This window comes from Mytilus trossulus, chromosome 5 (genome assembly GCF_036588685.1).
Source record: "Mytilus trossulus isolate FHL-02 chromosome 5, PNRI_Mtr1.1.1.hap1, whole genome shotgun sequence".
Classification (NCBI taxonomy): Eukaryota; Metazoa; Mollusca; class Bivalvia; order Mytilida; family Mytilidae; genus Mytilus; species Mytilus trossulus.
The window spans coordinates 17,695,071-17,754,420 of NC_086377.1; the positions used below are offsets into that span (position 1 = coordinate 17,695,071).

Here is a 59,350-nt window from a genome sequence, read left to right on the forward strand (position 1 = left end):
CTCGGTCTTGATTGCAAGTAGACTTGAGTAAAAATCTAAAACCCTCGATCTCGAGAACAAGTAATATTAAAATGTCTAGATCAGAATTAGAAAGACAATATGTCATATCAGGTTAACATTCAGAGTATCAATGTTTTTTTGTCCAGATATTAAAAACTGAACCGAGAGGTCGTATTTCAAATATTAATGTTATCAATTATTTAAATGATTACGGTTATTTTGCTTACTGTCGTTTTTTCACAAAACTTGGAAGGCATGAAAGAGCTGGTATAATAACACTTCTTTAAAGGGAGTTGGTTTTTAAGGAATACTTTTGATGTTTTTTTTATGATTTAATTTCAAAGCAAGATTGTCTAGGCCGTTACTATAAGTCTTCATTCTCCTCGTAGCATTGATAACCGCTTTTGTTGTCTGCAGAAACTCGCCTCTTTGTGTGAAAAGATATGACACAGATACATAAAATTGAATAAGTCATAACCAGTACGTTTCTGATTTTTTACTTATTTTTCTAGTTAGAATTGCTGTAGAACAATGTATCTAGTAAATCCACTAGTCCTTCTAGTCGTTTTTCATTATACCCAAGGTAAATAAAAAAAGTAAGCCCTTTTAACTAACAAATCCACCATTGTCAATCCACTGAACGAATGAATAACAATTGTCATATTCCTGACTATGGTACGGACATTTTCCTACAAAATGGTGAGTTTAAAAGGTGTGTTCTCATTTCGCCTTAGCTGTGAATTCAAGGTATAAAAGGTACAAAATGTAATAAGGACAGTTGGGAATGAACTAAGGCGAAATCTGAATTTAGATAAAAAAATATTAGATAAACAAATTAAACCTCTGTGTTTTTCTAACAATGTTAACAACATTTAATTAGGGAATTGTTTCTCTTGAAATATCATTGTTAATAAAAGTGAAAATCGACATTTGTTGCTTTAAAAACATGCCTCTTTGGATATAAGCTTGTTTACTTTCATGGGTCATCCATGGGTTAAGGCATTAGTGGTACCTATGGAAAAACCATTGATATATTTTAAGGTTGTATGATGTTATGGTATATATTGCCTTTACCTGAATAAATAGTATAATTATTATTACTTGTGAATGGCTAGTTATCAAATGGACATTAAGTTTATTACTAAGTCTATTTTTGTTAACACCAGAAGCATAACTTGGATGATTCCGATTACTTCTGGTGTACAGTATTTGTAGGATGATTTCCAATATTGAGTTAGTAAACATTTTAAATATTAATCGTCAATTAATAGAGATATCGACTCAAACTTGTTAAACGTAACCAGCTATTCTATCTCAATTGTACGAAATATAAATTAAACATACTTATTTCTTACCTGATAAAATCATGTCAGGTAGCATCTTCACCTGTAATCGTCTTCATCTAACATCTACCTGTGAAGTCTTTACACCTGGATATTGGAATCCGTATATATCTTTACTTATGATATTTTAGTATTACGTTTGAACGTATTGATTTTCTATACCTGTGTTTTTACCTGTCATAATTAAGGATGTTGATATAAAATATGATTCTGTCAAATATAGATTTTATCTGCCACAATGATTTGTTCAGTTGAAATTGATATAGGATTCTTGGCAGTGTGAACAATACAATGCATATTAAGGTTATCTTTGGAGGACTTACATGTAAGTCACAAATCCACAACTATAATATGTTACAAATACCTGAAAGCGGTATATTTAACAACATACATGTTCCTGCAAATACCAAGAGCAGGCAATATGTCACAATTTCAAAAGAGATTGAAGAAACAGTTTCACATGGACAAAGTCTGTTGTATAACGTCTTGTAAGGCTATTTTAATGTTTTGTTGTGACGCTTTTGTAGAAAATAGTCCAATACTTATGACGTCTTGTCAGCTAGGCTGTACTGATTTTACCTGTGACAACCTCGCACGATAGAAACTAGTTCAAATAATTAGGACGTTTCATTTTATTAATTTGCTGTGACGCATTCGTAGAAATTAGTCCAAATAACCATGACGTCTTCTGAGGCTGATTTAATTTTTTGCTACGAACTAGTCCAAATAATTAGGATATTTGACCTTTTCCCTGTGACGCCTTTGTAGCCGAACACTAGAAAAGTCTTTAAAATTTGGACGGCGTCACAGCAACATATTAATGTAGCCTTTGAAGACGTCATAATTATTTGGAATACATGGACACAACCTTGAACAAAACATCCTCATACTTTAAGATGTTAACCTATCACAGAAACAAACATACCAACCTAAAGTTTGAAACCCTATTAGAAACACCTACTTTAAAAAAAATGTTTTTTAAAAATCCAGTATGCCAAGGTTATTTGTCACTATAACAAGAAATTATGTTCTTTAATATAGCCGATATTTATTTGAGCCATAACTTATTTGCACCATTGCTGCTTCTGCGCTGCTTCATCGTTTGGAAACATAGGTTTAATGTGTGCCAAAAACAAAACCTAATTAACAGTATAACAATTAAGCCAACTTTATAAATTTATTCTATTATCATCTGACGTTTAAAAACATGTCTCTCCCTGTTCTATGCATTCGTTTTTCGAATTGTAAATGCATATTATGTTCATGCTCAAGGTCAGGCTAAATTCTTTTAACTTTGAGCAAGTAAGGACACATTTTTTGAATCAAGCCTCTGCTATGATTTTGACCGTACAGACGTAGACAATATGATGACTGTTTTTAAAGTCATGTATAGTATAGAGTTGTTTAAAATGCTAGTATCTAGGAAAAGCCGTGATTTATAAGTACGATTGGGAGATTGATTCTTACTTTCCTATAAATGATGCCACTAACAGGTCTGTCACACAACGAGAAAATCTCGATGTAGTATGTCGCGTTTTAACATTATCAAACACAGTAACTATTATTAGAAAATAACAAACGTACACAAGTATTATGTAAACAAAAGATTTGTATAAAAACTAATAAATAATTCACGCTGTGTAAAGAAATTTCAAATTAATATAGTCACTGTGCTAATTGAATAACGTAACCTGATTGACAATATCATTCGAAATGTACGGGATGGTGTCTTCTGTCTATTCCTACATTCTATATTTTACTATTCTGGCTATTCCTACATGTCCTACATGGGAGATTATTGGAAGACAATACATGTTGTTAGTTGTTATTGCAAGATATGTTGTTTTAGTCATAAGTGTCTAATTGTGTCAAAGGTAAATTTAACTGTGTAAATTAAATAAAAATTATTGGATATAATATGTAAAAAATGGTATTTTTTGTTTTCTCTTGTATGTCCAAATAAGTGCAATGTATTACTTAGTGAGTCAGCTATTATTAATTTTAGTGTATGGGATGATTAAATATGAATAATAATATCATTGTTGGTTTACATGTGATCTTGGAAGGAAGGAGAAGGATACCCCAGCTAACCTTTCTGAACCTAAATTCGATGGGAAACAATACTGGGAAATCAATGTGAACATACATTGGCGAACACTGGCTCCATAATATCACAGATAAAATCAAAGACATGGGTAGCTCTAGAGAAATAAATTAACAGTGTTTCAGTTTATATCAGTATTTTTTTACTTTTTTCAATGCAACTCCGAAGCACTTCAGTAAGCAGGAACACATAATTAATGACACTAAAGCCAATTTATTTATGTTTGCTCGAAATACGTGTCTGTTTAAATGGCATAGTATTCTGTATTTCCTAATGAAAAGTAGTAGCTGTGAATAATTCAAGTATGATCCCCTTACAACATGCACATTACAAGGATACTACAGATACAGTTCAGTCTGTCTCATATCTTGACTTATACCTAGAAATTGACAATAACGGTCGGTTGATAACAAAACTTTACGACAAAAGAAATGGTATCAGCTTCCCAAATGTGAATTTCTAATTTCCATGTAGTAATAGTTATCAAAGGTACCAGGATTATAGTTAAGTACGCCGGACGCGCGTTTCGTCTACATAAGAATAATCGGTGCACACATATCAAAATATTTATAAAGCCAAACAATTACAAAGTTGAAGAGCATGGAGGATCCAAAATTCCAAAAAGTTGTGCCAAATACGGCTGCGGAAATCTATGCCTGGAACATTCCTGCAGCGCCTGCATACGGAGTATATATCTCCCATATGAAAAGTTTTTTGTGTGCTTGTATTTTCTATTATGATTTCGTTGATAGAGAATTGCTGCGCACAAGGAATCTATTAAAACAAGAGTTCCAAATGATGAAGTTGAAATCATCCGTTCGTAAATTTTACAGACGCCATCACGAGTTGATTGACCGTTATGGAATAACCGTTTCACAGATGATAACGGATAAATTCCTTATGTCGTAACTACAATCCCCTTCCCTTTTCACAAGTATAACCTACCAAAAAAGACTATTTACCGAATATGTAATAACATAAGCAACACGACGGGTGCCACATGTGGAGCAGGATTTGCTTACCCTTCCGGATTACCTAAGATCACCCCAAGTTTTTGGTAAGTTTCGTGTTGCTTATTCTTTAACTTTCTATGTTGTGTTTTTTGTATTATTATTTGTCTGTTGTCTTTTTATTTTTAGCCATGGGGTTGTCAGTTTATTTTCAATCTTTCCCTGTGGTATCTTTCGTCCTTTTTTTTACAACCTGCAAATAGGTATTGGATTATTCGAGTTACATTGTGAAATTAATTCTGATGACAGCTTATATATCAAAATTCGTAAACATTTTGTTGTGTTAAAGACGTCCAATTTGCATGATAGTTTCTCTTATTTACAAATGATATTAGAGGACTTCAAAGACATTTAATGATTATCAATATAAAAATAATTAAGTTCACGTGGTATGATTATCAAGATACCACTATTCAACAAAGACCAGAGGACAAGGATGCACACAACTACTATGTGAATCCACTCATCGTGCAAGGAAATTCAAAATAATTGGTTAGAGGTATAGGGGGAGGGTTGAGATCTCACAAACATGTTTAACCCCGCCGCATTTTTGCGCCTGCCTAAAGTCAGGAGCCTCTGGCCTGTGTTAGTCCTATTTTATTTTAATTTTAGTTTCTTGTGTACAATTTGGAAAATGGTATGACGTTCATTATCACTGAACTAGTATATATTTGTTTAGGGGCCAGCTGAAGGATGCCTCCGGTTGCGGGAATTTCTCGCTACATTGAAGACCTGTTGGTGACCTTAGGCTGTTGTGTTTTTTTATTTGGTCGGGTTGTTGTCTCTTTGACACATTCCCCATTTCCATTCTCAATTTTATTTACTCATTAGAATAGTTACTTGATAACCCGAAACACACAAGGTATCTGAAACTTTACACAAAAAGAGGGGCGAAAGATACCATAGGGACAGCCAAACTCACAGATCGAAAATTAACTGACAACACCATAGCTAAAAAAGAAAAAGACAAAAAAAAACAAATAATAGTACACAAAACACAACATAGAAAAATAAACACAAACCCCACCAAAAGCTGGGGTGATCACATGGGTCCTCGAAGGGTAAGCAGATCCTGCACCACATATGGTACTCGTCGTTATGCTCATGTTATTACAAACCTGGTAAATTCTATAGGTCACACAAGTTTATGCTGTTACAGTCACCGCCGGACTGTAATTTCTATACCACGCATTAAAGTCTCAGATGTGACAAAAAAAAAACACCTTCCATAAATCACACAAAAAGTTATATGAACCAGCTATTCCAAGTAGTATAAGGGGAGTCAGTAAATCACACAAAAAGTTATATGCACCAGCTATTCCAAGTAGTATAAGGGGAGCCAGTAAATCACACAAAAAGTTATATGAACCAACTATTCCAAGTAGTGGAAGGGGAGTCAGTAAATCACACAAAAAGTTATATGCACCAGCTATTCCAAGTAGTGGAAGGGGAGTCATATTTTGTGTTTAGTAATTTTTAGTACCAAGATTTCTGCATCCTTCAACTGCATATGTCTGTATATTTTACATAACATATAATTCAATTTTCAATTCCTATTCTTTGTTGTAACATTGATTTCAGTTAATACTCAACGGTCAATAGCATATTAACCCATCATGCTTTTAAGTTTCATAATGATTGTTTTTTCTTTTCTCTATACTTGTTTGGTTTTCTAACTATTTTGATCTGAGCGTCACTGATAAGTCTTATGTAGACAAAACGCGCGTCTGGTATATCAAATCATAACCCTGGTACCTTAGATAACTATAATATGACACAGAAAACATCACGATTTTATTGTCTGTCAATCCACAATTAGGGTGAAGTATTATAAAACAAGTATGAAATGCAGTTATATTGATTCATGTATACTAATCTGTTTCCACAAGTCTATTTTATTAGTTAACAGCTGTTAAACCAGGAAGCCATATCCTTTTCACAGACGTCTAGAGAAATTATATGCCTTATTTATATAATTGGATGAGGAAAACAATTACCTAAATTCACAAGTATCAGATTAATTGGTAATAATGTATCAACAGGAACCATTATTTATATAAAAAGCTTAGGAAATGTCATTGACAGTTCATTATCAGATCAACATGTAGGTCAATGGTGTTGTCATTACCTAATCAACATGTAGGTCAATGGTGTTGTCATTACCCAATCAACATGTAGGTCAATGGTGTTGTCATTACCTAATCACTATGTGGGTCAATGGTGTTGTCATTACCTAATCACTATGTGGGTCAATGGTGTTGTCATTATCTAATCAACATGTAGGTCAATGGTGTTGTCATTACCTAACATCTAAAGATTCAATAAAGGCAACAGTAGTATACAGCTGTTCATAACTCATAAATCCATGGACAAAAAACAAAAACGGGGTAACAAACTAAAACCGAGGGAAACGCATTAGTCACTGATGAGTCTTTAGTAGACGAAACGCGCGTCTGGTGTATATACTAAATTTAGTCCTGGTATCTATGATGAGTTTATTTAAATATGAGAGGAGAACAACGACACAACACTAAAATGTAACACACACAGAAACGGACCAAGCTTCAGACAAAATCCCACGAGAATAACAAATATAACATCAAACTCATAGATAAAAAATAATCTGACAACGCCAAAGCTTAAAAAGAAATCGACAAACAGATAAATAATAGTACGCAAGACACAACATTGAAAACTTAAGGCTAAGCAACACGAGCTCCACTAAAAACCGGGGATGATCTCAGGTTATCTAAACATGAATATGAAGAGGTCTTCATCGCCTCTAATTGATGTACAGGTATGTTCATACTGATCCCTATCCTTATCTTCAAGGTAAAAAAAGTCAATTAATATAGAAAGAAACCAAAACTAAATACAAGAGGCGGAATTAAGAACAAAACAAGAATGTGTCCACAATACACGGATGACCCTTTCGCACTATCATTTTCTATGTTCAGTGGACCGTTAATATCAAAAAAATCATAAGAACCTGAATCAAGAACAAACAAAAAAATACAATTTGATAAATTATATTTTTCTTTGGTTAATTTCTAAATTGATTTTTGGATATATATATATAGCGTTACAGTTATGCCGAGTGGAATTAATTATATTTTCTTCAGTTCAAGTATCATATTATTTATTTATGAAAAATACAATCAGGATTATTTCTTTTCTTGTCTGTAACTTCAAAACCCTGTCTTCTACTCCCTATATTTAAATTGCTCCCTTCTATAATTCAAGATCAATAAATTAATGTATAGATCTCAATTTGCTTGTTTATTAATTTTACAGATAACAGTTTCTCTTTCAAGATAGACGAAAAATACTAGAGTGACATTCAAAATAGATCAAAAATAAACTAAACACCATGACTAAAACAGAAAAGAAAAACAGACAAATCATATAACACAAGACAAAACATAGAAAACAAATGACTAAATAACATGAACCACAACAAAAACAAGAGGTGGTCTCAGGGATCCCAGAAAGGTAAGCAGGTCGTGCTCCATATGTGGCACTCGTTGTTATGCTCATGTTATTACAAACCCGGTAAATTCGGTAGGTCACACAAGTTTATGCTGTTACAGTCGCCGCTTGATTGTAATTGCTATACCACGCACTAAAGTCTCAGATGAGACAAACAAAAAAGAAAAATCACAAAAATACTGAATTAGAGGAAAATCAATTCGGAAAGTCCATAATAACATGGCAAAATCAAAAAACAAAACGCATAAAAAACGAATGGAAAAGAACTGTCATATTCCTGACTTGGTACAGGCATTTTCAAATGTAGAAACTGGTGGATCAAACCTGGTTCTATAACGTTTAAAAACACCTTCCATATATCAAACAAAAAGTTATATGAACCAACTATTCCAAGTAGTGTAAAGGGAGTCAGATGTTGTGTTTAGTAATTTTTGTAGTACCAAGATTCCTGCATCCAACAACTGGCTATGTATGTATATTTTACATAACATATGATTCAATTTTCAATTCCTATTCTTTGTTGTAACATTGATTTCACTTAATACTTAACGGTCAAAAGCATATTAAACTATTATGCTTTTAAGTTTCATAATGATTGGGCTTTTTTTTTTATACTTGTTTGGCTTTCTAACTATTTTGATCTGAGCGTCACTGATAAGTCTTATGTAGACAAAACGCGCGTCTGGTATATCAATTCATAACCCTGGTACCTTAGATAACTATATTATGAAACATAAAACATCACGAATTTAATGTCTGTCAATCCACAATTAGGGTGAGGTATTATAAAACAAGTATGTAATGAATTTATATTGATACATGTATACTAATCTGTTTCCACAAGTCTATATTAGTTAACAGCTGTAAAAACAGGTTTTCATGTGCTTTCCATAGGAAACAAAATTGAGGTAAAGAGAAATTAATCTACGTTACTTATATAATTGGATGAGTTAAAATAAATACTTAAATTCACAAGTATCAGAGTAATTGGTAATAATGTATCAACAGAAACCAATATATGTCAAGTAATGCTTATATAAAAAAGCACGGGAAATGTCATTGACACTTCATTACCAGATCATTATTATATGCAAGTTAATGGTGTTCTCATTACCTAACATATAAACATCAATTACTCTCCATTGACTGACAGTTATGTTTACTGACCTCTTATCATCATCAAGGTAGAATAACAAATAAGTATTGAAAGAATCCACCTTAAACAAGTGTCTCTGTAGTATTTGAATCAAGAAAATGTATTTTGTGTTTTTTTTCTCATTTTAATCTACTAGTATTTCAAATACATTATTATGAGAGCATTCAAGTCAATACTGTGCAAGTACTTTTATTTGTGGGGAACCAATTTTTGGGGTTTTCGTGGATGGAATTATTCACCACCTTTAGTGTTCAACAAAATTAAACAACTGTTGTCCAAATCAAGACATGGAAAGATAGGTTTTACGTCTGATATGATCTAGAGAATACACTGAATACCACCAAATCTAAGAATACTATAATAGTAGTCACAGGGCAAACGCACTATGAACTACAACTGCAGGCAGGAATATACCAAACAATTTGTAACCTTTCCTTCTAATGGCTTCAATTCAAGTATTACTTTATAGTTAAAGCAGTCCATCTATACTAATAGTGATTGGAAGTAAATATGACGTTTGTGTCTTGCTGGGGAGTTGTTATTGTCACGCCAGGTCTTCCTATATGCCGTTTTTACGTATTTTTTGCATCAAGGGGACCTAGATTTTACAGACCAGAATAATTTTTACCAAACTCCCTGTGTTTCAGTATCACCTATGCATGTATTTTTGGTAATACTTTGTACCTGCAGCCCATTCCAGTAATGAAGTGTCAATCAAAAGATGCCAACCCCACTTGATTTTTGCTACTTTAAAAAAAGTATGGATGGTCACAAGGGCAATCACAGAAAGACAGTTGTCATGAAGACTACAGGCCAAGATTGGGGGCGAAGGGGTTAAATTAAATTGACTCTTGTAAATAGTCAAATGATGGTTTGAGTTATACTCAGCATTTTTTAAGAATTTGTATTGTTTTCATTGTTTGTCAGGTTTCTGTTAAATGTGGACGTCATACTGCTGATAATTTATGGTCTCTTCAGTTTTTGGTTGGCTGAAAATTTGAAAATGTGGACAGATCTCTTTAAATTGTCCAGCCAGACTTTTCTATATCTATTCTATTTCTGATAATGCATTTTACAGTAGGTATATGTTTTATCTTTAGCAAAGGTGGACATATAAGATGCCATAAGGACCATCAAAGGTCTAATTCTGAATCTAATGCATTTTGGGTAATATTTTCAAAAACGAGCACCAAAATGTTGTGCTTGGTTTAAAACAGTCTTAACAATGAAAATTTAACCAATGATGTAACGTTATTATCATTTTGGTGAACAAACAATCAGATTACCCATAGTCCTTCAGATTTTGAAAAGGCGACTTGGTAATAATTTTATTCTTTTTTTATTTGAACTATGTTACTTTTTTTAAGGGAAGTACATGTTAACATTCTTATCTCTGCAATAAGGAAGTTATGTGATACAATACTCTACAGTTACTACTAACACAATTTTGATAATAAAATTGAGTTTCAATACAGAATAATTATAATTTTATTAACAAATGATGATGAATCAAATAGCACTGTAACAATAGTTCTTGTATCAAGTTCACTTTCAATGTTTACTAATGTTGACTCTCTGTGATCTTGCCTTCAAATGATGAGGAGAAAATGTTTATCATTCATAACCCCTGAAAATATAACGATAAAATAGTTAAGAATTATATATTATAAATGCAATATATGTGTAAGGTAGATTTGTCGGCAGTGGCGGATCCAGGGGGAGAGTACCAGGGGTTGGAACCCCCCTTGTTTTGGACGATCAATGCATTTGAATGGGGACATACAGTTGGACCCCCTCCCCCTTTGTCCTGGGTTGGGAACCCCCCTTTTTAAAATGGCTGGATCCACCACTGTGTCGGATTGTTGTCTCTTTGACATCTTCCCCATTCCATTCTCAATTTAAGATAATAGAATACTGTAAATTTTAAGCTTGTGTATGCATATATTATTATTGCAAAAGATAACAAAGGACAAAACATGAGACAAATTATTGTAGTTTCCTAAAAAGCTGCATACAAATAATGTCAATAAATAAGGAATTTATTTTTACAAAACCTATCCCATTGCAATGTATTTAATGCAAATATTTCCAACTTTAAAAGTGCTATTGAGAAAATGTGATAAAAAAATTTGAAAATTGTTATTATTTTGTTTATGAATATATATAAAAACTGTAAAATCTCAATTTATTTCACCCATTTATTATCTTATGAAGAATGGACAAAAATGTAAGATTAGTTATTGTGTTTATCAGAAAAATTTGCATTCAGTCATTTGTTTTGAATTCAGAATGTGGGTTCTTATTTGAACTATTCTCACCACCCAGGCCAACTGGCATTACTTTTGAATTTATAAAAACCTAACAATAATTTTTGAATTTAATATTAAAGTATGTTGTTCTCAATAATGTTAAGCATTGAATGAAAAAATGCATTGCATTGTATAGCATGTCCATGTGAAACTTCATTATGTTTTTCTTCAGATTTGTAGTAAAAATTTAACGTCTGAGCTGAAGTGTATCTAAGGAACAGTACTATTATTGAGGTTCTCCTCATTGGGAGTGGTACACAGATCATCTATACATAAAAGCTATATATAATGCTGACACATGTACTAACTTAATTATATAAGCTATTTATTTCTCAATCAGTTTTGAGTTGAACTGGAGGTTTAACTATAACATGTACTTACTTAATTAAATGAGCTATTTCCCAATTAGTTTCTGGTTGAACTGGAGGTTTTACTATACAACCATCTTTTGTTACTATTGCAACTTCATACTGAAATTAGATAAGCAAATAATAAGTAAAATTTTAGAAAATATAATCAATATTCATGATGATCTTTGAAATAAAAAACATTGGTCTCTCCTTTGTTTTCAAAAAGCCCCCTCCCCCTTTTTCAAAATGTGGCTATTGCTTCAAAGCAAATAAGATTAAACAACATATATCATTTAAAAAAAAAAATTTATTAATTGATTGATTGTTTGGTCTTTGACATCCAGTGGCAATTATTTCATGCATTTTCAGCATGATTACTGTAAATTCAGAAATTATTGCTTGCATTTATTATTGCGATTTTGTCATTTTACACTTGAATGCGATTTTAATTTTTACAATTTTGAGAAAAGTCATGCTTAATTCAGTTAAAATATTACAAAATGCGAGTTTTAATTGTTGCGTTATCAACTCAGTCGCATTATTTGCAATAATAAAGACCTCGCAACAATTTCTGAATTTACAGTATTACTGTATATTTAGAAATAATTGCAATGTTTTTATTATTGCGAAAAATGTGACAAGGTTATAATGATTATAATCGCAATAATCTAAACTTGCATTCTTAATTTTTTTTATAGGAATTATACAGGATTTTCTCAAAATTGCAAAAATTAAAATAGAATTTTAGTCTAAAATAAACTAAAATGACTAAATCGCAATAATAAATACATGCAATAATTTCGAAGTTTACAGTATTTTGTTCTGATAATTTTTATAGATTTTAGACAAGGAAAGCAAATTATTTTCAGTAATGAGCATGTAATTTTTTCCATTCTTTTTCCATTTTTTCAAAGTTTTTTAAGCATTTGAATCTGCAATATACAAATACGAAATATAATAAATATCGAAACCAGTTTATCACACAATATTTTGAATGGGTTTGAGTCTTGTAAAAAAGTTTTTCTTATACTCCAGTGCCCAAACACTTAATATAAGAATAACCTTTACCTAATAACAAAACGGTGCATGTGCCAAGTCTGGAGCATGTTATTCCTTGGTAATTATTTTTTGCTGTATTTCATATTATAGTTTGTTATTTTGTTATGTCTGTGCTATGCTGTATGGGTTTTTCTAATAGTTAAAGGTCATACAAGCTCTTCATCATTTGAAATCTGATGGATAGTTGTCTCATTGGAAATCATACCGCATCTTCTTATTTTTATATTACACAGCAATATTACCTTGTTAATAGATCTAGCATCTCTGTAATACAAAATCTTCATACATCTCTCTATCTGTTTTTGTGCTTCCTCTAAAGTCATGTTAGGGTTATTCTCATAAGCTTCTCTTAATAAAGGCTGAAATGTATATAATTTGGAGTTTAGTATGGTGTTCATTATCACTGAACTAGTATATATATTTGTTTAGGGGCCACCTCTGAGTGCGGGAATTTCTCGTTGCATTGAAGACCTGTTGGTGACCTTCTGATGTTGTCTGTTCTATGATTGGGTTGTTGTCTCTTTGACACATTCCCCATTTTCATTCTCAATTTTATTAGTATTTTAATGTTTTATAATTTTTACCAAGTTTACAAAATAAATATATTTAATCATTATATATTTCATGTATTTGTTGTTGATATTGAAAACGGGATAACATATGTGATTATTTGTCACTTAGATTAGAGTTTTAAAGTGCTAGTTAACAAGACAAGTCTGCAGTTCTGAGACCAGTCACCCTACCAGGACAAACCAATTTTTCAAGTCTTTAGCTTTGATCGAGCCGGGACCATGATATATCTTATCAGGCCAACCTTAAAAATATGTTTGTTTGCAGTTTTCCGACTGTACCTTCAGACTGAAGGGTCGGTAGGTAGGAAAAATATTTTATTTTATCAGTCAAAATACAGTTTAAACAAGCAGTTACACTAAACTAAGTTTCTTGTGAAGAAAAAAAAACATTTTAAAACAACAAACACTGGACATGCTGAAAACCAACATCAAATGAACAGGAATTTTCAGATAAAAAACTTTTTAACCAAAACTGGAACTTTATTTAAATTAACATAGTGTCATTATCCAATTTATGACATAAAATATGGTATAATTATTAAATACTGGTACACTTATAAACAAGGAATGTCATTATGACTAGAACTGTTTTAAAGAAATATATTCAGACATGTATGCTTCTTGACTAGAATGTTTTCATGAGTAGAGTATTTTCATCAGAAAAATGTAGATATTAAAGATTTATAAGACAATGTATTAAAGAGTATATTTTTAATGAAAAAAAATAACCATTGAATCTTCCTCAATTGAAAAAAAGGCAACTTGAAAAAAAAAGTATTAAGACATCCGACTGTTTTCATATTTCTAACAATATTTAATTATATGTGATAAGGTTATATTTTTGCCAGGCTTTAATGAAAACCAAAGAAATCTAAAGTTTGGGGTGAAATCCATAGCACCCCATTAAAAGTAAATGGTCTGTACTGAAATGCTTTTAATGCATAAAAGAAAATGGCAGCATAGCTCCTAAGGACATGTTTTAATTGAATTCACATAGGCCACACAGTTTGGGTATATTTAATATTGTAAGAAAGAGAATAATTGCAATGAGTGGGGCAGCCCCCCTTATCCTAAAGGAGCATACTCATTACAATCGAAGATAGATTTAACATAGAGAGAGTGTATTTATTTTTCAAGCTAACTATTCATTTTCTCTTAAACTTTGTGTAGTTAGGGTTGCTTCTTATTGATTTGGCATGATCTGTATCCATTAACATTTCAAATGAGCCCTTCCTCCGTACAGGCGTGTTTACAGATATCCATGAAGATTTAAGTCACGGAGGAGTGGTTTTATCTTTGTCGTCTTCACAACGATTAGTAGAAAATATGCCATACTTCAAGCTGCTGTCGAATTATTTAGCCACCGAAATTGGTTCCATAAAGTCAGGCTCCACAGATTCTGAACCCGATTTGTTTGAGACAGGGTTAGGTTATCGTGTCAGTTATGAATATCTGCTGCATCATCCTCAATGATATCATCACACATCATTACATGTGCCTGAATCTGTATAAACAGTTTACTAATAAACCTTTTTGTTTGTTATTTGTCTTAAAATTGACACGAGACGACAGCGTACAGTACTCCTCTGTGACTTCATGGATACCTGTAAACAATTTCCATGTGCTTTATCATTAAATGGTCACATGAACGCTTGACGGGAAGCTAAGAAAAACCGAACTTGAAATGCAAAATTAACCCAGACTTTAAATCATTTCCGGAAAGGACCCAAAGTTCCAGATTGCGTCAATCATTTGTCAATAGAAGTATTAAAAAAAATTTCTTCAAATTTAAAGCAATAAAATATTCACAGTCGGGAGGATTTTCAAGGGTCGGTCGGTAAACTGCAAACAAACAATATTTTAATTTAAGCCTCAGCAAGTGACTACAGGAATTATGATTGCAATCCCAGTTTTTTGTAAGATTCGTACTGCTTAGTCTTTAGTTTTCTATGTTGTGTCATGGGACTTATTTGTTTGTTTTTCATTTTCAGCCATGGCCTTGTCATTTTATTTCTGATTTATGAGTTTGACTGCCCTCTGGTATCTTTTAGCCCTTCCTTTATACATATATAGTTAACCACAAAAAGCAGAAAATATCATTTTTTTCAAAAAAAGCTGGATTACTGATTCAGGAATATGACATTTGTTATCCTTTTGGTTGATGTACTGTAACTGACAAAATCGCAATAATAAATGCACGCAATAATTTCTGAATTTACAGTATTTGATCTTTTGATTTTGTTATTTGATCAGGGACTTTCTGTTTTGAATTTTCTTCAGAGTTTGTTATTTTTGTGATTTCAACATGTGCTATGTGACTTACATTTGCTATATATGCTCCATAACCAGTACATATTGTTGGTGATTCATAAGCTACTCCTATCTTGTCAACAAAACCTAAAAATCTGTAATATATAATGGTGATTCATAAGCTACACCTATCTTGTCAACAAAACCTAAAAATCTGTAATATATAATGGTGATTCATAAGCTACACCTATTTTGTCAACAAAACCTAAAAATCTGTAATATATAATGGTGATTCATAAGCTACACCAATCTTGTCAACAAAACCTAAAAATCTGTAATATATAAATGTAATGGTGATTCATAAGCTACACCTATCTTTGTCAACAAAACCTAAAAATCTGTAATATATAATGGTGATTCATAAGCTACACCTATCTTGTCAACAAAACCTAAAAATCTGTAATATATAATGGTGATTTATAAGCTACACCTATCTTGTCAACAAGACCTAGAAATCTGTAATATATAATGGTGATTCATAAGCTACACCTATCTCGTCAACAAAACCTAACAAAACCTAAAAATCTGTAATATATAATGGTGATTCATAAGCTACACCTATCTTGTCAACAAAACCTAACCAGATGCTCCGCAGGGCGCAGCTTTATACGACCGCAGAGGTTGAACCCTGAACGGTTGGGGCAAGTATGGACACAAAATTCAAGCTGGATTCAGCTCTAAATTTGGATTGTGATTAAATAGTTGACACAGCATAGGTTTCTGTCACAGAATGAATGTGGTCTAATGAACTTAAAAAAAAAAATTTGCCTTTGAGCAATTCACTATGCTGTTGAATAATAATCCTCTCAAAAAAATATTTGAAGAAATTTTATTTTTATTTATGAAATCTGAAATGAGAAAAACTTTCCCTTATTCCAAAACTGATCTCAATTCAAATTTCTAATTGAGTTTGCAACAATAACTGCTCATTTAAATACATCATAAAATATTAAAATATAAAAAAAGTGCTTGTTATCACTGAATGGTAGAGATTGTTTTAATTTATCAGTTGGTAGTAATGGTGAAAATACATTGATTATTGTATAAAACAATGATTTTAAGTTGATTCAACTTCTATTCTGGACAAAGAAAGATAACTCAAATTTACAAACAATATTGAAAATATCTTGCTATTGCACAAATATCTATTCTGGACAAAGAAAGATAACTCCACTTGAAAAAATTGATTGCTATTGCACAATATTGTGAAATTAGATATTTCTTGCTATTGTGCAATACTGTCAATTGAAAATATCTTGCTATTGCACAATATTGTGAAATTAGATATTTCTTGCTATTGCGCAATACTGTCAATTGAAGATTTCTTGCTATTGAACAATACTGTGCAATTGAAAATTTCTTGCTATTGCACAATACTGTACAATTGAAGATTTCTTGCTACTGCTGAATACTGTGCAATTGAAAATTTCTTCCTATTGCACAATACTTAATAATTTTGAATCCTGATTTGGACCAACTTGAAAACTTTGCCCATAATCAAAAATCAAGTACATGTTTAGATTCAGCATATCAAAGAAGCCCAAGAATTTAATTTTTGTTAATTTTGTACCCTTTGGACCTTAATGAAAACCAATTTGAAAACGGGACCAAAAATTAAGAATCTACTAACACAGTAAGATTCGGCATATCAAAGAACCCCAATTATTCAGTTTTTGTTGAAATCAAAGAAAGTTTAGTTTTTGACCCTTTGGGCCCCTTATTCCCAAACTGTTGGGACCAAAACTCCCGAAATCAATCCCAACCTTCCTTTTGTGTTCATAAACCTTATGTTTAAATTTCATTGATTTCTATTCACTTATACTAAAGTTATTGTGCAAAAACAAAGAATAATGCTTATTTGGGCCTTTTTTTGGCCCCTTTTTCCTAAACAGTTAAAACAAAAACTCCCAAAATCAAGCCCAACCTTCCGTTTGTGGTCATAAACCTTGTGTCAAAATTTCATAGATTTCTATTTACCTAAACTAAAGTTATAGTGCGAAAACCAAGAAAATGCTTATTTGGGCCCTTTTTGGCCCCTTATTCCTAAAATATTGGGACCAAAACTCCCAAAATCAATCCCAGCCTTCCTTTTGTGGTCATAAACCTTGTGTTATAATTTCATAGATTTCTATTCACTTTTACTAAAGTTAGAGTGCGAAAACTAAAAGTATTCGGACGACGACGACGCAGACGACAACGTGATAGCAATATACGACAAAAAAAATTTCAAATTTTGCGGTCGTATAAAAATCTGTAATATATAATGGTGATTCATAAGCTACACCAATCTTGTCAACAACACCTAAAAATCTGTAATATATAATACAAATAGTTGGTGATTCATTATAAGCTACACCTATCTTGTCAACAAAACCTAAAAATCTGTAATATATAATGGTGATTCATAAGCTACACCTATCTTGTCAACAAAACCTAAAAATATGTAATATATAATACAAATAGTTGGTGATTCATAAGCTACACCTATCTTGTCAACAAAACCTAAAAATCTGTAATATATAATATGAAAATTATTGGCAATCTGTACAGTATGTTCCTATATATATATTGATTAATATTTTTTTAGATCACAGGCTGGCAGTCTTCACGGTGAACTGTTAAATCTATAGGTCCAGAGCTCAATTTTTTTTTTTTAATTGGCCTGTAGATATGATTTTTACAGGCCTGAGAGCAATTTTACAAGCCTGGGCTGCCAGGGCTGCCACTCAGCGTGAAGACTGGGCTGGATGTTATATTTTTGAAATTTTGGCAAACCATCAAGAAAAAACAATTTTTTTAATGAAATACATGCAATATCATTGCTATAATGAAAGAAGCTATCAAAATATTTTGAATGTTTGATTTTTTTTTTACTACATTTACTACTTGAAAGTACTGAATAATGACATCAATACTATGACATTAGATCTAGTGGGCAAGTAGAACTGGTTTAACCTAAGCTAACCAGTCATAGAAATTGGGGTTGGGCATAATTTACAGGAACTAATTGATGATTTTTCAAATTGTTACTACAAATGTACCAAAATCAACAGGACTGACTATATTTTTACAGGACTACCCTGCCGGTCCTGTGCTAATTTTGAGGACTAAACCCAACTATTTTTCATGCCTATACAAAATCAGGCTATCTGAACCATGTATTGCTTTAAGTTGTTTGTGTTTTAATGCTCTTTCTTTCTGAGAAGAAAGTGGTTGGTGATGAAATGAGCCATTATCTCAGGTTCAAAATTGAATAATTATGGTTCTCTGTCCTGTAATCTTTCAACAATTGAATACTTGCGGTTCTCCGTCCTGTATTGTAATCTTTCAACAATTGAATACTTACGGTTCTCTGTCCTGTATTGTAATCTTTCAACAATTGAATACTCACGGTTCTCTGTCCTGTATTGTAATCTTTCAACAATTGAATACTTACGGTTCTCTGTCCTGTATTGTAACCTTTCAACAATTGAATACTTACGGTTCTCTGTCCTGTATTGTAATCTTTCAACAATTGAATACTTACGGTTCTCCGTCCTGTAATCCTCCAACAAGGAACACATTCCACAGTGGATTAAACTGTGATCTTCTGTTATAAAGTATTCTGGTCATCCAGGAGTACAGTCCCCTTGGTGTGTAACCAAAACCATCATTTAAACATTCTTCATCTATTCTGTAAATATGAATACAAAACAATTAAACATAAAGTTACATTTTTTTATTTCAATAAATTCATTTTTATACAAATAATACAAGATATCCATAATCATTAAAACATCTAGGCAAATGCATTTTAAAAACAAAACATGTTTAAAAATAAAGACACATCATCATGTAAATATGTAAAAAGGAATGGAAATGTGTAAAATTACAACTTATTTTAGTACATGAAAATCTCTTAAACAGTTAGTAAATTAAATCAGCAAAGCTATCATACATTTATATGTATGTCTGCAGAATAGAAACAATACCTATAAATATTTCTATGAATTTATTACCTTAAACATTGTCATGATAAAGGTTCAAGTTCTTCATAAAATATGAATATTGTTTTTACTAATTCATTTTGAATAAGTCATATCAGATATATATATATATATGTTAGACAGTATATTGTTAGATGTTTTCAGGTGTTTGGTATTAAATGGTTTAAAAGGTATGTGACTATATCTATAGATTTATCATGATCTTGGTACACAAAAATTTTCCTTGTGATGTTGTGTTATGTACATGATGGATAACAAGAGTTGCACAAAAGCCTTTCCTTAGGTTTAAACTTTTTTTTAACAATTTTCAGCTCAAGGATTTTATATTCTAAGCTGTATCAACAACAGAAAAAGTTTTCATATTGCTGCAATTAGCCATACATGTACATGACTTACACTCTTTGTTCAATAACACTCTGTAAATACTGGAAATCTGCATAATCTCCCCCACAGCCTATGATTGTACTGTCATTAACCTTCATCACACGAGAGAGATTCCTGTACCGGGCAAGAGAGCCGTATGATCCTAACATGTCAGCAGCTATCACTACCCCACCATTAAACTTTATACCTAGGACAGACGTTCCAGTTACAGTTGGTGCTCTGAAATACAAATGAAATAAAGACATGAGAGTTAAGATAATATTTAGACTTTTTCAGTTTATATGGGGACGTAGTCCCCAATAACAGTAGAAATTCAATAAAAAAAAAAAATTGGGAAAATTTCCCATATTTTTCATTGTACTAAGGAACTCAAAATCGTTCAATATTTATTATGTCATGTTTTGAAATCTCGGACCTGCGCAGAAATGTACATTGAATGTACTTCCTTTTTTCTGTCTCGTTTGTATGAATCTTTGAGTAAAATATATATTTATCAGTCTAGTATAAATAGGAAGGAATGCAATACCAATTTCATTTTTAATAATTCCTTGATATGAAAAAAAGTTACCTGATGATAGCGTTTCTTTGTTTACATTGCATATGACATCATAACTTGAATAACGTCACAACTAAAATCCCTAACAACAGAACCAAAATCGGAAACGTTACGGTATTTCCCGTGTTTTTTTTTTCAACAAATATTTAACAGTCAGAGATATAACTGTATAGGGTTATTACAGAAAATAACTTACGTGTGTTATTACAGATACTTTTCTTTAAATTTTCTAAATCTGTAATAACATATGTTTGTTATTTGTAAAATTATTTAATCTATAGTGGACTCTAGGGAACTCTTGAGACTTTGAGCAGAAACTAAATGCATAGCCTTGATAACTAATTTTAATGGTTAATCTAATATGTGCTCCTTTAGCATTTACCAGATATATACATGTAAGGGGATCAATTGTATTAATGTTCATCAAGCGTCAAAGTGATCATCATTGTAAAGGATACATGTAGTCTAGAAATAAGGCTTGTTCTGTAGATGCCAGTCGTGGATCCAGAACTTTTCATAATGGGAGGGGGGCCCTCTGGTTGACCTAAGGGGGGCCTGCTCCAGTCATGCTTCAGTAATTCCTATATAATCAACCAAATTTTCCCCATTAAAGGGCCCCATCCCCCCAGTATCAGGTCCGTTCGCGCTCAATATACTTTCGCACCCTACACCTTCGCACCTCGCACGTTCACACTCTACACGTTCGCGCTCAATTTAAATTCAAAATCCAGTTGAATAATTGGAAAATCATGATTGTTGTTTTTAATTGCTTTGGTGTAAATACTGAATGTATTGATAGCTTGGTATGAGTAAAAGATTGAAGATTTTAAATGAAAAACACAAAAGATAATTGTTTTTAACAGCTTGGTCCCTTTGATCTGAAACAATGAAACAATAAAATATAGCAATACACTATTATAACCAAAACATGATCAAACATGAAAAAAAAAACGTAGTCGGAATCTGACTCCATTTTGAAACAAGTCAATGAAACAAAGTTATAGCAATACACTAACCGAAACATGATTATTTTCAAGAGTTATTCAACACAAAATAAAACGTTGATAGAATTCCACTTTTTAAGGAATAAAAAATATTTAACAATACACTACATCCAAAACATAATTAAGATTTATTCAACTCAATAAAAAATGCTGTCTGACTTTACTTTGAGACAACGAAAACAATTATACGTATAAGAATACTACTTGCCAAAACTTGATTACAAAGTTATTAAACCAAAAACCAATTAAAATTGGGCGCAAACATGTAGGGTGCAAACAGACTTTGGGTGCGAACATGTAGGGTGCGAAAGTGAAAGGGGGCGAACATGAGTGGGTGCGAACGGACCCGGATTCATCCCCCCCACCCTTGGATCCGCCTATGGATGCTTGTACTTAATCATAATTTCCTGATGACAACAGTGCTGATTGTCAATTATAAGAATTTAATTTGTCAAAAGGCTTAAGAAATAATTCGTAGAATATATTTTAACAAGTAAAATTGTCACAGAATTGACGGTGTGACTTTTTACCCCAATATACCCCAATGCTGCTAAATGAATAAATGATGATTATTAAAAACAAATGTTTCAAAATAAAGAGAAAAAAGGGGGGATTTGGAACACGGCTTCGTCTTTCCATGTGTACTTGTTTATTGTGAGATGCCTTACAGTGTACGTTTAGCCGCACCAATCTGTGATTGATTCTGCATTGCAGTTTGTCCCGGGCCTGGGAAATTGTAAACGGAACCAGGAGATGGACCATTTCTCCAAAATTGTGTCGACATCATACTCTCCGAAGTCATCTTTTACCGGAAGTGGATACCGACTGCATTACTCTCTAAATTTATCAAATCAAAATATAGTACATGAAGTGAATTTTGCAATGCTAAATACGATATAATATTAATTTTAAGTTAAAAAAAATCCATACACCTAAAGTATCATTCAGAATGATAAGGAATATGCTTAAAGACTAAGTCATTCTAAGGGAGGTAACTAAAAGTGACAAAGTGAAAGTAGGAGGAGCGAACAAAACGAAAAATGTTGCGAAAAACGAATAGCTACTGATTTTATTTTATATAACACAAATACAGTGAGGACATCTTGTAACATAAGCTTGAATGAAAATAATTTTAAGCATCTGTATATATCGTTAAAAGGGAAAAAACAATGGCATTGAGGGGAAGGCGGACAAATCGCCCCACAACAAATCGCCCCACTTTTTCACAAACTCGCCCCTGCACTATTAAAAAATTCAAAAAGATCGCCCAAACTGGTTAACCAACTCGCCCCACTTTTAAAAAAATCTCCTCACTTGTGAAAAGGGTTAAACCGAGTTAGTTTTTCCCCTGTTAAGGTTCATCATAACCTTTTGGCAAATATGACCGTATTTACACCCCAAATTTTACTCTGAGTACAGACTAACCTATGCACCTGCAACAGTTTTAAGGGATGGCAGGAACTAGATATATAAATTTTAAATGCATTTTATATTTCAGAAAATTATAAACTTTTCTAGATTTTGCTATCCATTTTTTTTCGTTCCTGCAGAAGGTGCAAAAATTAACTAAGTAGTGAAAACGATTGAGAAGCTCCCCTCATATAATTAATGTTGTGAGTAGTATTGATTTAAATGGACAATAGACATCTTTAAACAATAGGTGATTTAACAGGTTTAAACTGTAACTGAGTGGACTGTATCAAATGAAACTCGGGTGTTTGTTTATTTTGCTATCTTCTGCAGACTGAAAAAAAATGGACATAAAAATCCAGGTAAGTTTTTAATTTTCTGAAACGTAGACCTCGTATAACTTTTATATATCTAGTTCCTGCCATGCCTTAAAACTTTCCTGGATGTACCAGTTTGTCTGTACTCATAGTAATTTGATAGGTGTAAACACGGCCATATTTTTCAATTCCTTATGATGAACCTTAACTCGCCCCACTTGGCACTTATTGAAAAAAAGGAAAAATCTACTCCTATATACTTTTTTCAGGTCTACTGTACCAACTAGCTGCACTTAAATGAAAACTTATTTTGATTATTGTTTATCTACACAGGATACCAAAAAAACACGAAATTTATTAAACTTTTTTTAACATTCTTAAAATCAAGGATTTGTATCTTTAGAACTACACAAATCCTTGTTAAAATATAATTGCAAATACATTTTCAGAGTTGGCAAAATCTTTTTTCCCCTGGTGGTCCTTGAAGAAAATCTACTGATCCTCACTATTATTTTATTGAAATATACTAAAATTGTGTCAGTCCTATGCAAAGGTATTGACGTGGGCAGGAACAAGGATATACATCGGGATTGCATCTTTTTTATAAGTGGTTAAGGTTTTTTTATTTGTCGTGAGTGGGGCCAGTTGACAGACCGTATTTCAGTGGGATTTTAACCTTTTTCATAAGGGGGGCATGTTATCAGACCTATTTGCAATAGGAGTTTACCCTTTTCACAATTGGGTCGAGCTGGTAAACAAGAGTGGAGCTAGTTGGTGAAAAAGTGGGGCTATTAGGTGTGGGGTTATTTGCACGTGGGCGGATTGTCATGGATTCGCATTGAGCTTCCAAATTAATTTTTATGGGGACTAGGATGGAAAATTTTGAACTGCATTTTTTAGTTGTAAATCTATGTCCTGCCTTTTTATGGGGGTACTAATTCCCTTCAACGCCTTACTTTATATGGTAATTTAGCTTACCATTAACGTCAAATTGGTTTAAATTTTGGGATTTGAAGGCGTCCCAGAAAAAAAGCTTTGCCAGACGTATTTATACTAGTGATTTGTCAACATATCGTTATTGTGATTCCTCAGACAATGTCAGAGGTCTCAAATAGTTATCGTAATGGTTATTTTTCGAAATTTTTTAATTACAATGGTTACGTCATAGCTACCAATTCTGGCTTTAAGATGATTTGACAAAACCTTTCAATTTTATTTATCATCATGCATCAAAAATTACTGTTAACATCATGCATCTGGCAAAATTTTTAACTTTAATTATCATGAAAGTACTTCTTTCTTTGATCCTGCATTTTTTTTTAATTAGTTTATTTTTACTTTTCTTACTTAAATTGTCATCTTGCTTATTTTTTTAGGCCAAGTTGCTCATCCTGCCTTTTTTTTTTTAAAACTCAAAACTCCTGTCTTATTTTTATTTATTTTCATCCTAGCACCATTCCCCCTAAAAATCAAATGGAAGCTCCCTAACCATGCTAACTTGGCCAGTTGGTATAAAACATTTTCCTTTTTTTCTTAAACAAAGGAATTGTATCATTTGTGTATATATAGTGAGCCAAATCCTTGCTGAAACAATTATTAATGTACATGTTAATGTATAATTTAGAATATTGTATACATGCTCATCTTAATCTAAAACCTTCCAGAACAAAGTGGCTTGTGGTAGAGAAAATGCTTCTGCAGCTTCAAATATATACCTGTTGACTGTGGTGTCAAACATACCTGCTTGGAACAAATTGTCTCACATTTGCTGGGTTACTCCTTAATGCTTTAAATTCTCAACTTACTGTATCTGTGTGAGTGTGTTTGGTATGCACTGGTTAAGATTAGGAATGAGGAAATGTAGTATTCAAACTGTTAGTTCTGTCCTATTATTTGCCACTGTTTGAAGTTTTGCTTTAGTCTCTTCCATGTTCGTGCCTTCTGATTAATTTGGTTGATAAATACAGTACTTTTAAAACTGACCTCATTTGATATTTGATTGAACATGTTGTCTTGTTTGTTCTTATAGCATTTGAAATCCAAGAGAAAGTAATGAGGTATTTCAGATGCTCCATAGTTGCATGTCGTTGGTTTGCCCTACTTATTTCTTGTAGTCATTAATTTCGGTGTAGCCAGTCAGTTTGGTCACAACTTTGGTGATTTTACTGAAATTTTATGTTCTATAGATTAGAAATCGAACAGAATTGGTATCTGTTCAAATTAGTCCTTGCCTCTCTCAGATATTTCATATCTTTTATACCATTTTGAAGCTGTTGAAAATCTCCATTGGGTGTTTTTTGAGGAGACAAAATTTTAAGGGTTGCAATTTCTGTCTTCATAGCATTGTCTTTAAATGCCTCTTAATACATAGCAACTTTTCTTACTTTAGAATGAATGCAATATTTACCCTACAGTGCTCGCAAACCTTATTTTGTAATAGTCTTAGACCAATAAAGAAATTTTGTGGCGGGTTATGAATGGTATTTTTAAGTCAGATTGTATCCCAATGTTATATTATTTAGGTATTTTGTGGTTCATTTTTGTTAAGATTGTTGTTGGTTATTAGTCATTATGGACATCTAGCATTCTAGCATGTCTCGTTATAATATTCTTAGTCCAAGTAAAAAATGTAAAACAAAAAGATTTAAGCTGAGTTTTAAGTGCTTCAAGTGCTGATTCAAAAACACACATTAAATCACCATGTTTTTATCTGTCATTTAACTGGTATTTTACAGGTAACACATGGGAATTTAGAAGCTCACTGAAGATTTTTCAATACCCTTTTCTGTTTAAGAGTTTGGCAGATTTCATTGTTAAATACCTACATTTTGTAGTTTCTACTTTGCAGTCTCAAATTTGACAGAAGAGATATGCTTTTTTTCTGAAATTATTATCCCAATTATTGCAACTATTTTCAGATATTTTATGAAATGTCAGACCAAAAAGATGATGTGAAGGTTGAGCATCAACAGGATACTTTAAATGAAGATTCTAGTGAACATACAGATGATACTAATAATGCAACCGAAGAAGATGTGAAAACAGATAGCAAGGGAGATAATTCTACAGATGACCAAGGTATGATAATGAATAAAAACAAAAGGAAGGGAGATAACTGAAGATGATCAGGGTATGGCTGTAGATAAAAACATTTTAAGTTCTAGGCTTATCCTTAAGAATCAGGCAATTAAGAAAAAATTCAAAACAGGACAGAAAAATGCCTACTGAACCTTTTTGTAGTTTCTCTCACCCGAGTTAGAAATGGCAGGTCTTTTATTTCTGTATGTCTGGTAATTTGAGAAATCTCGAGATTTTTTTGGGGTTAGAATGATAGCAAATTATGGAGTTAGCTCCCCTTGATTGTTAATTTCTAGTGCATTTCAACAAAATTTGGATTGAATTACTTCCAAAACCGGAAAATTAATCGAATGTTGACTTATATTTGTGCATTCGCTACATTGAAGACCTGTTGGTGACCTTCTGCTGTTGTTTTTTCTGTGGTCGGGTTGTTGTCTCTTTGACACATTCCCCATTTCCATTCTCAATTTAATCATTATACAACTTAAACATAAATTAATGTCGACTTGAGTGTGTCTTTGTTTGTCATGATTTCACCACTGCCTCAGATTCTTTGGCAGATTGGTGTTTATGTAAGGTAGACAAATCTACAAAGAATCAGTACACAAAACTGTACATCCATTAATAAAATGCTATAAGGGAGATAACTCTTCAGAAAATCAGGGTTTGACAATAAATCAGTATAAAGATTGTAGTGTAGTTTAGTTTAAACATATTTATTTATAGTGGATTGGGAAACAAGTTTTGCAACTTATATTAATCCCTTTCCACTTTGCGGGTGCGAGTGTAGCAGCATTAGCCTGCTCTTTTCCGAAATCTACAAGGGTGTCTTCAACGTGCAAGAGATATGGCTCTCTCTTAACACAGGTTAGCCATTTATTGTCCCCTTCCGACGGACTATCATCGTTTCCTCAAGACCATACTCGCAAATGGTGTCAAGGGAGAACCGAAAATTCAGTTCCTGAAATTTTCATCCCAGACAGGAATCGAACCAGGAACCTTTGTGTTAGTAGTCCGATGCACTAACCACTACACCACAGCTCTCTTAGTAATATAGGTGATCAATGTAGAATGTTTAAGTGTATTTATATGCATTTAAAGGTACATGTATGTTAGATTTTCAATTGAAAGTCGGGAAAATTGATAAAAAACTAACTAAGGGAGAATACTCCTCAGATGATCAGGGTATGAAAATGATAAAAAGGTGTGAATCATTTCAAAAACTATAATGATCTGCAATCCTTAATTTCATTTATCAAACCTATGTTTTGTTGTGTAAACATTATTTTAAAACGCTACAAAATCAAGTGAGATAGCTTAGCATTTCCAGTTTTGCTATATGTGCATGATGTACAGAAGTTTTATGATAACTTATGTTACATTTGTATTTTAAAACTCTTATTTTAGCAATTTCCTTAGAAAAACATTTATATTCTACACTGCTCTTAAAATGAGAGAAAGAATAAATATATATACAATTTTAGGATGCTTAACTCATTCATAAAACAAATTGGATCTTCTAAGTGATATATTTTATGCTAAATATTTTCTATTTTCAGGAAGTTCTGAGTTGGCTATAAATCCAGAAACATTAGAAAAGTTAACTTTAGGATTCCTGTCTCATTGTTTACCAGATTTACAAAGAGCTAAAGGATCATTAACTGAAATATTGTGAGTAATTTGTATTCTTTAGTTATAGATTGATTGCATGTATTTATTATTTTGAATTTCAAAACTGGTAGACCAAAATGTGAGAATAATTTTTGCGATGCATACACATATGTTTATATATCAGATTTCAGATTGCAAGTTGGTTGTATGCCTTTTACAATTCTTTTAACACACTTTACTTTACCATAGTAGCCAGTTCTTATCAGTTCTAGTTGGTCATCGATCATAGATCACAACCTCTTTATGACAGAGAAGCGATTACTTTAAAAGGACTACAAAACCGCTTTGCCACCAAGGCTTCTTTAGAGACAGACACTGCACTGGTCTAGCTTTCATGTCATCATATCTTAGTGCTAATATATATGTTTAATGGGATGTGGCATGACAAAAATCCCTACATGGTCTTGACATCACATTACCTAAAGCAAAGGAACAGTGGTAATTTTTTTAAAACTATTTATTAGAAAAAAAAAACCAATAATTTTTTACTTTTCATTTTCAGAACCAGTCAGAACATTTTACATGAAACAGCACAAAATGAAAACAGTAAATTTAAGATGAATGAAGACGTAGAACAAACTGTAAGTCAACAATTGATGCAAACTTTAAGAAATGTAAAAAATGGTCATATCATCATCTACCACTTGGTTGAAATAATCATTTACCCGGTACTTCTTTCTGGTCCGAATACAGAGTTATTTTGTTGTGCATTTCTTCTAGATAATAAATGGAAATAAATTTATCCCACCTGTGCATTCTCAATAATATCTTTACAGTGTATTATGCTACTTTTGGAACAAATTATACAGAATTATAGAAAACTTCATCGGCTCTAACTCAAAATATGGACAATTTTATGTTAAGGGGGTCTTGAAATCTTTTGACAGCTACCAAAATGCTTATTTTTAACCTTTTTAAGCTGGACCAAATTACTACTTTACTTTTCACAGTTTAATTTTATCCCCCTTCTTCATGTTCTTGCTATTTGAGGCATAAAACATGAAGAAATAAATTTGGAAGGGGTATAAAAAAATTAGCAATTAACAAACTGTCCACACTAGAAACTATATTTGTGGACAACAAAAATCAAGGGATGATAACTGTGTACTTGGACCTTCTGTCTTTTGGAAAGGTCAAAACTTAATAGCCAAAACTGTCTTTACAACTTTTGTTTTTAGTGAAATAGCATATTTTTTTGGCAAAATGGAAAATTTTCGAATATGTTTTATTTTTCGTAAATTTTATGAATAAGATACATTGGTGGAAATATCCATTCAGGTAAATTAGTCCTTAAGGAAAATCAGAGACTACTTCAAGAAAAAATTCCTGGGGTTGGAATCCCCCTTTTTAGCTCACCTGGCACATCCATGTGAGCTTATGCCATTACTTGGCGTCCGTCATCGTCTGTCGTCGTCGTCCTCTGTCGTCGTAAACTATTTCAAGAATCTTCTCCTCTAAAACTACTAGGCCAAATACTTCCAAATTTTAACTGAATGTTCCTTAGGATATCTAGATTATAAATTTTATCCGAAGTTTTGATCTATCAACAAACATGGTCGCCATTGCTAAAAATAGAAGATAGGGGTTAAATGCAGTTTTTGGCTTATATCTCAAAAACGAAAGCATTTAGAGCAAATCTGACATGGGGAAATAATGTTCATTAGTCAAGATCTATCAGCCCTCAGGGATGATTCTACTATATAGTTTAGGGCCGTTTAACGGCCCTAAAATCGGCCAGCGGCCCCAAAAAAAATAATGTGAATTGAACTTCCCAATTCAGAAGAAAAAATTAAAAAATCGTATTTTCGGAAATGTTTCCGTCGCCGATTTAGGCAACTATAATTTTTCATAGTTTGTCGTCAAAGCGTTTTAAAATTCCGGATGATAATGCTGTCAACGATCGCGTTAAATTAACAACGATTTAATTATGTCAACATGTGGTAAACAATTTAGCAGCCGGATTTAATTGATGGAAATGTAATGGGATTATTTGATCTCGTAAAAGCAGATCGCCCAGCAGGTCGATAAAAAGATGATTTTTGTCAAAATTGGTCTTATTGAAGCAGACCTCGGCAGAGAGCAAAATTCCAATTTAGATATAACATTGATGAATAAATCTTAATGGGCGCTGATCTCGTAAAAGCAGATCGCCCAGCAGAGCTGGTTATACCTACCTACCTCTACGTTTGAGCGTTTTTGAAAATACACGAGAATGATGGATCATTCATGAAATGAATATCAACATCATGGAACTTTTTCAAAAGTTGCGAAGTCTGAAGATGATCCAAAATATGATAAAATTTAAACACAATGGTTCAATGCTTTAATTTCATGTTTCTTAGGGTTAAACCTATAGTAAAACTGTGGGAACCTTCTACCACTAAACAGAAAGCAAAAATCACCAAAAAAATCATATCCAATAAGTACTTGAACTTTTGTAATTGCTTTTCTGAATTCGGCAATTGACCAGTTCAATTTGAAATCCAGTTGAATCAATGTAAATTTATAAGGATGACCTGCTGTTGAAAAAAATACCCAATGGATGATTTTTTTCAGTGGTTTATGATACATGTAGCTGTTATATATGTAAAAGGCCTAGGTTAATAACATAGATGAGAGAAGATAATGCATCATGTGCAATGATTTTCATGTAACAACTTCCCTGGTTACAATCCAATAACTGTCAAGCGATCTGGTAATCATATACCAGTATATCATAATCAGTAGCCCGTCCAGGATTATTCAAAATGTTACAACTTATTACAGCAGTCTACAGATGAAACCTAATATACATTTTCCGTTTTTTCAGGAAATAATGTTCTTTCGTCTTAGATTTTAGGCTTAAAAAAATCCCAATTAGGATGAAAATTCCCAATTTAATGGTCAAGGGACCCATCCGAAAACACCTGGAATCATCCCTGGCCCTGAAATTTTCAGATGAATCAAACAACCCATTGTTGGGTTGCTGCCACTTAATTGGTAATTTTAAGGAAATTTTGCAGTTTTTGGTCATTATCTTGAATATTATTATAGATAAAGATAAAATGTAAACAGCAAAAACGATCAGTAAAGTAAGATCTACAAATAAGTTAATATGACCAAAATTGTCAATTGGACCCTTAAGGTGGTATGGGAGTCTAAAATAAAAATGATAGAATTTGTTCATACTTTGTCAAAATGTAGTATCTATTGATACATGTTCAAAAATATTATAAAAATGATAGGTCACCGCGCATTTTCTCAAGCTACAGGTTGTGACAAAATGACAAATTTTGTATGGATTATACAGTAAAAAACAACATTTTGGGAATAGAAACTAAACAAAATGATAGAATTGTAAAATAAATTAGGAAAAGACTGCTTTCAGACAATGCTTTGAGATTATCAAAAGAAAAGATAGGGTCACCATACGTTTTTTCCGGCTAAAAGACAAAATAGGAAAATTTCATGTAGAGTCCTTCAGAAAATACACTGTTTTAGAGTTACCTCCCCTTAAATTGCCAATTTGAAAATATTAAAAAAAAACAACCAAAAATAATTTATACTTGTAAAAATATTAATATTTATAAGTTATATTCTTATAAATTGGTTCTTTGAAATGAAAATTCACATTAAAAATCTGCATTCCTGCATCAAATTTTGCTAACTTGATAGAAAATTTGGACCTTAGATTCTCTGTTTTTTACAATCCAAGATGGCGAAAGACACCCATACCACCTTAAGACAATTTGTTCATCATATTTGCTAACTTTAAAAAATCTTCTCCTCTGAAACTACTAGGCCAAATACTTCCAAACTTAAATTGAATGTTCCTTAGGGTATCTAGTTTATAAATTGTATCCAAAGTTTTGATCTATCAACAAACATGGTCGCCATTGCTAAAAATAGAACATAGAGGTCAAATGCAGTTTTTGGCTTATATTTCAAAAACGAAAGCATTTAGTGCAAATCTGACAGGGGTAAAAATGTTCATTAAATCAGCCCTGAAATTTTCAGATGAATCAAACAACCCATTGTTGGGTTGCTGCCACTTAATTGGTAATTTTAAGGAAATTTTGCAGTTTTTGGTCATTATCTTGAATATTATTATAGATAAAGATAAACTGTAAACAGCAAAAATGATCAGCAAAGTAAGATCTACAAATAAGTTAATATGACCAAAATTGTCAATTGACCCCTTAAGGGGTTCTAGTCCTTTAAGGTCAAGTTACAGTAAATGGGCTATATATATGTCACAGATTTCTGTAAAATTTGGCATACATCTCTGGCTCGATGAACTTCAACTGAAAATGGAAAAAAATAATGTATTTATCTCAATTATCATTTGAAATATTACTGTTTGAATTCTTACAAAAGGGGTGAACATTTGTATAGAAAGCACATAAAATCGGCGAAAACCCTTCTTAAATTTGTCTTAAAATCGCCAAATTTCTAATTCTACTCCATAGATTTTTCTTAAAAAACTATATGTTGTTGATACATATATTTCCGTTTTAATGATGCAAAATAAAGATAGGGTCACCGACTTCGTTTTTACGGTATACATCATTCAAAGTTGCGTTCTTTGGCAAAAAAATCCAACAAAACGTCGAAATAATCGCAACATTATCGCGTTGCAGGCCATAAAACGTTGGTTTTAGACCTTTTTCACCACCAACTAGGTATCAAATTGATTATTAGACAAAAAACGAAGTCGGTGACCCTATGATTATTTTATATCATTAAAACAGAAACTTATGTGCCAACAATATATAGTTTTTTAAGAAAAATCTATGGAGTAGAATTAGAGATTTGGCGATTTCAAGACAAATTTTAGAAGGTTTTTCGCCAAATTTATGTGCTTTCTGTACAAATTTTCACCCATATTAAAAGAAATCAATCTGCAATTTTTCAGATAATAAAAGAGATAAATGTATTATTTTTTCGATTTTCAGTTGTAGTTCAACGAGCCAAAGATGTATGCAAATTTTTAGCAAAATCTGCGACATAGCCCATTTACTGTTCCTTGACCTTAATGACAATTTTTCACAATTTGTTCATCATATTTCCTAACTTTAAAAAATCTTCTCCTCTAAAACTACTCAACCAAATTCAACCAAACTTCAACTGAATGATCAGTAGGGTGTATAAAATAAAGTTTGTGTTTTATTTTCTATTTCATCAAAAACATGGCCGTCATGGCTAAAAATAGAACACAGGGTAAAATGCAGTTTTTGGCTTATATCTCAAAAACTTCAGCATTTAGAGCAAATAAGACAAGAGGTTAAAGTATTTATTAGGTCAAGGTCTACCTGTCCTGAAATTTTCAGCTGAATTGGGTAACTGGTTTTTCAGGTATAATGCCCCTTAATTGATGATTTTAAAGAAATTTTGCAGTTTTTGGTTATTATCTTGAATATTATTATAGATACAGATAAACTGTTAACAGCAAAAATGTTAAGCAAAGAAAGATCTACAAATAAGTCAATTTGACCAAAATTGTCAATTGACCCCTTAAGGAGTAATTGCCCTTTAAAGACTTTTTCACAACTTGTTCATCATATATTTTTTTTTACTTTAAAAAATCTTCTCCTTTGAAAATGCTGTATCAATTTCAGCCAAACTTAGGCTAAATGAGTTTCAGAGTATCTAGTATAAATTTTATATTTTATTTCCTTGTATGTCAAGAAACATAGCTCCTATGGCTAAAATAGAACACAGGAGAAAATGATTTTTTTTTGCTTTTGAAGAAAATAGGACGATTCATAGAACATTTAAATAAGATGAAAAGCCCAAATAATTATTGATGAGAGATTTAACCAAAAAAATTAAGGTGAGCGATTCAGGCTCTTGAGAGCCTCTTGTTTGACAATCAATTCATTTGAATGGGGACATGTGGTTGGAACCCCCCTTTATCCTGGGTTGGGATCCCCCCTTTTTAGCTCACCTGGCCCGAAGGGCCAAGTGAGCTTTTCCCATCACTTTGCGTCCGTCGTCCGTCGTCGTCCGTCGTCTGTCGTCGTTGTTAACTTTTACAAAAATCTTCTCCTCTGAAACTACTTGGCCAAATCAAACCAAACTTGGCCACAATCATCATTGGGGTATCTAGTTCAAAAAATGTGTGGCGTGACCCGGTCAACCAACCAAGATGGCCGCCAGGGCTAAAAATAGAACATAGGGGTAAAATGCAGTTTTTGGCTTATAACTCAAAAACCAAAGCATTTAGAGCAAATCTGACATGGGGTAAATATGTTAATCAGGTTAAGATCTATCTGCCCTGAAATTTTCAGATGAATCGGTCAATCGGTTGTTGGGTTGCTGCCCCTGAATTGGTAATTTTAAGGAAATTTTGCTGTTTTTGGTTATTATCTTGAATATTATTATAGATAGAGATAAACTGTAAACAGCAATAATGTTCAGCAAAGTAAGATCTACAAATAAGTCAACATGACCAAAATGGTCAGTTGACCCGTTTAGGAGTTATTGCCCTTTATAGTCAATTTTTAACCATTTTTCGTAAATTAAAGTAATCTTTTACAAAAATCTTCTCCTCTGAAACTACTGGGCCAAGTTAATCCAAACTTGGCCACAATCATCTTTGGGGTATCTAGTTTTAAAAATGTGTGGCGTGACCTGGTCAACCAACCAAGATGGCCGCCACGGCTAAAAATAGAACATAGGGGTAAAATACAGTTTTTGGCTTATAACAAAAAAAACAAAACCTTTTGAGGAAATTTGACATGAGATAAAAATGTTTATCAGGTTAAGATCTATCTGCCCTGAAATTTTCAGATGAATCAGTCAATTGGTTGTTGGGTTGCTGCTCCTGAATTGGTAATTTTAAGGATATTTTGCTGTTTTTGGTTTTTATCTTGAATATTATTATAGATAGAGATAAACTGTAAACAGCAATAATGTTCAACAAAGTATTATCTACAAATAAGTCAACATGACCGAAATGGTCAGTTGACCCGTTTAGGAGAAATTGCCCTTTATAGTCAATTTTTAACCATTTTTTTCATAAATCTTAGTTATCTTTACAAAAATCTTCTCCTCTGAAACTACTGGGCCAAATTAATCCAAACTTGGCAACAATCATCTTTGGGGTATCTAGTTTAAAAAATGTGTGGCCTGACCAGGTCAACCAACCAAGATGGCCACAAAGGCTAAAAATAGAACATATGGGTAAAATGCAGTTTTTGGCTTATAACTCAAAACCAAAGCATTTAGAGCAATCTGACTTGGGGTGAATTTGTTTATCAGATCAATATCTATCTGCCCTGTAATTGGAAGATGAATCTGACAACCTGTTGTTGGGTTGCTGCCCGTGAATCGGTAATTTTAAGGAAATTTTGCTGTTTTTGGTTATTATCTTGAATATTATTATAGATAAAGATAAACTGTAAACAGCAATAATGTTCAGCAAAGTAGGATCTATAAATAAGTCAACATGACCGAAATGGTCAATTGACCCCCTAAGGAGTTATTGTCCTTTATAGTCAATTTTTAACAATTTTCATAAAATTTGTAAATTTTTAATTAACATTTCCACTGATACTACTGGGCCAATTTCATTATAGATAGAGATAATTGTAAGCAGCAAGACTGTTTAGTAAAGTAAGATTTAAAAACACATCACCATCAACAAAACACAATTTTGTCATGAATTCATCTGCTTCCTTTGTTTAATATTCACATATACCAAGGTGAGCGACACAGGCTCTTTAGAGCCTCTAGTTAAAATAGCTGGATCAGCCCCTGAAACTGTATGCAAAAAAATATCAACACCTCTGTTTACTTATTTCAGGTTGAAAAAAATCTCTATACAAAGTCTGTGACTGTTTGAAAATTGTTTCCATATACAGTGATATAAGAACACAAAGAAGCCTAAAAATGCTTCTTTTATTTCGTTTGATTGTTACAAAGTAAATCAAAGACCTATACATGTACATGTACAAGCCCACTTGCATACGATTTAACTTCTATCCAACGTCGCTCATTTTAAGGCTTCTGGATCAATATACTTTCGAAATTCACTATAAAAACTTGATGTCATTGACATTGTTTCATAAGAGTACATTGAAATAAATTGAATATTTGACATTTTAATTGGGTACGTTATATAGGGGAAATATCAAACTGAAATTAGTCAAAGGTTAATGAAAGAATTATTTTTTCATATTTTGTAAACTAATTATTACTTTTTATAGATAGCCAAAGTTTAATGAGATAATTATTTTTGCATAAATTGTAAACTTAATTCTATTTTTTATAGATGGCCAAAATGAAGCTTTACCATGCCAAGTTGTTATATTTAAAGAGGGAAATGAATCACCTTGGAGAGAAGTCATTTAAGCTCAAGGTAGGTCATAGGTCATACAATACAAACTTTGTTTATTAAAAGTATATTTTCCCTTTTGAAAGTTTTTTTCATAAGATTGTATGTGAGACAATATAGCAGGATTAAAATGCAGATTCAGGATAAGAACATGTTCAAGTATATATCATATAAATCCTACATTTGATAGACTGACACTCTGAGTTGTATTTTTAACATGATAGTTTTTTATTTATTAGTAGAGGGGTAAAGAGGGGTCCTGATCTGGAAATCCTAAGCTTAAAAAAAACAAAATACCAAAATCCCGAATTTAAAGAAATTTACTCCCAGACATCCTGAAATTCGAAAAAAGAATTCCAGGATCCTGCTAAAAACCACCATATCCTGGAGTCCCTATAAAGGTCTTAGTACACAAGAAGACATGTATCACTTTATTGGCACATATTATTCTCACTCCTAGCTGTCCAATCTTTGCTTCTTCTCATTTATTTGCATGCTATGAAGAGGAGCAGAAAATTCTGATATGGAAAATGATATAATATTCTTTAAAGAAGTCTGAGATTTATAGATTATTGTTGATCATCTCAACGAGATTAGTTTTCTCGCTTGAGTTGGGACGGCGAAAGCGAGAAAGGCAATTGAGTTGCGATGACCAGTGATAATCTGTTTATTGCTATTTTACATAATTATGACAATGTTGGACATGCCTGCTTAGTTTCTAGGGATAATTTTCCATCTTAAGCAAGAAGCATGATATGAAAAATTATCACAAAAAAAGATCAAAGGAAAAATGCACAAAATCGTGATAATCTATTTTATTTCATTTTTTGTGTGAAATAAAATTGAGAATGAAAATGGGGAATGTGTCAAATAGACAATGGGTCTTCAATGCGGAGAGAAACTCCCTCAGCCAGAGGAGTCCTTCAGCTGGCCCTATTTTGATCTAATCAGATGATTTCATTATGTTTTGTAGAAGAGAGGAATAAAACTTCAGCAACAGAAAATTAAAGAGGAATTACAGAAACAAGAACAAGAAGAGAAAGAAAAGATGAGGGAGGAAATGTTAACAGCCAAAATTGCTAAGAAACGATCATCTAGCCAATCAGAAAAGAGCTAGTATCATGTCTAGCCAATCAGAAAAGAGCTAGTATCATTTAAAAATACTTTGAATTACTGTTTTACTTGCAACTTCCATAAAATTTTATTTTTAAAAATGCTGACCAATGTGATAATGTTTATTAATGGCACAATAGTTATTTGTTGGTGTTTGAACTATTAACATGAGGCCGGATGATGCCTATTATAACCTGTTATTTTGCTTATTCTTTATTTCATTTTGAAAAAGAGGCCATGATTCTAGATTGTTTTGATAATGACAGGTGTTGACTGTTCATAGTCTTAAAAATATTAAAGCTCTCACTAAGCATTTAACCCCCCCCCCCAAAAAAAAAAAAAAAAAAAAACACCAAAAAACAACATTAAATGAATGATAATTATTTGACATTCCTAATTGTTTCATGATACCATATTTTGTTATTATATCATATGTTTATGTGCAATATTGATAATAAATTATTATAATACTGTTTTGTAATAAATTTTATGTAACTGTCATACAAGTGAGATTTGGCTGGCTGTAAAACCAGTGTAGAAAATGTCTGTACTGGGTTGGTTATAACAGTTGGTCTTAATTTGTTTGGTGTGTTTTAGCTTTTGGTTTTTATACGACTGCAAAAATTGAAAGATTTTTGGTTGTATATTGGTAACATGTTGTCGTTTTTATTGTCCGAAGACATTTGGTTTTCGTACTATAACTTAAGTATAAGTAAATGGGATTGACTTGGGAGTTTTGGTCCCAACAGCTTAGGAATTAGGGGCCAAAACAGGGCCCAAATAAGCGTTTTTCTTGTTTTTTGCACAATAACTTAAGTATAAGCAAATAGAAATCTATGAAATGTTAGCACAAGGTTTATGACCACAAAAAAAAGGTTGGGAATGATTTTGGTCCCACCAGTTTAGGAATTAGGGGCCAAAAGGGTCAAAAATTAAACTTTGTTTGATTTCATCCAAAAAATTATTATTTTGGTTCTTTGATATGCCAAATCTAACCGTGTATTTAGATTCTTAATTTTTGGTCCTGTTTCAAATTGCTCTACATTAAGGGCATACGATACAGTTTTGATCCTGTATTTACAAGTTCGTGAAAATTTGCATATAGGCTATTTTTTACCTGATTAAATCAAATATGTAATAAAAAATATACCTTCATGTGCTACTTTTTGAGTAAAATGAGGTCGAAATTTTGTTTATTTGCTCAAAATTCATATTTGTGGCCGTATTTTCTTTTTCGGAAGAAAGGCATAACTTTTTTGTTATAAAAGATAAACACAAATTGTTTTTTGTTAAATAATCGGTAATGTCTTTTTTTTATAAGTATCTTAAAACATTATACATTTTTTATTCAGAAATAACTCCAATTTATCAAAATGTACATAAATTGAGGAAAATACGTAATTTTTTGCTGTATGTTTATCAAAATTTTAGAAAATCCTCTATTTACAGTTTTATAAAATTTTGGTCACAAAATCTCCCTGCAAAATGAAACAAATTGCTGTTTTGAAAAATAGGGGTCCATGAACTCGTTTTCAAATTAAATCAGTTTGAATGATAAAAACCAGTCGAAAAATGCATCTTTTCCCGATATGTCACAGTTTGACGTCGCGAAAATAACATTTTACGTTAGCAACGTCATTACCTCCCCTGTAACTGTATCGTATGCCCTTAAGGTCCAAAATTAAACTTAGTTTGATTTCAACAAAAATTGAGTTCTTGGGGTTCTCTGATATCCTGAATCTAAACATGTACTTCGATTTTTGATTATGGGCCCAGTTTTCAAGTTGGTCGAAATTGGGGTCCATGAAACTTTGTTGATTTCAACAAAATTGAATATATGGGGTTCTTCAATATGCTGAATCTAACCATGTATTTAGATTTTTAATATTTGGTCCCAGTTATCAAATTAATCCACATTGAGGTCTTAAGGGTCTAAACATTATTTGATTTCTTCAAAAATCGAAATCTTGATTTCTATGATATGCTGAATCTAACCATGTATTTAGATTTTAGATATTGGGCCGTAATTTTGAATTTTTTAAGTTTAAGTTCTTAGACCACATTCATTCTGTGTCAGAAACCTATGTTGTGTCAACTATTTAATCACAATCCAAATTCAGAGATGTATCAAGATTAAATGTTGTGTCCATACATGCCCCAACTGTTCAGGGTTTGACCTCTGTGGTCGTATAAAGCTACACCCTGCGGAGCATCTGGTTCCATTTGCTTAAGGACTTTCTGTTTAGAATTTCCCTTGGAATTCAGTTTATTTCTTACTTTTACTGTTTAAAGAAATCTTCCTGGTTTCTGTTGTCAACATTTGTGAATGTGTAACCCTTCCATAGTCTGTATGTGTCTGTCCTAAGTTAGGAGCCTGCAGTTCAAAGCTGTCTTTTATTGCTCTAAATCATATTTATTTTTCATTTATTGTTTTGTTCTTAAATCAGGCTGTTATGTTGGTTTTCTCTTTTGCATTTTACATTGATTTTGTCAGCAATTTATTGCTTGCGTTGACTTTGGGTTTTGCTCATTGTTAAAGGCTATACAGTAACCTAATCTTTCTGACATCTATATTATTTGGTCTCTACTGGGGAATTGTCTCATGGACAATCATACAAACTCTTCTTACTTTCATTGATATGGCATACCTCAGCTTTTAAATAACTAAGGATTAGGAAACTTGGTATAAATATAATAAGGCACCCATTCTGCAAAAAGGACCCAATCTATTTCTACATTACAATAAAAGAACACAAATTTTAAGAGTTTCTTTATATTTTGATCAATTGATTGATAGATAATTTGTTGAATGTCCAGTGGTTAATATTTCATGCATATTTAGAACAACATAAACACATTATGGATTAGACCAGGGGTGATGAACAGGAAATTTAGAATGCCATTAGGAAAGGACAGGCTTTATCATTCTTCAATCCTTTCACTGATTTTAGTTTTTTGTTGAGTCTGTGATTTCGGTTGCAGAAAGTTCGACATAGGGATACAGATCTGGCAGTGGCGGCGTTGGCATTAGCAATTATCTTAAAAGCTTTATATTGCAGAAGGTAAAAGACCTGGATTCTTCGTACTTTGTAAATAGATGACTCATGTTATGAAGTTTTCTTCTGTCATATGTGACCATATGTGCATTGTTCTCAGCTTCATTTTCGTGGTTCAGTGACTTCTTGAATGTTTTTTATAAGTATTCTTAATTTCTCTCTTGTTATGAGTAATGAAATAACTGTTTTTTATGTTCATACCTTTCAATGTCGTCATGGCTGTCAGACAGTTTCCACTTTAAGGTTAAGTTTTCATGGTTACTACCAATAGTACATTGATATTCTAAATTCCGTTTGGATGTGCTCTTGATACATGTCATAAGCAGGAAGGCGATACAGAGAAGAAAAGGAGATTAAGTCCATATCTTAGATACTATAAGCAATAGGTCTTCTGTATTTAGTGTTTGGAATATCTGTAAAGGTTTATTCTCATTTCGCCTTAGCTGTCAAAATATATATATAAAATTAATCCCAGTTTGCCTTAGTACAAATTTTCAGGTACACAAGAATTAACTAAGGCGAAATGGGAGCTTCTGTAAACAATGTAATTAAGTTAAGTTTTGTTAGTATTGCAATTTCTACCATGAAATACTTTTTAAAGGAAAGATATTTTTTTAATTTTTGGGGTCCCACTTTTTATAGTTACTCTTTTTTTTCTGAAAGTGTTGTTTATTTACTCATGTGTTATATTTTGTTAATAAAGTATTATTAGAGATGACAAATTGGATATGAACCTTTCATACTTTAATGAATAAATAAAGACAAATATCATACAAGTACAAGGCACGGATATACACATATGAATGTTCATTTAGTTTCCAAGTTAGAGAATGTAAATAAACTCATCAGAGATACCAGGACTAAATTTTGTATATACGCTAGACGCGCTTTTCGTCTACAAAAGACTCATCAGTGACACTCGAGTCTAAAAAATGTAAGATGCTGCATCACCATACTGAATATAGTCAGTTGTACCATTGTGTACGTTTTTTTTCAAAGTGGTGAATCTTTCTTCATTTTATCTATATTTATGCCAGCCTTCTAAATGCTTATTTGTCCTTCTGTCTGGTGGCAGTTCCAAGTTGGTTGTGGGTATCTGCCATCTCTTCATATCACAATTATATGTTACCTTGGTGCAGGCATTAGTTTGTGGTGCGTTGGTTAAGTATTCAAATATTGAAGAAGTCAAGCCATTGAATACCAAGGAATTTGCTTTATATATAGTTAGCGCAGTTTTGACGATTTTTTTCTTTTTCTTTTATTAAAGTTTCTGTTATGTTTTTGTTATATCTATTAAACTTCTTGTGTTGCATAATGTAAAGGATAATTAAATTATTTTGATTTTTCTAACTGCATGAATTAAAAAAAGTTGCAACTTTTATTAAATATGAAACAAACAATATTCCAAGAGAAGCAACTTCCCAACTACATTTTTTTTATTGTAGATTATTCCCGAATTCACAACTTTTGAAATCATAAAAATGGTCACTTTTATCAAAAATTGTAATTCAAGAGAAACAATGTTGTTCAAATTGATATAAAACCCACAGACTTAATTTGTTTATTAAATACTTTTATTTAATTCACATTTTGCCTTAGTTCAATTCCTGTCTGGCCTTAGTAATTTTTTAACCTTTTTTACCTGGAATTCACAGCTAAGGCGAAATGAGAACACACCTCTGTAAATTGTACATGTCCAATTGGAAGGTGTCATATGACCTTGACCTCATTTTCATGGTTCAGTGGTTATAATAGTTGAGTTTCTGTGTTTTTTCCCCCATTGAAGTATTACCGTGGGGTCCAATGCTGTATGATATTGGTCTTCTATATTTGGTGTATAGAATGGCTGTTAGGTGAACATGTCCATCAGGCTGGTGTAATCTGACCTTGACCTCATTTTCGGCATGGTGTTTGCGTTGTTAATGTTTATAAGAGCTCTTACTAAACCCTGAACCTATATCTACCAATATTTAGCCAGTGGCGGATCCAGAAATTTCGTAGATGGGGTTCTTACATGAGTCATTGTCCTGAATTACATTTTTAATACTAATTTTATATTTGTTTACCAAGTATTTCAATCACTTTAACAATACACAAAAATACTAGAGTAAGATATACAAAAAATCTTAATCTTGTTAATGTCTGTGTCATTTTGTTCTCTTGTTGACAGTTGTCTCATTGGCAATCATACCACATCTTCTTCTTTTTTATTATATGACCGAAATCTTTGTAAAGGTGTTATTGCCCTTATTAATGAAATAACTATAATTGTTTTTGTTTTCTAATTTTCTAGTTTAAGCCTTATATTATCTCGAGAAATATAAAATATAGACAAAAACTGCACACAATAAACATTATCAGCAATACAAGATCTATATAAAAGTATAGATGAACTGAAACCAGTGGACAAATCTTTAAAGAAGTTATAACGATTTACGACTAGATTTCCAGTATTTACATTTTATCTTGAATACTGTTATGCATTATTGACGTTGTGTGCTGACTATTATGGAATTGTTAGGAACTGACAAAAAATATGTTTTTTTTTATCAGTTGTTGTTTTAAGATTTTATCTCATTTCATATTTTATGTTTTAATGTAGAAGTATATTAACTGTTCGTGCATCAAATATAAAAATAAGGAGACTGAATACAGCAAATTATCAGAGATATACTCTCTTTAAAAAATGCCAACACACTTTTGGTTATGTTTTAGTTATGAAAATATTCTTGGTCATGTGAACACATTACTGATGGACATGCCGAGGTCAGGACAAGCACTGCCCAATTTGAAAAAGTGAAGTTTAAAAGAGATTTCCTATATATAGTATCACTGGAAACGGTATGATTTTTGGGTTTAGAAACCAGCTCTGGAACATCAAGTCTGCTATATTTGTCACCTTATTAGATGTAAAATCCAGTGTCCTTTTTGTTATATATCTGTATTGTATGGTTTAATGTGTTTTGTAGTTTAGTCGTGAGAGTTGTGTCCCTTTGTATGATGCTGATGCATATTTGTCATGTGATGTTATCTGTCTCTTTGAAATAAACGTGCTATGGAAATAGATGTGTTTTTATTGCTCTTAGGCAAATATAACTTTAGCGGCATGGGGAGGCAAGTATATGTCCCCATGTACGTAATATTTTAAGGGATAAGAACATTTATACAGTTGAAAAATTGGTAATAATAACACACATTTTTATTTTGCCTCCTAGCGTACTCTTATTTTGAACCATTGAAATACAAGACAAACCATACAGATGTGGATTTTTTTTATTTGCTCTGACATGCAGTTGTTATACATTCGTTTGATGTGTTTCAGCTTTTGATTTTGTGATTTGATCATGTTGATTTTTGATTTTTCGTTGTGAATTTTTACGGCGTTCGGTAGGTTTGTAATTTAATTTTTTCCACTTGTTCAAAGCGTAGAATGGAATTAAATGACTATAGTCACTGTGGTAAACTCATTTTATTGTAAGAAATCCTGCTTTATTGGTATCACTTGATGACCATGCTTCGTGTGTGGTCTCATCGTCATTCGGTACATCAAGCTTCATCACCGGTGTATGGGCATCTGTAAAATGAAAAACAAATTTTAAAACGAGGTTATGATTGACGGGACATATAATAATTATGCAACCGTCGTTTTTCTCTTGGCAAACATATGGATCCGGTCTCAAATCCTTATGGCTAGCTAGACGTTATCTTTAAAGACACTACCCGTAATAGGGCGCTGCATTATTTGAGTTAGACGATGCCATCACCTTCACCGGGAAAGTTTATATTCTTTCGAACTCAAAGGATACTGTAGGAGCTATGTTATTAAAAGGGACATACTCAGAAAAATCAAATTCTTCTTAGGTAAACATTACCATATGGTGTTGTTTGTATTTGACTATGCCAATATTGCAATGCATCATCTAAGTCTTTGCTGTTTAAATTCTAAGAAATTAAGAACGTGTAAGGTATGAACGATTCTAAGCATATCTTTGTGTTTGGTTTTCGCCAGTCCAATTATACTGTAAAATGATTGCGCGCAAATGTTACCAAACGCTGCGCAAATAATCTCAAAATCTAATGTACCCACGTAATCAAATGCATGCCCGAGCCCCTTTTAGTCTGAAATATGTGTTTTGTAAAAAAAAAATTCGAAATGTTTACTTCCCCTCCTTAATTTATAATAAATAAAGTATTAAGGTGGAGTTTATTTTTAATTAACCAAGTATTTATTGTTGACCTGCATTTTTATCATTTTAAAATTCTTAAATAATATAGTCCTGTTTAACGACTTAGTCTTTAATCTTCTTTAACTTTTAATTTTACAACACACATTGTTTTCTTTATAAACATGCCATTTAAATTTTGCAAGCAGTTGTGTATTTCTTATTTAAGCTCGTATTCTTACTAGATTCAAAATTAAAAAAAATGCAAGTTAATCAGTTGTTAACTGGGGTGATCGTCCAGCAGCAGAACTAAGTGACCAATGGAAGGATGAATATTAAATTGGGAAGAACTTTGACCATGGCTAAAGTAATGAAAACAATAATGACATTTAACTTATTTTTGTTTCTGTTTCTAGTTTGGATACTGTAAATTCAGAAGTTACTACGTGCATTTATTATTGTAATTTTGTCATTTTAGACTAAAATGCGATTTGAAATTTTGCGATATCGAGAAAAACCTGTTTAATTCCTATAAAAAAATGCGTGTTAAAATTATTGCAATGACCCTGTCGCATTTTTTGCAATAATAAAAACATCGCAATAATTTCTGAATTTACAGTACTTCTCTTTGTTTTTTGTATGACTATAATGAAGTGGTTTCTTTTCAGTCAAAATAATAGCAAGAGACTGTTAAACTGACAAAAACAGATTTCCCCCGCTGCATGAAAATGATGTATGCATTTCTGGACCCCCAAATAGCATTAAAAAAGAAAAAAAGAAAAAAGAACTCGCTTTCGGCGATGTCTTAAATTTACGTTCTAGTGATATAACGAACATTAGAAATAACGCTTTTTTTGTAAGCGTGACCCGTGAAAGTCAAGTTAATAAGCGTAAACACGAGAAACGAATGCGGGCTGTACACATGAAATAACAAGCGTTTTCATTACAATGATCAACTGATCATAGGCGGGATACGGGAATCTGTCAAAACAATTAGCAGGGTCAGGTATATGACCCCCCCCCCCAAAAAAAAAAACAAAAAAACAAAACCACCCCAACAAATGAGACCTCCTATGTGTTAAAGTCTGATTACGATATTATCCAAAAAGTGATCTGATAGCTCAATTTCAAATTCAAGGAATTATGGAGAACGGTTAAAAGAAATACCAAACCTACTTAGTTTTCCTTGTGGTGTATTGTTTGTTTACGGCTTAATTCGTGATGTTTCTTAAAAGATAATGAAGAAAATGTACTGTGAGACCTTTGGTAATAAGGCTACTATATATATATATATATAACCAAAGGCAAAAATACAACAAAAGCAATGATATTCGGATCTTTTTTCCATTGACCATGGTGTTGTCCCTTTCTAATTATAGTTTATGATAATCTCTTGGTATAGTTTGCTTATCTTTAAAGAGTGCACACTACAAAAATCTTTTTCTTATATAATTACCTGACTTAGATTTAGTTAGCTTCGGAATAAATGATTTTCTCCTCTTCTTAAGTTTTGTATTTTCTTCAGGTGCCAACTCTTTTATCCCAGATTGTGTGGACGAACGTCTTAACGACTTGGAATTGTCAAAATGTTCTCCGTCATCAATAATAAGCACTTTGCCATTTTGATAAGACGTGTCTTCATTAAATGATATTTGTCGACTAGGGAAACTCATCGATCGTTTAGTAATTGGTCTACTTTCAGAAATGGCATTATGAAGTCCGATACCTGTATCTTTACCTGCTATTAATATGTTAGATGACGATTTATTTGACGTATCTGGACCTGTTGGAATTTCTTCTACGTCATCAAAAACATTGACTAACGAAGCAGACGATACAATATGAACAATCTCCTCGGAGATGCTGTGACACTTTTTCCTACCATTTGGAAGTATATTTTTTGCTTTTTGAACATTTGTTTCAATGTCTGATTCCTCGTCAATTCTTGAGAAAGTTTGCGTTTGCGCAGACGACATTATTGGAAGAGAATTCTCTCTTTTCATGCCTGCCCTTTTTACCGCACGTATAGGAATTTTCGTTACTCTAGGAAGTGTTGAAATTGAATCATTACTATTTAATGAATTACTATTTATTTCACTCTCACTAGCTCTACGATTTGGTTTAACATTTTGTGCAGCGTCATGTGGATCATACCACAATAATCCAGCTACTTGCGTGTTGGATCGCATGAGCAGCTTCCGCTTCCGCTTAGCTGCAGCATCCTCTTCACCTGCATCAGATTTCACACGATTGAGAACAGCTGTAGATGTGAAGGATTGTGAACTCGCAGATTTTCCTAGCTTTCTTCCATTATTTGTATGAAGGTCTGTAGCTTCCATATCGTTTTTAATAATTTCATTTGCACTATGACAGTTATGATTTGTATTTGTCTCGATGTGATTGGTTTCGTTTATTTGAAACTTATGCTCTGATGGTTGTCTTTCTAGCATATTGTTAGAATATCTTTTTAAGTTGCTTTCATTGCAAAATCTTGCTGGAATACTTTTTGAACGATTTATAGATGCATTTAACGGATGGTTCCCATTCTCAATAATATTATGTAAAGCACTAAATAAAGCAGGGTTTAATATTACCGTTTTCTCTTTCTCGCCCTGAGATTTTGACTTTTTGCCTTTACCAAAGGACTCGTTATTATCTGTCGTTCGTTTTTGTGACTTGTCAGTTTTTGCAGATGCTGCAACAGACTCATCAGGGCTAGAGATAATTGCCACTGTTGTTACCATAGCTACGTTTTTATCATCATCTTCAATGGTTGACTCTCTTCTTGAGCCTACGTCAAATTTTGGTCGTTGTGAACTATTTAAAGAAGAATTTAATCCGGAAAACTCATAACCACTTACTTCAATCTCATCTCCGTCATCGTTTTCGAAGACAGAATTATCATCTCCACTATATCGTGCGCGCCTTATAGCACGTTGTAATTCCTGACGGTCAAAATCAGACAAAGACTCCATAAAGGCATCGCTGAATGTAATTTCGTCCTGTTCAACATGGTCCAAGTTATAATCACGCACAATCCATGGGATTCGAACGAGATCTACCAGCCACCCAATGCCAAAACAGCCTAATGTAAATAGATATAAAAACCCTGCTTTATATCGTCGGAGGTAAAAATGATGTCCTCCCAATATTCCAAACCATATCCAGATCAGGTACACATCGTCTGCGTATATTTTGTTAAGATTAACTCCAACTTTCCATTGTTTCCGCCTGTGAACAAGGGCGGAAATTCTAAACAAATCAAAAAGCCACCAAATGCCCAAACCTCCTAATGTGAACGTGTATGACAATCCCCATAAAATTCTCCCACTGTAATACTGATGAGCACCGAGAATTCCGAAGGGCGAGGCAGCAATTAAGTATGTTTTAAGAATTTCTAGATCAGTTGAGAATCTTTCCTTTGTGTTGCTTTGTTCTACTAAAGATGGCATGAAAAATCCATCCAAAACCCAGCCTATACCGTACACTCCAAATGTTAAAAGATATAGCAATGCTAACGAGAAGTTCTTCAGGTAAAAGTGATGCCAACCTGAAAATGAAAAAAAAAGTTTCAAAATTATTGTTGGAAAAATAAATTTAGGATCTGGTACCGTTCCGGAGCACCTGAGATTAACCCGTTTTTAATATGCTGTGTTTTGTGTACTGTCGTTTGTGTTGGTCTTTTTTGTCAAGGTGTTTTAGTTTATTTTCGACTTATGAGTTTGAATATCATGGCTTGCGCCGTCTTACATTAAATCCTAGACCCCTGATATCTTCATATGAGACCAAGGAATTTAAGCTATGTACTTGCATTCTTATATTTCAACTGACCTTTAACCATTTTAACTATGTGACAAATTAGCTCTTGTTTGTTTACGTCCAGTGATGAGTATCTTATGCATATCAAGGACGAAAACCGTTCTGTATTTTTTAATGTACGTTAATTTTGAACAGTTTGTAAATTCATATTATAACATCTCTAAAAAGTATAGGTGTACCAAGCTCCTACAGATATAGTTTACAGCATTTAATTTGTTTCTATATTTTAAACTATACAATACAAGGGTCTTCATAGCGATTTACACATGTTACAGAATACAGAATAAAAGGCCAAAACAGAGACTAAATAGCAACAATGCAATAAAGATTAAAGAAAATATAATCAAACCACTCGAAAGAATGAAGAAGAAAAGGGTTCTGAAATATTAAGAAAAGAGAACTGTGAAAAAAAAGAAAGGATAAACATGCCCTATAACTATGTACTTGCATTCTTATATTATCATTTTATAACAAAAAGGATAAACATGGCCTTATATCATACAGAGACGTATACCCCTTTTCAGACTCTCATGTTAAACATATAGAATAATAGGTAGTTGAGTTTTTGATACTGACTATATCATGTGGAATATCTAGACATTCCACATGATATAGTCAGTATCAAAAACGAAACTACCTATAATTCTGTTTAACAGTAAGTATGACGTCACACAATGTTTTTCCTAATATTTTCAGTGATACAGCCAGTACGTTGATTCTCGAAAATATTAGGCAGTAAGATCAAAGGGAAAATAAACGAATTACCGATAACTTGAAGTACTTGCCTATTATCCCGAAAGGAAACCAAACAAGATACGAATCCAACACTGTCTTCTCCGTCTTATACTTATCATCCTCACATGCATCATTCTCCTCCTCTACCAAAGAGCGTATTCGGAACAAATCTATTATCCATCCTACTCCAAAGATCCCGAATGTCAACAGATACACAACTCCCATAAACCATCGGTTTAGATAAAAATGATGCGCTCCGAATGGACCTAAGAAAATGGCTAACAAGTATGCTGTCTTGACCGACTTCTGTTTATGACTTTTTAGTTTATTTAATCCTTTTTCCACATTGAACATAAATCCAAACTTAGGTCTCGGAAATTTTATACCATATGTCTTCTTTATTTGTTTCGACATGATTTGAGTTTTGATTTTGCATTGATGCAAAATTAAATTTATCCTGAATTTCAAACGAATTCGAACATCCCTTGTCTTTTTATTTTATTATTCTATCTTAAGCTTATACCAACATAACTACGTTTAGCATTACTATTTAGCAAATGAAAATTACGATTATTAAAATTAGTTCAGGATTTAGTAATTTAAAGTGGTCTATCATTTATACGCTTCACAAAATCAATTTCTTTCCGAGGTGGTTAAAATGTAACCTATTGTTTAAACGGATTATTTAGATTAATACAGCGATTATAAATTCACTTATAGAATAGGTCAGTGTTAAATATTTGATATTTTTGAAAGTAATATTTAGACTATGATATTGGAAAATCGTTCACCTGAAACTTTAATTGTTTTGAAAATAAACAATACACGAAACTAAATTAAAAAGTCTGATGTGCAAATTTCAGCAATATTTGCAATAATACAAAGTTTGATTTACAGTTAATTTTCATTTGACATGGCTCGTTCGGGATATAACATCCAGTCATTGTGTTATTTTGCGATGGTACATTTTTGTATTTAAACTCGTCATTCGTTTTTCTAATGTTCATTGTCAATATGCTTTTTAGGTTTTATTTTGTGGACATATTTTTTTTTGTTTTTACAGCGATAATATTATTGACTGCTTTACCCCTATTTTTTTTTACAATTTTACCTATTATGTCTTTTTGTTTTGTTCACACATCGTTGTCAATATAATGGAATTTTATGTGACTGTCATGCAAATGAGGGATTTTTCAACTATAAACTCAGGTTTAATCCATCATTTTCTACATAAAAATAAGCCTGCACCAAGTCAGGAATATGACAGTTCTTATGCATACGTTGATATGCTGAGCTTTTGATTTTGCCATTTGATTAAGGACTTTCCGTTTTAGAGTTTTCTTTGCAGTTTGGTATTTTTGCAATTTTGTTTTGTAAAAAAATCATGCCATAACATTGATTACTAGTAGTAGCGTCGAAACTGTGGACTTCGCTGCAAGACGCGCATATCTGATGGTCTGGTTGGCTAGGGAACCTGTATTTATTTCTATAGTTTTTGGAGCCTTTCTATTTCTTTTGTGTTATAATGTTTATTCTGTAAAATTTTATATGCTCTATAATAAAAATTACTTAAATTAAAAAAAATCTGTTTAATTTATCTACGATATACATTTTCGTTATTTTAGAAATCCTTCATTCTGTAATTAGTTTTATATTGATACTACTGATTTGTTTCTATTTTACACTATTATTCTTATACCTGCGTACCCAATAGTTCTCTTTTCCTTTATTTTATGCTTATTTTTGAATAAATACGAAGAACGAGAGCATTAAAAATTCGGAACGATTCTAATTATCTAGAACAAACATCATCATCTAACAGATGTCTAAGTAAACAGTTCCTTTTATTTTATTGCGTTATTCTTGCTTTTTTGTAGTTTTGTTTGTTGAATCTGTATTTTTGTATTTTTTGTTTTTGTTTACTAAATATTCATTTATTTATTTTTATATTATAATTTTCTGTATTATTGTTTTCTTTCTTTCTCCACTTTTCTGTCTTTTGATATAAATCCATATATATGTAGGACTCGGAGGTGCGATGGAGACTCTGAAGCGCGATGGTCACGCTCAAGTGCGATGGTCTACGCCGAAGTGCGATGGTCCGTACACTAATGTGCGATGGTCTATATATGTTCTAAGTTATAATTTCATGCTAAATGAGATATCGTGCTCGTTGAATTTGCTGCATGAGGACATTTTTCAGCGTTAACAGTTTATTCTTAAAGACAACTTTTTTCACCTATTCTTATTATATGTGTTATAGTACTCTTACCTCAGTCCCAGATTACAATTTGTCGTTATATCATAACACGAAGAGTAAGTCGTACAAACATCTACTTCTTTATCGAGATGGGTGGACATGAAAAATGAAAATATTTTATTATATCTTGTGATCAATTTTATTTGGCAATCGCCAATGTCAGTCAGCAGGGTTAAAGAACATCAATTGTTCGACCTGTCAGTCAAATGCGTTTTGTTTAGATATACTTCTTCACTTATTTTGTCTTTTGGAAAATGTTGTTTGTGCTGTTTTTAGACCCTTCTACAACGAAATTTGTTTTAAATGTACACGTATAAAACTGCGGTTTTTATCCAACGCAACCATAGGTTTGAACGTAGGTTTCAATTTAGAATCGTTTATATTTTTTTCGTTTGGTCTTCTATCATGTTCTCCCTCCGGTTTATATGATCAGTTCATCCTATATTGACTCTTAAAATTCAAGAGTCTATCTAAAAATGAGGGTACATTTTATATGACCTTCCAAATACCGTTTCGATCCCTAACATCACTGAAGAGACATTTATTGTCGAAACCCGGATCTGGTGTACTAAAAAAAATAATGACACCTTATGTTTGTGGCATAACATTTTGGCCACAAGTTTTTGATTATATATATATGGATTTATGTCAAAAGAAAGAAAAGTGAAAAAAATAAAGAAATCAATAATACTGAAAAAATAAATATATAAAGATGAATAAATGAATATTCAGAAAACAAAAACAAAAAATAAGTAAAATTCAACTAACAGAAATAGCAAGAAACTTTTCGTTCTTTCTATTTATTAATAAATAAGTAAATTAGAAAAGAAAAGAGAAAATTTAGGTGCACAGGTATAAATAATTACATTGGAAAAAATTCATTAGTTTCAATAGTATCAATATAAAACGTTTGACAGATTTTCAAAAAAACGAAATTGTATATCACAGATAGACTTAAAAAGTAGTTTCTAATTTTAAAGTAATTTTTATTAGAACATTAGACATTAAACATTTTTAACACAAAAGACATATACCCCAAAACTATAGAAATAAATACAACTCCCTACCAACCGAGACCATCATATATGCACGTCTTGCAGGAAATCAACTAGTATCGTCACTACTACTAGTAAACACCATGTCATGACATGCTTTTATAATAAAGAATAAATAACAAAAATACCATAACTCTAAAACGGAAAGTTCCTAAGCAAATGGCAAAATCAAAAGCTCAACATATCAACGAATGTATAACAACTGTCATATTCCTAACTTGGTGCACGATTTATAGCTGACCCCCACTTGCATGACTTTCACATAAAATTCCATTTTATTACCAACGATATGTGAACAAAAGAAATAGTCATAATACTATTAGATAAAATGTCATAATTAGGAGTACAACAGTCAATATCTTAATCGCTGTAAAAACAAACAAATATGTTCACAAAAATAACCAAAATGGCATATTGGCAATGAACATTAGCAAAAAAGAATGACAAGTTAATATACAATAATTTACCATAGCACAATAATACAATGACTGCATGTTATATAAGTAACGATTCATGTCAAATGGATATTGCATATATATAACATAGATTAGTCAAAACATGGACTAAATTTCATCACAAAATAAAGAGTTTGATATGAGAGTATGTTTATAAAAAAGTAATAATAAACCAATTTTTAAAAAAGACAAGAGACTTCTATATTACATATTGAAGTTTAACAAACATCGGATTTCATGTAGATTTAGTTGGAATCACTGCTGTCATCCGATTAGGTTATGGATAGACATGTGATGAAGGGTGCACATCATAGTTGAGTGAAACGGATTATCATATACTTAGACTAAATAACATATGAATTTTACTGTATGATAATAACATCAAATTCACGTAAACTCCATATTTTTCGAATTGGTGCTTAGCGGGCTGATACGAAAAGTTTATCACAAGCTTCGATTGTTAACACATGCCTTTCTGTAACGTCATCGCATGGAATTCCGGTGATACTCGCCGAATTGCGGAAAATATACCTCAATGCTACGTTTTTAGTGAAAAACATTACTAAGGGGGACGAAAGATACCAAAGGGGCAGTCAAACTCGTAAATCTAAAACAAACTGACAACGCCATGGCTAAAAATGAAAAAGACAAACAGAAAAACAATAGTACACATGACACAACATAGAAAACTAAAGAATAAACAACACGAACCCCACCAAAAACTAGGGGTGATCTCAGGTGCTCCGGAAGGGTAAGCAGATCCTGCTCCACATGCGGCACCCGTCGTGTTGCTTATGTGATTACAAATCCGGTAAATAGTCTAATTCGGTAGGTCAAATTCATGAAAGGGAAGGGGATTGTAGTTACGACGTAAGGAACATATCCGATATCATTTTTGAAACGGTTATTCCATAACGGTCAACCAACTCGTGATGGCGTCCGTAAAATTTACGAAGGGATGATTTCAACTTCACCATTTGGAACTCTTGGTTTAATAGCTTCCTTGTGAGCAGTAACCCTCTATCAAGAAAATCATGATAGGAAATGCAAGCATGGGAATATCGTATCAATTGGGAGATATATACCCCGTATGCAGGTGCTGCTGGAATGTTGCTACTTAGAAATGGAAAGTTCACAATTGGAAAGCTGAAATCATCTCTTTTGTCGTAAAGTTTTGTCTTCAACCGACCCTCAAGTAGTATACAAAACAATTATTTGGATACTGGAAAGTATATTGTGTAAAATAATAAAAAAAAAAAAAATATTCATTAAATGCATTTTTAAAAGTTTCAAACATAATTTAAAAAGTTACTTTAAAAAAAGTTGAATTGTTCTTTATATTACGTATATTGTTGAATGTTTATTATGTCGATTCGTCAATGTAAAAATATGTTTCTATTCTATTTAGGCATATGATAGAAAGAATTTCATATCAACAGTTCTAAATCTGGGGTTCGACGCCCGTGAACTTTCAATCTTTGAACTTATATTTAAGAACCACGTAAAAGGATCAATATATGAATCTGTTAGTTTTCTCTTTTGTTGAAGCAGATGATAAAAAGATCATAACATGTACTTTTTCATATATCATGTATTATCAGCCCTCGGTTAATATCAGCCCTCGAGCCACACGGCTCTTGGGCTGACATTGAACCTAGGGTTGATAATACATGCGATATGAAAAATGCCATGTAATAATCTGATATCAAACAATAAGCAGTATTTATCCAATATTCAAAACTACAGATTTTACTACTGAATACATGATAAATATTCATAGCACAACATAACAAAATATAAATAAACAATACCAACAAGATCATTAATATACATATAAGTAATTTTTCCCCCGAGTCCCCAAAGTGCATATATTCATTTATAAAAAAGTCACTGTAGACGCTGTCGCGATATAAATTGTCACTATATTACTAATCATAATGCGGTCATTAGATTAATCAAACATATATATATATCATAAAGGTTATTTAAATTATCTGACAATTCTACAGGTGTATCAATGAATTCTTTAAATAGACGAACTGCGAAGTTAAAAACAGGAAGTTTTATATATTTGAAGAGTGAGTAAAATTATTTTTTGTTTTTAACCAATTACACTGTTTCATTATTCATAGCTTAATACATTCAGACTGAATGTGATTACATTTAAATTTATATGTTTTTTTTCGGTTACCATTTCAGTCACTGTTAGGTAATTTCAAAAAGCTTCATTTTAAAGGAAGTTTTTCCTCAAAATCCATCTTAATTACACTCAAAAGTCTTCATAGCCTATCAAGTGAAGCAACACAGTAAACTTTTTCATATTTGGAGCGTTTTTAAACAGGCGCCTATTTCACCCTTACCTGACACATATTCTTCCATGTAATATGAAGGTGGCACGGTAGTATTTCATGTCCCATAAGGGATAATGATATCCTTTTTAGAATTTTCACCACTTTCTAACACTGCCAATAAATCTACAGTCACAGTTAACTGAAGTACTTTAATTTTACTATTCAGAAATGAATTTGAATGTGTATCATGACCGTTTTATGGTTTTGCTATTTTATATAGGCCACTTGTGCTTTTAGGTCTTTTATCATGTAGTGAATAACTTAATTTTTTTCTCATAAAATCATTTTCATCTGACTGTATGTAAAATTATTTCATATATTTCTACTATACACCTGATTCATCCCTCAGTTTGGGAAAGTATGTTCAGTTGATACTATAATTTTTGTCCAATCACACTGTTCAGATACATTGATTTAGGTAGGGTACACAAAAGAGCAACTTGAATTCTGGAATGCGAAAACTACCATGCCACCTGAGATACACAGAGAATGTGTCAAAAAAGTAAAATAACAACAAAAAAATGCATTTGGCCTTTTATAACACGTGTTATAAATAAATTTTGTCCTCATCTTCTTTTTTCTTTATTTCTTAGAAATACTACAAATGTACATCTACCTATTCCTTGCATAAATCGTGGTTTTATCAATAAATGATAAAAGATTAGTGTTTACGTTCACAAAATTGTGTGCTAAAGCTACCAGAATAAATAGAACAATAATATCAAGGTTTTGAATACATGTGTACGTACTTTTGGTTTAAGGGCTTATCGATGGAGGATTCACGGAAACATCTAATGGTTGCTGCTGTGGACTTTGGTACAACATATTCCGGTTATTCGTTTTCAATGAGGGCTGACTGGAAAGACAACCCTTTGAAAATCAGTAACCCAATATGGCGGGCAGGAAGTCGACAATTCGTGTCAGAGAAAACACCAACATGTTTATTATTGAATAAAAATCGAGAGTTTGTCGCCTTTGGATTCGAAGCTGAAAATAAGTGGATAGATTTATTGTTGGACAAAGAACATGAGGAATACTACTATTTTGAACGTTTCAAAATGAATCTACATAATAACAAGGTAAGCTCAGCTAGCTATAAAACCAGGTTAAATCCACCATTTTCTACAAAAGAAAATGCCTGTACCAAATCAGGAATATGACAGTTGTTATCCATTCGTTTGATGTGTTTGAACTTTTGAATTTGCCATTTGATTTGGGACTTTCCTTTTTGAATTTTCCTCGGAGTTCAGTATTTTTGTGTTTTTACTTTTTATTTATCTTTAATGTTACTGTTGTTGAAGAGTTGCCATCATCAATTGCAGATTTGACTGTAGCAAATGCAGTTTTACTGGCGACACGTAGCGGATACAGTCAAACGGAGATTTGCGACAGTCAAATCAAAATTCACGATGTCAACTCTTCAACTACCGTTCTGTTATTCTGATTCTAATGCAATACAAGCAGAAATTATACGATAATACTGGAAATCAATTGACAAATAAAAAACCCGCGAAACTTCATGAATAATTTCGGCGCAAAGACGTCATGGCTAAATGTGACGTTATACAAATGAAAACTTACAAACTGGAGGTTATTACGTTACCTGAACGCTTCAATTCGGATAAAATTACATTAAAACATCGAATTCGAGGTAGAAGTTATTTTATTTTCGATGATATAGTAGGAATCGAATATTTGTTCAAAATAGCAAGTCCCTCCTTAGTTACGCCTGGTCAACTGTGGATTTAACCCTCTTGCTGCCGGAGGGACACATATGTCCACACTGGCAGTGCCGGAGGGACACATATGTCCATGGTTAAATTTATGCAAGCTTCTCATTAATGCTGTATCTCTTTCAACTAAAAGAATGAAGATTAAACAGTGTTATGTTTTCTTCAATGGGTCCGAAATGTAATGGTCATTATTTCGTGACGTCATATATCGAATGTCGTTGTTTGGCATGTTACGTCACAGACGTCGAGCTGTCGTATTTTCCGGCATGTGAAATGCAACCTTAAAAAACGGTCGGCAGCAAAAGGTTAACGGCTACATTTAGCAAATGAAAAAAAAATTGTTACATACAAATTGAATTTGAATTAATGCTGTCATGGATGTCACGAAGATAATGCAAAATCAAATTTATAAATATGATAAAAAAATCTTTAAAGCGTTATTATACTGAATCATATCTTTAAATAGAAACCTGAGACTAAGAAAAGTGCCTCCAAACATTCATTTTTGTGATCAGGAAGACCGTTTTGTTCTGTTCTCTTTGTATTTACAATTGGTGCGTTTTTCAACGTTAAAGCAAGGATGTGTGTTTTGAGAAAACATGTCCAAAAATGAAACGCTTTACGGTTTAATATCTTGCTTTAAATCGCTTCCTCTCGTATTTTCATGTTTTTGAGCATAACAACACAAAGATTGTTTTCCAATGAAATATAATTTGGCGTTCAAAATATTAAGATTCATGATCACCATAATTTTGCCATGCGTGCTGTCCATTCGGTAGTTGACTTATTACAAAATATGTTTGGAAACAAATAGATACATGTAATTTCATTAGCAGCAATAAAACATGTCTTTTTGTTATTTGTGATGTTGAGTAACTGTTACATTGTTTTTTTTCTGAAACAAAGCAACAGTCACTGTTTTAAAATATTTGATTTTTTTTTAATTATGAAATAGAATATCACAAGTGGTATGATGTTAGATGATATAACAGGGACAAAAAAGCTGCCAGCTTTCCATGTATTTAAATTATCAATCCAATATTTGGTAAACCATTTGTTAGATGTCTTGAAAAAACGAGGAAATTTAGTCAAACATGACGAGGTTCAATATGTACTGACAGTGCCTGCTATATGGACGGATAGAGCAAAACCATTTATGAGGTCTTGTGCTGAAGGGGTAGGTGTATAAGCTACGGTATTGTAGCATTTATCTAACTTAATAATTAATGTGTATGCAGCCGCCATTCAAATCAATACACATAATATTTTCAAGTTACAAAACTGATGCCAGGTTGTCATGGGCATACTCGATCGATCACTCACATATGCAGCGAAACACTTTTGGCAATTACATGAAATCTATACCGTAAATTAAGGCAACAGTAGTATATATATATCGGTTTTCAAAAGTCATAAACCTAGAACATAAATCTGAATTACACACAAAAATCGAGGGGAACACACTAACTATTAGCGGAAAGAGACAGGAACAAAAGGAACACCAAAATGCAACAAAAAAACCCGGCAACATACATAGAAACTATTTGATAAATGCCGTAATGTAACATTAATGTTACATAAATAGAAACAAACTACTTGTAACAACTAATTATAACTTGGTACAGGACATTTTACGAAAACATGGTGGGTTGAACCTGGTAAATTATGCTCGTGAAACAATTTAAACGTGTTGGTTTTTATTACAGTTATAAACGATAACAAACACTGGATAACAAGTTTATGATTTTAGACACGCTCATATAGAGTAAGGTTAGGGTTTTACGTGTTTGTTAGCATTAATTTTTTTATCAGTCATGTTGAAGATCTTGTATTGACACGGGAGGTTAAAGAACAATTATTTTTCAGCAATGTCAAAACAATATAACCTATTTAAGACAAACTAGAACAAAACCGCTTAAAAATATATGACTGCATCTAGTACGCTATCAAATTCCTGGTTTGATATGATATTAAGCATATATTCTAAATCAAAAGCGAAAACCAAATACGACTGATAGCTAACAAGCACGACAGACAGCAATCAAATACAAGTGAAAGTTCTTTAAATAAGGACTGACTGCATATATTTCTGTACAGGATACATTCAAACTATTTAGACTGAATACTGCAATTAAATGTTCTTCCGTTCGTATTTGCCTTTAGCGTATCTTACTTTTATTACGTA

General features: G+C 32.3%; 4 protein-coding genes across 5 annotated transcripts; 2 read left to right on the top strand and 2 right to left on the bottom strand.

The window, feature by feature from the left end:
- Window positions 1–10,576: 10,576 nt before the first annotated feature.
- On the bottom strand, window positions 10,577–22,478 carry LOC134718610 (proteasome subunit beta type-4-like). The gene is made up of 7 exons (XM_063581241.1): window positions 22,301–22,478; window positions 20,085–20,291; window positions 19,229–19,375; window positions 15,716–15,797; window positions 13,063–13,179; window positions 11,793–11,881; window positions 10,577–10,729 (listed from the first exon to the last, which is right to left on the bottom strand). Exons 1-7 carry the CDS (start codon window positions 22,432–22,434, stop codon window positions 10,717–10,719), a joined length of 789 nt encoding a protein of 262 aa, XP_063437311.1. The 5' UTR covers window positions 22,435–22,478; the 3' UTR covers window positions 10,577–10,716.
- Window positions 22,479–22,593: 115 nt separating this feature from the next.
- Window positions 22,594–37,803, top strand: LOC134718611 (biogenesis of lysosome-related organelles complex 1 subunit 6-like). 2 transcript variants are annotated; one of them, XM_063581244.1, is made up of 7 exons: window positions 22,594–22,724; window positions 26,278–26,437; window positions 27,997–28,108; window positions 28,611–28,689; window positions 36,363–36,449; window positions 37,399–37,518; window positions 37,550–37,803. In XM_063581244.1, exons 2-7 carry the CDS (start codon window positions 26,290–26,292, stop codon window positions 37,571–37,573), a joined length of 570 nt encoding a protein of 189 aa, XP_063437314.1. In that variant the 5' UTR covers window positions 22,594–22,724; window positions 26,278–26,289; the 3' UTR covers window positions 37,574–37,803. The 2 variants fall into 2 exon arrangements, with proteins under 2 accessions (XP_063437314.1, XP_063437313.1); XM_063581243.1 differs by having other exon boundaries at window positions 37,399–37,802.
- A 6,248-nt stretch (window positions 37,804–44,051) lies between these two features.
- Window positions 44,052–49,853, bottom strand: LOC134719470 (uncharacterized). Its single transcript, XM_063582459.1, has 3 exons — window positions 49,362–49,853; window positions 46,214–48,307; window positions 44,052–44,168 (listed from the first exon to the last, which is right to left on the bottom strand). The coding sequence occupies exons 1-3, from the start codon at window positions 49,723–49,725 to the stop codon at window positions 44,059–44,061; spliced, it is 2,568 nt and encodes an 855-aa protein (XP_063438529.1). The 5' UTR covers window positions 49,726–49,853; the 3' UTR covers window positions 44,052–44,058.
- Window positions 49,854–56,199: 6,346 nt separating this feature from the next.
- Window positions 56,200–58,536, top strand: LOC134719471 (heat shock 70 kDa protein 12B-like). The gene is made up of 2 exons (XM_063582461.1): window positions 56,200–56,511; window positions 58,121–58,536. The coding sequence occupies exons 1-2, from the start codon at window positions 56,203–56,205 to the stop codon at window positions 58,352–58,354; spliced, it is 543 nt and encodes a 180-aa protein (XP_063438531.1). The 5' UTR covers window positions 56,200–56,202; the 3' UTR covers window positions 58,355–58,536.
- Window positions 58,537–59,350: the final 814 nt, after the last annotated feature.

Bases quoted from the DNA above. Each gene is read 5' to 3' on its own strand.
- LOC134719470 (XM_063582459.1), bottom strand. From the start codon at position 49,725: ATGTCGAAACAAATAAAGAAGACATATGGTATAAAATTTCCGAGACCT. The intron at 48,308-49,361 runs GCAAGTACTTCA...TTTCATTTTCAG, and splicing joins GTTTCCTTTCGGGATAATAG to GTTGGCATCACTTTTACCTG. The intron at 44,169-46,213 runs GTAATTATATAA...TTCATTTTACAG, and splicing joins GCTAACTAAATCTAAGTCAG to ATGCCCATACACCGGTGATG.
- LOC134718610 (XM_063581241.1), bottom strand. From the start codon at position 22,434: ATGACTTCGGAGAGTATGATGTCGACACAATTTTGGAGAAATGGTCCA. The intron at 20,292-22,300 runs GTAAGGCATCTC...TTTGTATTTCAG, and splicing joins GGTGCGGCTAAACGTACACT to AGCACCAACTGTAACTGGAA. The intron at 11,882-13,062 runs GTAATATTGCTG...ATCTAATTTCAG, and splicing joins ATGCTAGATCTATTAACAAG to TATGAAGTTGCAATAGTAAC.
- LOC134718611 (XM_063581244.1), top strand. From the start codon at position 26,290: ATGTCAGACCAAAAAGATGATGTGAAGGTTGAGCATCAACAGGATACT. The intron at 26,438-27,996 runs GTATGATAATGA...TTCTATTTTCAG, and splicing joins TAATTCTACAGATGACCAAG to GAAGTTCTGAGTTGGCTATA. The intron at 37,519-37,549 runs TCTAGCCAATCA...GCTAGTATCATG, and splicing joins AAATTGCTAAGAAACGATCA to TCTAGCCAATCAGAAAAGAG.
- LOC134719471 (XM_063582461.1), top strand. From the start codon at position 56,203: ATGGAGGATTCACGGAAACATCTAATGGTTGCTGCTGTGGACTTTGGT. The intron at 56,512-58,120 runs GTAAGCTCAGCT...ATTATGAAATAG, and splicing joins TGAATCTACATAATAACAAG to AATATCACAAGTGGTATGAT.